Below are 72,089 nucleotides of genomic sequence, written 5' to 3' on the forward strand. Positions count from 1 at the left end.
CAGAATTGTCAGCAGACAGGTATATCCCAAAGAAAACAACTTTGTCAGTATCACTTGGCCATGCATTTTCTTCCCCCAACAATTTCTAATAAACAGGAATACACATGAATTATTTTTCCCAGATATCTATTGAAATTGTGCTTACCAATAGATATTTCTGATAACATACAATTAATAAAATCGGATGCAGTCACTGGTAAACCTAAAAACCCGAAAGTTAGATCTTAGTTTGAATCATGCTCTTTTGCTTTTAACATTATTCATTTAAACACTGAAATAACCAGCATGCCTATTTTTGTTTGTAAACATTGACCTTATAACCCCTTTAGTTTTAAAGTTGGGACTATAAATGGATTTGGCCCTCTACCTCCTAAAATAAAAACGTTTTGTAAGTTCTAGTTTATCATAAACCTCACAACAAAACAAAATGGAAAATGGATAATACTCCATGGGTTTTTTTTCCCAGACAAATTTCAAAGTCTAAATGTTTTTCCCAGATCTGGAATCATAATAAATCCCAGAAGTGAACATTTGTGGATTTATAAATGTGTAACAGTTTCACTAACATGACAACTTGTACTTCAGCATTTTAGGCATGAGCTGTACTCCTTGGAGGTGTGTACCATGATATTTTCTTCATCAGAGGACACTAAGAATTGTGCTGGTATGTCAATTCTTATTCTAGGGAGCCCTCGTTTTTATCTACGCATTCATATATTCTTTTACTCATTAATATATTCACTAGAGAGAACATTCTGCCTGACGTGTTCACCTTTCAAGCCTGTGCCTTTGAATCATCTCTTTATTGGTAAAGTACCAGTAGCTTATAGAAATACCTTATAAATAGGACCATGTTTCCTTCTAAATATCAATGGGCTATGATTAATTATAACGAAAGTTGTAAAAGATTAGTATAAGTCATTTAAAATAGATTAAATAGGAAGTCATTTTGATATTAAAATTTAATCTAATAACTATTTGTTGTTCTATGTGGCAGAGATAAGTTTCAATATTAAATGCATGGTCCTACCTACAAAAGAGGCATATTTACGTAGACATTGAAGAAATCTAATCTTCCCAATTCTAGATCTTTCATTCTTTTAATTCTCTAAAATGAGTTTGTGTGAACCTGATGATGTGTGCTTTGATATCATTTTATTTGCAATGAATTATCCATAGGAAAGTGTTTCTAAAGTATGATTCTCCTTTTGAAATATTCATGTAGATATTAGTAGCAAATGATACTGTAGTATTTTCCCAAGTTTACTTTGTTAATATTATAAAAAGCCAACAGAAGGCTTGAATTAATGTAATTACCAAAAACTAAAATAAAAACAGCTCTCTGACAGCAACTTCAAACATCAACAGGGAATAAATCAATTTATAGCAACTGCTATTTCAAAAGAGATAAAATGAATTATAAGTGTGCATACTGACTCTAAAACCTCAGGACATTATTAACAAATATTGTCTCTATCCTCAGGTTTAGGAAATGATAAAGTTAGCACAAAATAGTATTTATTAAGAATTAATTTAGTTTTCTACCAGGATTCCTACAGGATGAAGACTTACGAAATCACTCCGACTGTGCATTTCCCCTTATGACATTTGATCCCAGAGGCACATTTTAACTACATTTGACAGCAGGAACGAAAGTCCAGAGCTAAAGAGCACCACACAAGTTTTTGAGCAGGTGACAGCTAATGGCCCAAACAGTTCATATTAATAATCAAATGCTAGCTACCTTGTGGATTGCTACAGTTTGGCTAAGGAAGAAAGCCGTGCTTTCTCTCTTGCAAACAGTTCTCCTTGGAACTTCTGATACATTGGGAAAACAAGAATACAATGGTTACTACTTGCTACTAGCAATTGGTGCACGTGTCATTCTTAGGAAGTCTGATTGGTTGGGTTGAGTTGACCTTTGTTTATTTTTACGCCTCTAAGCCACTTTCCCAAGCTTTTAAAAACAAAGTTAATGGTAAAATGCTTCTCCTGTAAGCCACAGTAAATATTACCAGGATCATTGCTTGTTTTTAGTTGTTTCCCTCTTAAACGGAGAGTGGAAAACATTCTCTGTGGATACCAAATCCTTAGTTCTCTTCTTTTGGCCAAATATGACTTTTGGTGAAAACAAACATGACTCTCCTGAAATCTTGAGCAAAGGAGATAGTATCTACTTTCAAGACTTTAGTAACGGCCACTTACCAGACTGGAGAATTCTTATACAAATGCAGTCACTGGTTGAATCAAAGTTTTCATGCCCCATGACTGAACACATATGATGCCCTCATGTTTTGCTCAAAAAAACATTTCTATGTGCAAGTGATGGTAAGTAATTCTTCATGAGCCATGGAGTGATATATTGCTTTTCTTTTCTCTTTGGTTACATTACTTTCTCTCTTAAAATAATTGGTTACAAATACAATACGTACAGAAAAAAATTAGCTATATTTGGAATTTAGCCTTGTATGTCTCTCCTTCGTTTATTATCTTGCTTCTTAACATTTTCTTCTACTTTTACTGCCTTGTTGTTCAAATATAACAAAAATGATACTTTCTCCTTCCCAGTTGTTCTATAATTACTCTAACAATGCACTTACAGACCTATGTTGTTTCATGCAAATTTTTTTCTTACAGAAGAGCTACAATGTTTTAGTTTTCTATTTATTTTTATCAAAATTGGACAGAATAGTTTTTCATATTAAAAATCACTTACTGGATATTAAAAAAAGACTGCTCTAACTGTGCCATTTTTTAGCTATATTGACAAAAACTATTTTTATATAGTTTTATATATAACAAAATATACATACATGTGTTTTATCTATAACACAAGAAAAGTACTATCTTTCCATTTAATATCTGGTTTTTGAAGAGATCAAATAAGAAATATGTGAAATTCCCTTATAAATACTTAATTTCTTTTCAGATGAAAGGTATATTTATACTTATTTTAGTAACTCTGTTCCTTTAATGAATAAATGAAACATATTTTATCTTTTGGTAAACTTTTGTCTTTACTAGTTCTTACTAGTGAAAAACCATGTCTCAAATAGAAAAGTCTAAATGTGAACGCTGAGGTGAAGCCCCTTAGGTTTAGGGAGGGGAAGTGTAAAGACTAATACTTATGGGAGCCAAGCAAAAATAATAATAATAATATAAGTAAGTAGTTTTTGTATTCATTTCTCCAGTTATGATAAAGACAGTGGTATTCCTTTAATACCACTACATTTGTTTCCTAACAAATACCAAAAACTGGGTGGCTTGAAACAACAGAAAATTATCCGCTCATAGTTCTGGAGGCCAGAAGTCTGAAATCAAATTGCAGCAGGACCATGCTACTTCAAAGTGCTTCGAAAGGTGTATCCTTCTTTGACTCTTCCAGCTTCTGGCAACCCCAGTGTTCCTTGGCTTGTAAATGCATTACTCGAATCTTTTCTTCCATATTGCATGGCTGTTTTCTTCTTGTGTACCTGTGTTCACTCAGCATTCTCCTTTTGATAAGGACACCAGTCATAATAGCTTAAGATCTGCCCTGTGCCAGTATGACTTCATCTTAACTACATCTACCATAACTCTATTTACAAGATTGTATTTCAAGGTAGTGGGTGTAAGATGTCAACACATCTTTTTGTGGGACACAACCCATCTCATAACAACCACTGTAAGAAAAATAAATTTGAAAGAGCAAAATACATGATCAAAGCATACAAAAATGAGGAATAGTGGGGATGTAGCAAATTACCGAGGCTGTATGTGCTTGTTTGGAAAGCTGTCAAATTAAATGTTACACAGGTATAAACAATTTTATGGTGGAATAAAGGTCTAATATTAATCCTCTTAATTCTGGAACAAACCCTTTTTTTGAATACCAAGTGAGAAAAAGCTGTGAGTTCTGTGCACACACATATTTATTAACCATGACACAGCATTCAGTTCATCTATTGTATTTCAGATCAGAATTTCTTTCTTGAGGAATGCTACAGTTTAGGAATTTTGATAATATAAACATAAAAATATGTTTCTCTTTAACTTGTGACAAGTAATGCATTACTTAATGAAGAGAATTACATGCATATATATTATTAAGGATACTTCAGGTAGGAAGATATTTAAAAGAAAAATACTCATAGGTTGTCTTCAAACTGTAATCATAAATAAATAACAAGTGGTATTAAAAAGAGTATGCCAACAATAATTCATCTTAGCTTTTAGAAAACCCCAAATTAAAGCAATTAACTTTAGATAATGTATAAAATAATATGGGCCCTATCTATCCTTTTCTATCTCTATTAGTAATTAGTAATCTCTCAGGATAGCACTATCTTCATCTGAAAGTTTCCTTCAAATACTCCATATCTATGCTTGAAAACTGCACAACTAAATTCTCTTTTTACTGGTTTAGGAGTATATACACTATTCAAAAAATATATATATATGTATGTATGTATTTCCTTTGCAGAAAATTTCATTGTAATATGTCATTACTGGAATAGGTATGTTAGTTATTAAATAATGAAGCATAATCACAAGTTTGCTGTAGGTTTTCTAATTCTCTGTTTAGTATGCAGCTGAAATGAAGGATGGGCTGATCACTGTCAGTCCCAAAGATTTCACTGTTTTATTTCCACTGTGGCTTCCTCCAGCTTTAGTAAGCACAATGCAATCTACCTTTTGAATGCTTTTGTGAAACATTTGTTAAATAGGCTTTTCCTTAGTGTTGTCAAATGGATTCACATAATATATTATCAAGATGATATAATGACTCTGGGTGTTTATTATAATAAAGTGTATTTCCTTGTTATATAATTCATTTCATTTTAAGCTTATGTGCCAAAAAATGTTGAGTTTTAGATTTATGTATTTAAATAAAGAAGGAAGGGATACTTTCAGTAGGGTAGTAGACTGAGCTGATACATACTAGCTACCACTCCATTTGTGTAGAAATACTATATAAAATATAGCAACCATAACAAGTAGGCTAACACAGCCAATCACACAAAAAAGTGAAATCCCCAGGTGTCAAAAAAGAGCAAAAACTCAAAGTGTCAAGGGCACAGTCCAATGCCCCAAGACTCTATGGTATATTCCACTAAAATATAGTGGTATGGGTTGGAATTTTGATGCCAGGACAAATGCAGGTTGCAGGGTTTTGAGCAAGTGTGAAACAGCTAGATGAAAAAGACATCTGAGTAAACTTGGGGCCCTATGAAAACCCTCATACCCACAAAGGTATGAGAAGAAAAATACTGTTGTCAGGAAGAAGCTAGTCTACTTTCCTGGATTACCAAGGACTAACAGAAATAATTATCTTTGATAAACAGTAATGAAGACTACAAGCTTGGATGTGGTTTTCTGAACTTTTATGATCTGCTAGGTACAGGAAGCACAAACTAGAAAACCAGCATAACACCTTACCTGGAACTGATGAAATCCCTAGGGACCTGGAAGACATATTTTGTAAAGAAGTTCTATGACCCTGCTTGAATGAAACTCCCGTGTTGGAAAAAAATGCTATACATAGACTAATAATAACAGAATTGTATAAAGTGCTTGGGAAAGTAACCCAACAAAATATACAGGACAGCATAGCATGGACATTTGATAACAGAACAACATGAATAAGAACGTTTAAGATAGAAGAAAGTTTTAAGATAAAATAAGAAATGTTTAAGATTTTTAAAAATTTAAATATTAAAATGAGAAATTTTAAAAAAAGAACCAAATTTGAAATTAAAGTTTTTAGACTTAAAAATGTTGACATCAGTGTTAAATTTTGAACTATGGGTTAAACAGTAGTTTGCAAACAAGGGCAGATTAGTAAACTGGAGGATAGTAGAAATTATTAAGGTAAAGTACTGAAAAGTCAACAGGGGGAATATAACAGGGAAGCAAAGACATGACAGAATGAGGCAGTACAAACAGAAGAAAGAAAATGAGGGAGAGGCAATATTTTAAGATAATGGTGGATACATTTCTAGAATTGAAAAAAAAGAAGAGAGTGAATCCTAAATTTGAAGAGGCACACTTAGTCCTGAACAGGATAAATTAAAAGCAAATCCTAGACCTAGACCCATCATAGCCAAATTGCAGAAAACTTGACAGAAAAAAATTAAGAGCAACCAGAGAAAAAATACTTACAAAGAAGATTTAAACTAAGATATTTCTTATTGGTAAAATTGAAAACTAAAAAAGAGGATAATATCTCCAGAATCTTCAAGGATTCACTTTACATATGAATATTTTTTAAAAGTTAAAATTGAGGTAAAAAGAACACATGTATTTTATTGGAATTTTAGAAATGGGACTTAGAACATTCAGAAAACGCTGTGAATAATGAAATGGTATCAAGACAGACCATTGTAGAATGATTCAGAATGCTGATTTAACAAGAGAGGGTATCATCTGTAAATTTCCATTAAAATAGCCATTATTAGTTTCCTGTTCTAATAATGTGATGTAATTTAATGTTATATTTCATTCAACAAAATGAATAATAGAATTTACTTATTAAACAATAACTTCAGGGCTCTAAACTTTAGATCTTATGGTTAAACTGTGGCTCTTTTCAAATATTATGTCTTTCAAGACAAAATTTAAAGGAGCAACATCATACATTTAATTTTCTTTACCAGTTTTAAAGTCCAATACAAAAATTGCTTGAATAAAAATTAGCTAAGAATATGACATGAGGACTGATTTTATATTAGAAGTTCTGATAATCAAAAATAATAGCTCTCATTTATTTAGTTTATAAAATGTTCCACTCTTTTATTTTATCATTTATACCTCATCAGTCCCTCAAAATAGGTATTATTAAAATCTCCTTCTTAAAGATATGTCTGAGGCAAAACTTAATCAGTGTAAAATTCTTTTATATAACTAAAATACTATAGAAGAGTGGTTCTCAGCAAGGGGCAGTTTTGCCCCGTAGGGTACATTTGGTAACATCTGAGACATTTTTTTGTTTGTCATAACTCAAGAGTGGGCATGCTACTTGACTTCATAGGTAGAGCCAGGGATGCTGCAGACGTCCCACCCTACACACAGGAAGGCTTTCCACAATAAATCATCTGCCCCATAATGTCTAAAGTGCCATGGTTGAGAAACCCTGCTCTGGAATATTTAGATCAAATTGAATAATAAAAAAGCATGCTCTGTTTAATATATAAGCAAAGAGAAAAGATGAACTTGCTTTTTCTACAGTACCCTCTGTGGTTTGAAACTGATTGACAGCTCTTAGATATTTGGTAGTTTTCAGGTAACACAAGCTACAGTAAGAAAGTTTTCTCTCAGCAGGCAGTCTCCATTGCCTGATTTTTGTAGCTGCCAGCAGTTGTCCCTTGACATCAATTTGGTTCAAGGAGAGTCTTGATAGCTTAGCAGACACATGACAGGCCAACAGACTTCCACTTTGCTCACTCCAGTTTCAGAATTCCAAATGCATTTATATTGAGACAAAATAATAAAATATATTGACACACTTCCCTTTAAGTATTAATGCCTTATCTTTTCCAATGTCAGCAATCACTCAGTAATGTAGCTTGTTCTAGTGCTGATAAAGCATTTATAGCATTTATTTTGTCTTCTGTAACTTTTTTGGGGGGTCTAGCTCATTTATTTTTAACTCATAATACTTTCCAGGATTTTATCACATTGATTACTATATTTCAGATTCCAGTTATCATGGTCCATATCTCTAAAGGAAGTACATTGAAAATGAAAATGGAATTTCCTACAGTGGTGATTTATTCCAGTTTGATTACAAAATACTACTAGCATCTGCAATATCATTCTAATCAGGAATTTCTTATATAAGTTTTAAGACACTAAAACTTGCATTTTAAGTGAACTAATCTTTAATTAAATTAAGAAACAAAAAATACATTGTTTAAAATGTATTTATGATTTATCTTTACTATTAGAGAGGAGGTATACACTGGTTAAAAATATTACTTTCTCTTTAAAAGTTATATGAAATACTATGTGGTCCTCAATTTTATTTTTCATATTTTTCTCAAGAAAATATTAAAAACAATATAATTTGACCCTATTAATTTTTCATGAATTGGGCTTATGAATCTCAAGATCTGTTTTTCTAATCTGAACTGTGCTACATATGTCTTTGATCAGCCAGTACATGAATAAGGAATGCTGTTTTTCAGAATTAAGAGGAAATGAAGCCTAATGAAATGCATTACAGAATAATAAGTACTAAATAAAATATACAAGTCTTAAATATTAGATCCCACTGTATAAATACTATATTTTAGATCAAATAATTTGTGTTCTATTTTTCACTTAGAGCATAGAGCAGTAATTTACATAATGCATTTATCCTAAATCATGTGTACTATTTGATAAACTACAATCAGTAAGGTAAGTTTTGCCCATGCATAAAAATGCTATTTATGTATATGTTCAGTGAATAAAAACATCAGGAATTTTATAAAAAATAATCTCCAGGGTACTAAATGTAACTTAAAATAATGTTATATGTATGAGCCTTTATCTAAGAATTAAAGAACATTTCAAAATACCTAATAGTTGCAATATAATATAGATATCTTCCTAATGATACAAGATTATCAATATTACATTAAATAAATAACTCTGAAATATCTAGCTTTGTTCACCTCATGTTTTAGATAGCATGTCCCATTCTTTTTTCCTCAAGATGTTATTTTAGTCCCATTCTTTTTTCCCCAAAATGTCATTTTAGTTTTCATCTTTTAGTCATGTCTTTATCTTTCCCTGTAAAATTTATGGCATGGGTTTCAAGCTCTACTCTTGAATGCAAGTCTCATACAGAGGAATGCTATTTAATTCACAGGCTATAACGCTCCTCACGAGGAGTCTACACCTTCGGTGAAAAGTGTTTCATTTTAACCTGTTGGCAGCCTGATGACACAAAGTATTTGCTCAAATTGCCACACAATCCGCTGCCTGCGAATTGTCACCATGCTTGGGAAATTGCTAGTAGTATTGTCCACACTGAAAGTGCAAATAACTAAGTATGCAAAACTAATGGGGAAAAATAGCATATTGGTTTCTTCCCTGTATATTGACATCTTCAGTTAAAAAAAAGTATTTTCCTTTCCTTATAAAATATCTCTGTCTTTAGACAGAACTCTTAGAAAGGGTCTTCAAGACTAATCACTGCGACTCATTCTGATGATCTGAACATCCAAATGGAGCCCAGAATAGGACAGGGGTAGTGGATCCAAAAATGCAGAGACAAGAAGCTCCTGGCTGGTATGAAAATTTCAGACTTGTTCAGTGGGGATAATTCTGAAAAAACGACATGAAATCACTTCCATATCCAGATACTTTGGGAAGCCAGTAAAAGGTAAAAGTCAGTATTGACTCCAAGGACAGCTATGTCATTTTTCTTTCATTGTAATGTTTTACATCTGCCTGAGCTTCTCCAAGTCCATGGATTGGTCCTGTCCATTTTACTATTTTGGACAATTTATACACAGCAACTTTCCCTTTTTTATTTCTGCTTTCTTAGCCCTCTAATCCTGATTCCCTGTAGCACCCATATTCTTGGAAAGTTGTTTATATCTGTTATCTTAATTTCCTCACTTGTCACTCACTCTGAAATCTGATGTAATCTCTACATGTGATATAATAAGAAACGTATATTGAGTCTTCATTCCCAGTTCTGGCACAGAACTTCTATAACCTTTGGAATTTTCTGAGTGGTAAGGGTGAGAAGAACATATTTTGTTATTCATAATTAGTCCCTTTCAGGCATACCTGATTTATGTTAAGTGACCCTTGGGGAATGGGAGTTTGCTGCCAGAGGAACCAATCATGACCCACCTCTGACCTCCATGGAGAAGAGACGGACTGGGCACTGAGTTAATCATCAGTGGCCAGTGGTTTAATCAATCATGCCTACATAATAGATCCTCCATAGACAAACCTAGAGGAAGAGATCTGGAGAGCTTCCAGGTTACAGAACACATTGAGATGCTGAGAGGGTGATGCCCCCAGAGAGGGCACCAAAAATCCACACTCCTTCCCACAAACCTTGCCATATGTGTGTGTTTTTCCATTTGGATGTTTCTGAGTTGTGCCCTTTATAATATACTGGTACTTGTAAGGAAAGTGCTTTCCTGAGGCTATGTGCCATTCTAGTAAATTATCCAATTATCAAGGAGAGGTGATGGCAAACTCCAGTTCACAGCTGGTCAGTCAGAAGTACAGAAGGCCCAGACCTGTGACTGACATCTGAAATGGGGTCTGGGTCCTCAACCTGTCAGATCTGTGAAAACTCTGCTTAGTTAGTTTCAGAATTGAATTGTAGGACACCTTGTTGGTATCTGGAGAGTTGGAGAGTTGGTTGGTGTGGAGGGAAAACCCTGCACATTTAGTATCAGAACTGTGAGTAAAATAAATAAGTTTCATCTTAGTTGGTATTTCTCTGCCTCCCCCAATCCATTCCTCTGAAAATATTTTACCAAGGTTATCAATAACTTCTTTTGATTAAATTCAAAGGAAATCCCTAAGACCTTACTTAAACTAGACCTATTTGGCAGCATTTAATTTTAATCACATACACATACACACATACATATGTGTGTACATAAATATATTTTTTCTTGAAATACTCTGTCCCTTTGTCCAGATATTTTATTAGTATTTCTCCTACTTGCCTGAGCACTGCTTGTCTCATGTGCAAGTGTCACTTTCTTCTGCTCTGTTATATTGGTGTCCTCTAGACTGTGTCATAGCTGTCATCTCCTATCACTCAACAGTTCAGGCTCACTTATGAACCAGGTAGCACACTGCACACCTGACAATTCAGCTTATGCATACAATAGGGGAACTTAAAGAGATGTCCAAAACTAAGAAAGATGTTTCCATCTTTCCCCACATCTCTTTCGATTCCAGCCTCTCTCTGGATCCCATGTTCAACAGTGGAGTATCCAATTACAAAATCATATCAATTCCACCTCCAATATATTTCTAGAATCATTCTTCCTATATATTTCTAGATAGTATCTTTCTCATAACAATGCTAAATCAAGAGTATCAAAACTTGTTTTCCTTGCTCCAAATCTCCCCTACCATTGTTATAGCTCTGGAAAAGCCACAGTGGTCTTTCTGAAGACATGTTTGCTCAGATCAGACTTCAGTTCTTTCTCTAACAGCTTACGGCAATAAGAGGATAATGGTGGTTTAGAGAATAAGGTTGTAGAGAGCATAATATGAATTAATGTAATTAAAATTCCTAACATAGTACCTTGCAGTATCTTGCAGAAAATACTTGTGCTCCTCCTAATAGACAGTGTATCTGGAGTCCTCTAGCCCCCATTAGCCTTCAGTCCTAGAAAGAGGACTTTTGGCTATTGTATACCTGCTGTGCTGATCACAAGGCTGGGACAGAAATTAGTATTCAGGGAGTATTTTGTGCAAAATAAACAAAGAATAACAAAAGCAAGAGCGACTTGTATAAGGCCTTACTGTTGCCAAGTGCTTTCATGTGCTTTCTTTATTTGTGAGAATGTATCCTGATTACTGTTCCTAGTGGTATGTCAGTTTGAAACTCAAAATGTTTAAATCATTTTTGCAAAATCACAGAGTTCTTACGTAGCAGAACTGAGTGTCAAAATCAAGACTGTTGGATTCTAAGTCCAAAGTTCTTAGCCTGCTTCCACATACCAACCTGACTTTTCCAAATGGTTGTATCACTTAACTACAGTTCTACTGAGTCTTCACCAGGACTCCCTGTACAGTCTGAGGAAAGCACCCAAAATAAATCATAGCCTTCTGATTCATACTTCTCCAGACATGATAGGGAATTTAAAAATCGCAAAAATAATATATTTTAGAAATATTCTATAACTAAAATATGACAAGTTATTGTTTATATAATTTGTCACTAGGTTATTTTACTATAAACCGAACATATATCATCTGGGCATAATATTTTAAATGAGCATGATTCTATATTAAAAGAGGAATAGGAACTTTTTATTCTCTTAACAGATTGTTTTATATTCCTCTTGGCTGTATTCCAGTTTACACTTGAAAAACTTAATAGTTAAAAACATTCTCTGAACATCTCTTCCCTTTTCCACTGTCCCAGCTTCCACAGAAATTGAAGCATCAAGTCTAGCCTTTGAAGTCAGCAACAGTGTCACAGTCTTATTTCCTATTAATTAACTGTGTGCTCAGTTTATCTCAACATGCTCTCTCCTGCCAGCTCTGCAAGACCTTGCCCAGTGCTGTTGGTTCTGCACAGAGCCAGAGACTACACAAAATTAAAAATCAAAGCAAGAAGGTTTTATCATGGTTTGTTTTTTCGTATCTGAAAAAAGAGTCTGGCAACATAGGAAGATGGAATAGTGGCAATAGTGCAAGCTATGAAGCAGAGCGGCGTGGTTTTGAATCATGGTCACCTACTAGCTCTAATGTTGAGGAACTCTTGTAACCTCTCAGATCTTCAAGATCCCCTTCTATAGAAAAATAGAATGTTCCCTCCATGGAATTGTCTTCAGATATCAGAATTAAATGAGTTAATAAGCTTCAGAGTGTTAAATATAGTTCCTAGCATGTGATACGTATTCAATAGTATGTATCACATACTGTAAAAGTCTTCCTTCTTTCCTTTCCCCTCCTCTCTCTCCCTCTCTTTCCTCCCTTTCCACTGTGACCTCTTGAATAAGTTTTTATCTTCTTCCTATCCTCACCTTTGTGGGTTTTGTATATCGGTGAATTACTTTTCTAAATCATGCAGAAATTAATAGAGAATGTTTATCTTGAGTAGCTTATCACTTATTTTCAATCAGGTGTCCTGATTTTTAAAATCAATCCCTGCCATTCCTTTCTGACTTTTCTACTTAGCAGATGTGTATTGAGTGCCCACTGTGTTCTAGGGATTTTGCCACATATTGAGATTCAGGATAAAATACATGGCCTCTCCTCAAGGAACTTACATCTTGTTCTTAGAAGCAAATAAATGAATTAGAATTTGAACGTGATTTAAACATGTGAGAAAGTAATGTATGAAAACTTAGACCTCATGCTTGAGACGTAGTAAATATTTATTAGTGAATTAACAAAAATACAAGTAGGAGTCATACGGTATGTCCTCTCTTAACCTTCTCTGCCTCCTTCCATTCCCTCCTCTTCAAATAACCTGTGTATTAAGCCTAAGAGAATATTACAGATCTTTCTCAGAGTGAGTTGATTTCAGTATCTGAGTAATCAATGTTTATTTCAAGTGTATATTTAAGTGGTGCTAGATCCTCCAGTGATTTTTCTAGTGAAATGTAATCATCTTAAAAATTGAAATATTTAAAGACAAAATACTGGAAATTCTGTTCCTGTTTTTACTGCTTAAAACACAACAGGTATTCAAGAATATGTTGATTGATGGACTTGAGTGGTCTTTCATAGAAAGTGTAACCTTAGTATATTAACCTTTCTTTTAGGAAGTATGACAACAAATAAACTAAGTTTATTTTCATTAAGCCAATGATAAACTGAACCTATTTTGAAAGTCAAATCAATAAATATGAGTATATATCAATATTTACAACTTTATGATACCATTTTGGAATGGTTCTTCACAATGTTTAATTTGGCTTACTTTACAAAGGTTTCAAAGTATTAGACTCTTTCAGTTGTAAGTGCTTAATGAAAAAGTTTAGTGCCCACCCCGACATGCCTAGCGTTTATTTATGCCAACAGGCTTGTGTTTCTAGAAGGTTTAAACATTCAGAGTGTGTTTTTACCATGGTTTAAGTACAGGTATACACTGGGTTGGTGTTAATGGTAATCAAAGCTATTTCATAGCTTTTAGTAGTATAAACACAGAAAGTCAGGAGAAATAAGGAATAATGGGTGATTAGATAGTTCCAGAATAAGACTAGGTTCATTTATGTTTGAAACAAGATATTAGGGTTGACACCTAAATGTATGCAATTTAATTTTGTTTGTAATTTCAGGTCACAGATATTTAATGTTTACTTTTGCTTTTTCACCTGAAATTAAACAAGTTGCGATGGTCACGGCTTAGAATTCTATACTTTTACAATCCCAAAATTCCATGCTTTTAAAAAAGTATGACTTAATAAAGAAGGAATCATCTCTTTTTATCTCTCTATGTGTATGCATATATATATATACATATATGTATGTATAAATATATACACATACACACACACATACATATATATTTAGCCTGTAGGTTGTATATATGCATATGTATTTATGTTTATGTAAAAGCCTACAGGCTAAATTTAAAACCAGTGAAAATAACTAGGTATTTTATCTAATTATAGCAATTCTTTTCTATTAACAATATATTGCAAATTCTAATTTTTTATAGATTTTGTTCAGCTTGTTCTTCTATAATTCATATACCATCTCATTGTAAATTAAAATTCTATTCTGAAGTAGGTGAAAACATTCCAATAGCAATCATTTGAAGGTGACCTCTTGGCTGCTAATTTAGACATTCACACCGGCCCTTCTGCTATCTCATACTCTCAATGTACTTTAACTTCGGACATAATATTAAGTTACATAGAAATGACTTTTAAGTCTGCTAGGTAAATCTCTGTGATTATTGTTTTCAGTCGTAAGACTTCTTTGTACATCCTTGAAGAGAGAAATTTGCCTTCAAGTTGTCATTTTAGCCAATTATTTCAGATTGGGGAATTGACTTAGTGCCGTTCTATGGTTCTCCGGTAACAAGTAATTTGGCTTTTATAACCTGTTATGTCTCTGAAACCCTTAGTGTTTCACATGAACACATATCTAAAAGTCTCTGTAGATGTTACAGGTCAAAACTATGAATAAAATAAAACAAAGCAAAATCAACCAACCCACCAAAAACCCTAAGATCTTTTAAACAGTGAAAAGTTTTGTGACATGTGAGTATATAAGTAACATATATGTATTTATAATATATACACATTATGAATCACACATATGATGATATATATGACTCCAGTATATTTTGTGTTTTAGAGGAACTGGATTAGAAAAATAACATCACTATCACTTTCACTTAAATAAGTACGTCTTTGCTTGTATGAGGTGGAGTTAAAATTAAATTAAATTTTGAACTTGATCTGCCAACCTGCCTCATCTTTGCTTGGATTTTCTGATGCTCATTGGAAAGCTCTAAAATCTATAGGAAAGCCAATGACAACTTTTAGGTTATTTCCACATTTCCAATCTGCACTGGGTATAGCGGGATGACCAAATTATGATAGACTGTTCTGTTCCCAATCAGTCAACTTTTAACACAGAGTTTTCCTCAAGCGTCACAAGTTCTGAAACAGGATTAAATTTTGGATGTTGAAAGCCCAAATCAGCAAATGGAATTTGATCCTTGAACATTTGAATCAATTGATTTAAATGTTTACTAGATAGACTGTACCTTGAAAATATTAAGCTTAAAGAAAGCCTCTTCAGGAGATTTTTAAAGAAAGTTAGATATCAGTTGATTTGAAAGTACTTTCATGGCAGTGCAAAAAAATTATATTACCCTATAATTTTATATAGCCATAACCCAGTATTATGCATTGAATTATGTCCTCCATCCCCCCAAAAAAGATGTGTTGTAGTACTAAACTACCTTGCCTCAAATGTGACCTTATTTGGAACTAAGATCTTTACAGAAGTAATTAAATTAAAATTCTGTCAATAGGGTGGGCTGTAATCCAGTATAACTGGTGACACTTTAGAAAAGGGAAATTTGGACACAGAGATGTATATCCACTATATATATTATTATTTAACTTAATATAAACTATATTTGAATATAAATATCATAAATATTTTGTATATTTATATATATTATAACTATTATTTCTTAAACCATTTAGAATTTCAAATTTTTCTTAAAATTTTATGACAGTGAATGAAAACATTCATTTTCAAATGGATCTTCTTAAAAAATGTTTAAGACATACTTGAGAATTAGCATTTTAGTTTTCCTACTTAGTAATATTTACCAGATCCTCTTAATCTTTAAAAATACAAAAGTCAATTTCTTTGGCTACTGTTTAGGAGATAACCAATTCTCACAGTTCTGATTAAATTCATCTTGATGATACTTATTTTAGTCTATGTTAAAAATAAAGTCATTCCTAGTACAGTTCTATTTCAGGTTCACATTAAGAGAAATCCTACATTTTTGAAAAAAATTCTATAACTGTCTGTGATGCTAGAATCACAATGATCTCCTTATCGCCTAGAAATATCTGAACCATTAACCAGCTGTGTGGCCTTAACTACTCCACCTAATCTCTCAGTCTATTTTTTCTGTTACGCAATAGTAATGTTGCACTGGATAGATTGTTCCTTCTCTTTTGAACTCTTGTAAGTTTTGTCATCTCTATGAATAATATCACACACTTCTTTATTATGTTTTTTAAACCTTGTTTAAACTTTTGTATATTTTTGATTTTAAAATCTTCTGAAAGCATTTGAGAGGACAAAAACATTCAAAATTTGTGTTGCAGTGTGCTTCAGCAACATTGGCATACTGATGTGTACATATTTTATTTTCCCGTGTTCTTTTCTACATTGTCCAATACACTTTTCTAATATGAATACATTGACTTAATTGAAATAGGAAAAATAAAAATATAGCTGGATTTCTCCCAGAGGGGCTATGTCTTTATAAATGTATCCCAATTATCACTTATTCGATTCTACTTCTGAAATTTTACAATAAATTTTAGGTGATGTTTACATGAAATTATAATGCTTTGTGGAAGGGATATTTTGTTTCCTATCACCAATAATATTAAATTAATTTCACATTTTTTTCCCACCAACAAAGGTCAATTTATAAATGTTTTTTAGACCTAGTGTGATTGGATAAAATTATGAGAATGGATATATTGAAATTTATAAAGATGGAAATTGAAATCATAGCAGCTATTTTTTGGATGCTAAAACAGCTTTAATACACTGTAGGAAAAGAGTTCAAAGGCAAGTAAGGATATCTGTTCAGTTTTACCCAAAACATTGGTAAAAGTAAGAAGGATTACAAAATTATTTTTATCTTATACATGTTTTATGTAATATTAGTTGACTCAGGACTCTTTAAAGGAATTAAAAAATATATCTCCCAATATTTTTTTCTTTTAGAAAAGTTGAAAACTTGGAATTGAAAAAATAAAAGCCCTTATGACAAATTTAAGACTTTATAAATATATATTTCTATTCTGGCTTTTGCAATGCAATATTACATTTTATTATTAATCGTCTGTTTTAAAATGAAATAAGAAATTGTTTGGTCACATGTAATGCTTCATCGAATTCCTGATACATTGTCAATAAATATATCATCAGGTGATAAGATATAATTTTAAATTATCTATATATCTGCCAGTTAGCTAGCTATGCAATTATAATCAATTGTTACATTGTTAAGGTGAATAATATTTAAAAACTTTTTTGCCATTAAGTGTTTCAGTAAAGAGTGGAAATGGTTGTTTTAAATGCACTTCAGATAAACAAATAGGTGGAAAGTATTAATATGCAGTTTCACATAAACAATTTACTATAATGGAACAAATCACAAGGAAACTGAAATGGCTCTGTTCATGTCAAACACATAAGAATTCCCAACAAATGACTATACCAGGATTAAAGAATGTCATTTCATATGTTAAAGGAATGAATTCATCACAAAGACTTAGAAGTACAAAACATTTAGGCACTTGTAGCAAAGCTTCAAAATACAAAAAACCAAAATCTGATGTAACTACAAGGAGAGCTACTCAGTCCTACAATTACAGCTGAATTTCGCTATCATATTTCTCCCTGAGGGGCATGTCTTTATAAATGTATCCCAAGTTATCACTTATTCAATTCTCAGGATTGATAGGACAGATAGAAAATCAACAAGAATCTAGAAGACTTGAACAATGCTATATACCACTTGAGCTTGTTGACATTACACCAACAGAATGCTGCACATTCTTTTCAAATACACACAGAATATATACCAATAGAGACCATACCTGTGCCATAAAACAAGTGTCACTAAATAATGATTCAAGTCACACACAGTATGCTTTCTAACTATGTGTCACAAAGAGTATGCTTTCTAACTATGCAAGAATTAAACTAGAAATCAACATAAAAATTATTTGAAAAATCAATAGATAAAAAGGGAAAATATATCATGACCAAGTGGGGCTGCCTCAGGAATGCAATTGATGCAACATTTTAAAAGCAATCAATGTTATGTACAATATTAAAAGGCTAAAAAAAGAAACCAGCATATGGTCATCTCAATAAACACAGAAAAAGCATTTGTAAAATCTGACATCTATTTTTCATTAAAAACTCTTAGCAAAGTAGGAATAGATAAAAACTTCCTCAACCTGATATATTGCAGCTATGAGAAAAATCTATAACATTATACTTAATGGTAAACATTAAATGTTTTTCCTCTAAAATCAGATACTAGACAGATAATACACTTTACCTTTTGTTAACTTTGTACTGATGGTTTTAGACAATGAAATAAAGCACACACTTTGATTTTTTTGTGTTATATAAAGTTGTGGAAATTCAAATTTCAGACAAATAAAAGACTCATTGCTGGTTTGCAAGGATTAAGAATTTGACAAAAAATCGTGAATAAGACATTTTTTATTCCCATTACTTAACACAATGCTTGCTGGCTAATACAGTACATGAGTGATAGTTATTTATGAATCACTGGATAAATCAATGGATTATTCTCACTGTCCCATCAAATATCTTCAATATTTCCAATATTTTCTAAAGTAAACTTCGTTTCAAATGTGAGAACTCACTTACATACTGTATTTTTGCTGTTATTTTTAACACCTTTTATCTTCTCATTAGACACATGTGCATCATATTACCCTATCGATTCTTAACATAATGCTCCTGTGAGACTTGATCTTTGCATTACCTACAGAAAAGAACCTTGAAGAAGACTCAATCAGCATTTAATTTATTGATTATTAAATAATTAATAGATGATTGTATGAATGAATTTGAATAGAATGATTATCATATATGTAATGGTGATATGCATAAAAATAGTAGCCTTAATTTATCAAAATAATCATTCCTCCATTAGTAATATCAGAGAGTCATTTTAATAGTATGAGACAATGTGTCTAGGTAAGCATTTGAAAAAAAGGCAAGTAGAGGTTACATCGTTTGATTTTAGACTAAATTTCATATCTATGTTATACTTATAATGCTTAGGAACAGTTTTTTAATGTTAAAATTCACTTCTGTGCATGCAAATTGGGTAATTGTATATCTAATTGGCCACTTAGTTTGTAGTTGAGTAATTATTGTCGTCAACTGCCTGTTTGCACATTAAATGAAGACCAGGTGAAAATGTTAATTAGGTTAATGATTTCAAATAATTTTTGTTATTGAAGAAACATTTTTTTCCACTTGCTGAAGTTTTGAAATTACTACGGAAAATGTTTTTCAGATAGCCTTCCAACATTGAAGACCCAGATTACAAGCTAAAATTCAAACATTTGATTGGGTCAATACATCTTATTAAGGGAATCACTTCATAAAGGTTTATCATTAGGACATAGAAGGGTATCATGTCTTGAGGTAAGAATAGCCGTAATGTGGGACAAATACTAGTTATCCATTTGGCATATTTAGGGACTTCATGTACTCATGGCCACATTCTATTTACTTTCTCAGCCAGAAAATCTGAACACATATAATTAATTTCCCTGTGTGTACATCAATGAATGGGTATTTTTATTTAATATCTTGATAATAGAATATAAACTTCATGTCCTTTTAATATGAAAAAAATAACTTATAACTGAAATAATATCAAAAACTTGCATATGAAGCAAACAAAAATGATTTAAAGGCCTAGGTTTCTCATCATTTCTGCTAGGATAGCAGAAACCTTTTATATCAGCTTTCTTAGTCAATAACTTGTAATCAGATCTCTCCTGGAGCAAATACTGGATGATTTTCTATCATTTTTTTTTCAAGTTATCAAAACTGCTTCAGGTAGTTGGGTCATTAAATAGCAATAGTTACCAACAAAAAGCAGCCTCACATCATTAGTGCTAATGATGTCTCTGGCTTACATCTAAAAAATGACATACAGGCATAAGAATGATTTAGGTTGATTTCAATGGGAGATATTTACTTCAGGATAGTTTGCAACATGCCAATTGCCAGCTCAGGGGAAAGACACAATAGGAAAGATTTTGACAAAAATGTTTGAATCAAAGTGTAATAATACATTTTTACTGGTCAGCTTAATTTTATGATGGTGGTAAATCAAAGTTCAACTGTAACAGGCAGCATAGACATGTTTTAATACATCATTGACTAAGCCTTAAGCTTTATTTTACTTAAGCCCCTTAGCAAAATGATTCTAAAACTTAGCTAAATTTTGTGATTTTTTTAAAAGAAGGAACAAATGTTTTCTTCTACCTGTTTTCAAATGTTAAAATACAGTAATGTCTCCAAAAGGGCCTTAATATTTTTAGATTATCTATCTAAATATCCAAACTTTTAATATCTTCATTTTCTTCTATTGTGAACACTCACTTAGTTTCCCCTTGAGGTTAAGTTAAAAATAAAGCATGGAGAAGAGCGTGTGGCTCCCCCAATCATTAATGTGGTTTGTACATCGGGAGTGGAAAAAATATTATGAAGAGTAATATGATAAATAGAGTATCCTTTGATATTCAGTGGATTCTATTTTTAAAAATTAAAAATAAAACTATCAAATTAACCAGATTGATTGACAAGAAAGTAACTTAGCTCAAAATGGCAAAAAAGGAAACAGTCACTTATGGGATTATTTCTATGCTGTGAAGTGGTAGAAAAAAAAAAGGTAAAAAGAAAATGCAACAAAGAAATAAAATACTGCCAACAAAAAACATTCAGTTGGTTTTGAGAATAAATCATCCTGTCAAACCACAAATGGTTTAACCATTTCTAACCTATTTTGACACATTCACTTCCAATTGACATTTCAACACACTGCAGCCCTGCTTCCTTTCTCTATTAGCATTAAAAAAAAAAAAAAGCTGGTGGAAGATATCAGCTACCTCCTAATTTCCAAAATCAGTGGCCTACTTCATACCCTTCAGCATTTGTCCCTTCCCTTTTCTAAACACACTCCGGTTTTGACACCACCTCCTCTTTGATGCTCATCTGACTTTTCTACTCTCTTCTTTTTCTCTAAATGATTCTTTAAAGATATATAATCAAGTTTACAGCTTCTGCCTTTCCCTTTTTGTCTTCATGATCTGCATCTGCTTGCTCTGTTGTGAGGAGTTTGTCCATTCGTATCATTTCCATGGAGTATAATTTCTGGCAAAATCTGATGCTTGAGTAGATGACTAATGTTCCTGCCCAGTACCTGTCTGTGGAAGCAGTATGAGCTTCCTAGAGTCTGTTTGTTCAAGAGAATTCTTTATTTTCTGTTTCCCTTGGCAGTGTAAATTAAAACAAGAATTAACAAACAATCAAGCCACATATAGACTAACTGTCCTCTGTGCATCTATTGCTGTTTGGTGCCAATATGCCTTTAACCTCTAACTAAACCTTTTGACTCCTGTCAACTGATCGGATACCTTTGTTCTACCTGGTACCCAACTTAATAGCTACTAACTTCTAAATGTATCTTTATTTTATCCAGTCCTATCTTTCAACATCATTGGTTTCAGTTCAGACCCTTGAAGCTTATTTCTGAACTTACCATCACCAACTTAAAGTTCCTTCCTTGAGTCCCTCCCCATTGCCACGTAAAACACCGTGTCCTTTACAAGTTGGCTTTATCCTACTTTTTGATTCCATCATTTGATTCTAACATTTTCTTGAATTTAGCTAAAATAAATGCACTTTTTCTTGTGGGTATTAAAAGCTTTAATATTAGCTTGTCACATTTTATTGTTTTTAGACAAGTTAAATTCTAATTGGTAATTTTAACATTAAAAATGAAAACTGTGTATTAATTTATACTTTAGGCCGTCAAAATCAAGTTGTTTTCATAAAGTTTAATGACATTACTACTCTTTCTCACTTCATTGTTTTATAAAAGGATATTTTAAAAATTTTATATTAACAGAGCTGAAGAAAATCTTTTACTACAAAAGGTAAGATTTGTGTTGTCAACTACAAACTTGGACTAGTTATTAGAATAGTCAGCTAGAAGTTCTTACGTTTTGCAACTAATATCAGTGATTTTTGTTCAGGAAATAAATATTATGAGGAGGTAGAGTTTTGTTTCTAAGAGATAAATATGAAATATCAAGGTTTACTTAGAGAGTTAAAAATGAAAATTTTCTGTCTGAGAGATCTAAGAGTTTTTAGTAATTTCTTTCCATTTTAAAGATAGAGTTTTTCTTAAGGTTGATAAAAATATGAACATCATAATAAAAGGGATATTTGCTATGAATAAGTTTATATATATATTTCATATGACTAAGTTTTGACTATTAAGGTGAAAACACCATTTTGGCCATCCATCTACCATCTCACACCAACATGCATGGGCCAATAACAATTGATTTAAAGCCAAGAAATTAGAATGTGAAAACTGTCACGTCTTTCACCTCAGACTCAGACAAACATTCATATTTTACTGTGACGATTTATCTGAATTCTGATGTGTGACACAGTGCAAATGATACGGCTTAAATCTAATTTTAATTTTAATTAGTGGCAAAGAGTAAAACAGTTTACAGTTTCCCAGATTCCTTTAAATACATTAACTTTCTCAAGTAACAGCTTTGTAAGCTAAATCACACGTATCACTCTAAAAGAGTGCTGTGGAAGAAACGTGGGAACAAGTATTTCTTTCTATTACTGTATTCAAGGTGCAAATAAAAAGCCGAGAGAATGAAGGGCATAGCCTAATTACCCTCTTTGACTTTCAAATAACTGCTTATATCATAGGATTTCTACCCTCAAGTGAACCTGCTGTATTCTTGAAATGGGTCTTAGCAAGAAAGTTAAATCAAACTCTGTTTCTAAATACTAGTTTCCACTTTGGCAGTGCAGCCTAGAATAAATAAAGTAAATGGGTCAATATCTATGTATTTTTTGCCTTCTAAAATTTTTCTGAGCACCCAAACAGTAAGCCTAGATCTGAGTAATAGAGTGTGCAGATGGGCATGCTAGATGAACATTTGTTTAAAATAGAATTGTCACTTTCTCCATCTTCACTGTTTTCCTTGTTGCAGAGTTTCTTTGTCTTATAAGTCCTATTTATAAATAGTGTTGTGATATTCACATCTCACATATTTTAAATCTCTTGGAACCATTTCCATATTCGTATCTAGACATTATACTGTAGGGAGATATTTAGTATTTGAAACATACTGCATTTTGTTACAGTCATTCAAAATACTGCCTCAAGCATCACTGCCTCCATCCGCGCATCTGCATATGCCAAATATCTGGAAAGATCTATTAACAGATGCCTGTTAATGCTAAAGTGATATTAACAATCCTTATCAGACTGAATTAATTGATTGAGTATCACAGGGGAATGACTTGCATAGGCTGTGTGTGTGCCTGAAGGAACAGCAAGTCTTATCAGCTGGTTACATATAAGCTTTTTCATATTAAAATTGTGTGTCCTATGTCACAGAAAAAGTCTAGTTCACTGTATAAAAATAAGATATTTATTAGATACATGTTGATTTTCATCTGTTTAATGAAAACACTTTAGTAACTGCTAATCCCTTTTACCTTTATATCTAAACTTATTTTTAGCATTTCGTAAAAGTTTTTAAATTTTTTAAAAATATTTTAATTCTTTTAATGTATTTTTATTTTAACAGTATTTTTACTTTGTCACAACAGTATTATTTTGTCACAATTTTTATATTCAGTAAAAGCCTATAAATTCAATAACCTAAGACAAACCAGTATTAGAATAATAGTAATAATTATCATCATTATTGTAACAACAATTTACATTGCATAATGTTGTGATAAGGGTTTTTTTTTGCAAGATTTCATTTAGTTCAGTAAAAAACTTGTGAGATAGGTAATAGGTAATACTTTCTGATGCATAACAGGTTCTCAATAAATGTGAATTTCTTTCTTCTTCAGATAGATTAGACTTAAATAATGTCTTTAAGACTTTAGGACTTCTTTTCACTTAAGAAAGGTAGATGAGGCAGGAATGATTTTACATATCTGAGATAATTTAAAATGCCTTTTCACCATTCTGAAAAGTTTAAGTCTGATAGCTAACATTTATGATATGGTGATAAAGTTGTATAAAATATTCAACTCAATTTCCATGAGCCTTATAGTTCCTTAATTTGTAAAATAGAGATAATAAACCCAATTTAAAATGTGGGTTTATATATGAAGTACTGTATGCTATGTTTGGAACATAGTAAAAATGCACCAAATATCAGATATTACTCTTTGAACAAAGAATACTGCAGATAAACAAATCTAATGTATTTAAATATTAAAAGCATCCTTCAAAACCTAAAGACAAACTACTTGAAGGAAAGATTTAAAATATTGAATGAAGAATATACCTATAAGAGCAAGCATAATTGCACATAGCACATATTCAAAAAATAGGGAATGTGTTTTTCTGTTTAATTTTCTCTAATTTCTAGAGTCATTTCTCATAAACGGTTTCTCCTTATTTCCTCTGGTGTAGAAATTTATGCAAATAGTTTAATCTTATTTCTTTCCCTTTGCTTCTTTCCCTTCCTTTTACTATTCACCTTTCTTTCTGTTTTTTTTTTTTCATCTTTTCTTAAGGTGCCACAGGTATTTAACTTATAGGCATTATCCAAAGTCACTAGGTTAATTTTGTTGGAGTAATTGAGTTTCCAGCATAGCTTTAGTGACTTAATATCATTAGTCTGTACTAATTGCTTCTAGGAATTTGACTGCAAGTCAAGTTTACCCAAAGTTTAGGAAAATCATTTCTATAAAGGAAATTCTGTACCTTATTATTCTGAGATGTAACAGTTAATGAAAGAAATATGGAAAGCTGTACAATGAACACTGCTTTGGTGTTCAATGAATATTTGTTCAACACATAAAGTACCTTTGCCAACACTTCTGTTTCCAAGAACTCTCCTGATATTTTTTATTCATTTTACTTTTAAAATCATGATACACCTGTAATACATAAAATTATTGAATGTCACCATAAAGGAAAAATATGATATTTAGCTCTTGTTAGTAGGGAAATACTGTGTATTTATGATTTGTTTATGTAGAGAATTTGAGGTAATTGAATACAAGAAAAGCATTCAAAGCTACATATATTTTAAAATAGCATTGCATGTAATTCCATGAATATAGCTTAGGAAATATTGAATTTCTAATAGTAGAATCAATTTGGCTGCAACTCTTTGTAAAGAAATTAAACCACTAAAAATTAAAGTCTTGGCTATGTGATGTTCAGCAGGAAATTTTGCAACCACATAATGTTCTCTGCAATTTCTGCAGGAAGAAATTTTAAGGATTTTATAGAACATTATTTATTCCTTGATTTTTTTCTAGATTAAGTGCTAATTCAATAAAACTACAGACATTGTGTGTGTGTATACATACATATACATGTACATGTATGTATATATATATGTATGTGTGTATACATATGTACATATATATGTATGCTCATAAATATTGAAAAAATCTGGTTTACTTAATGCTTATTCCTTGAATGTTTATTCCTCAATGACTTTTCCTCTTTTTTTTTGGATCAATTTATTGGAAACAATAATAGAACTTTTCTGATTACCTTCAGGAGTGATAAAAATGAGTTGCAGAACATTTAGGCTTTCCCTCTTTAAAATGGTCTCCAGCAGCCATGGGGAATGTCAGTTTACATGGTCTTTCATATTTGAAAGCTCATCCACCAAATTTAATAATCTTCTGAGATGATGGATTTATGAAATCCCTAAAGAATAATCATCACCGTCTTTTGAAATTAATTGTTGTGTTATTTGCTGTCATTGATGAAACTTTTTTACTTAACCTGTGTATATTCTGTAAAGTTCCCTCTACCCTCAAATTACCTTTAGTTAAAGGAATAAAGAGTTGGGGAATTTATGAGTAGAAAGCTGAAATTTACATTTTTGTAATGCTAAAGTCTCAGTCATTTATTGCAGGTCTCAGTCCCCAATTCAACTATGATATTATTTATTGTTCAAGCTCTTTTGTTCCTCTTAAATTTATGCCCAGTTATTTTTCCTTTTCCTTCTTTCAAAATTTGCCATGAAAAAAAAAATACAAATAAATCAGTAACATGTAGAGTATAAAAACACTATAAACAAAAATTTTTTAACTGGGAATAAAGCATCTGAAAAATTTTCTAGCTAATTAGAACTTTTAGACAAATGTTTATCAAGACATCAAATTAAAGAGAGGAAAGAGGAGGAAGTGAAATACTAAAATATTAAGGGTTATTGTAAAACCTGATAATAATGTTTTATTATCAAAAGAATTCTTTTTTATGAAGCACTGGACTATGAACTCTTAAAGTGTTAGTGCAATGTGTGTTTGGCTCACCTATGTCCCTCTATACTTAGAAAAAAACTTGGAAAATAGAAGTTAGAATTGCTAAGTGCATCCTATGTAAATCTTATGCAAAATAAGACATGAGAATGAACAATATCTCCTGTATGTATGAATCTTATAAATGAACTATAAAGTAACTACTTCTATAGACAAGAATAAGGGAACTTAGATAAATATTTTTTCTTTATTCAGTAATCATTTACAGAAATTATTTGTCAGTTACTGGCTTGGGTACTGCACATACAAATTAAGAAACAGACTGCCACACATAATTGCTAATGAAGAAATTTGATCACCTGAAAAAAATAATTAATTGCAAGTAGCAAAATCATTTAATTCTCACAGTGTTAAAAAGACAAAAATCTACATTTAATAGAAAATAAGTTTTTTAAAAAATATGGTATTACAGATTATAATTGTATTTGTTCAACACAATATAAATCTATAAATTATTACCTTTATTAATAACCAGTAGCTAATTAATGAGTCATATGTTGGATTAGAGACAGTCAAGACATGACAAAAAAATCTCATTGGGGGAAGAAGTCACAAAAACAAAATGTATGTAAATCATAATCCTAGAGTTCTTCATAAAGCGCTACAATTTCTTCTGCATGTCTTGTGAAACCAAAGTGAGGAGATGGGTATTTGGTATGGTCTTTGACCCTTGATAGTTGTATTTGGTCAGGCTCTGATTTAGAGCTAGTTTTCTCCCCTATTAGGAGGAACTATCTGAATTTAAATCAAATCTTAGAAAATAGAAGGTGAAGTAGAAAAAGCGGGTGTGAGTTTTATCATATGCAACCATATCTGAAAGTGTGGGTGGCACCTTCCACCCCAAACTGTGACACCATAAGAAGGGAGTCATAGGTCTAATGTCATTGGAGGGCATGTCTTTAGCTGTGAGTAGGAATCCTTTCTTATAAAACATTGCTTCTCTCCCTTGTTTTAACCAGGAAGCTGAAACCAGGTCTTAGCTATATTCCTCAACCCCACCATTGGCCATTCTTCCTTCAATGTTACTATTTTATTTAATGTGACAATATCTTATCACAAAAACAGTTCTCAAAATCTGTCAATTACCTCTTGAAAATGCACTATTGATAATCACTGACTTGGGGTAATACTACCTGCATTAACAAATAAAAGCCTAAATTACTATTTATTTGTATCTGTTATCTCCCCATGTCCCTTTTTTTTTTTTTTTGGCCAAGTAAAGCAATTTGTATATTGTTTTATATATAAATGGTCTCTATATAATCAACCTTCACATTTTCTAAAAATCTGGAATCAGGATAAAAGACTTATTAAATTGCATATAATTGTAGCATTCTACAATTGTATCACCACTGCCTCACTAATAAGAAAACTATCCCAATCTTTATTTTGGGGTGGTGGTCTACAAAGTGAACTTCAAGTGTGACTTCAAGTTAGACTCTTCACACTTCAAATCCTAAACTAGTACTTATATATAATAGGTGAACATTGCTTTTTTCATGATGCACTATAAAGTCTAGAAGAGTAGTTCTCCATTGGGGGTGACTTTGACTCCAGGAGACATTATTTTTTCACAGTTGAGGGCATGAGTGCTACAGGCCTCTGGTGAGTAGGGCCCAGAGATGTTGCTGTATATCCTGTGTTACAGGGCGCAGCCTCCCACAGCAAAGAATTACCTTGCCAAGTATGCCAAGGTTGAAAAGCCCTGTTCAGCATGATGGTACATAATTCATCTAATCCTCACAATAACCCTTTGTCGTACCTACTGAGATGTCAAATTTTTATAGCTAAAGGAACTAATCCACAGAGAGGCTGTGCAGATTTTCCAAATTCATAGAGCTAGAATGAGAACCCAGATCATATGGATCCAGAAACCTCTTGCTTAAGTACTATTCTAGAGTCTCTCCATATCTCCTCAAATTCTTCCCTTCAGATTCCTCACTGAGCACCAAACCTTTTATAGTATTTTTTTAAAAATGAGAGTAATGTAAGAATTTCCTTACCCTCTCTCCCCTTCTCCAATTAATTGGTAAACCTTCCTTACAGTGCAGCAAAGTACTAATCCATTCACCCAACCTGCATTCTCTGAGGCCCAACTCTCTTTCAGGATCATAATAGGAATTTGTGGACTAAAAAGAAGAGGAAGAGGATAAATAGTATAGGTAAAACCAACCAGTTGTATTGGCTTGATAGCATCCACTCAACCAGTTCATAGAAGAGGATCACAGAACGCTTGAATCATGGAGGAAAGCTTCAGCAAGGAAGCTGTATTGGAACTGAGCCTTTCATAGTGCTCTTGATTTATTTCTGAATTATCTTGTTTTTGTATCTATTTCACCCTCATAACTTCTTTCCTTTTTCAATTTTTTATTTGATTAAATTCCATACATATTTATTGAGAATGTACTGTGTATTTAGCTTTTGCTGGACACTGCTGGAAGTATTTTACAGAGCCTTTTCCTATAAAAAGGTAAAAATCATTAAAGAGCCAAGCCATGTTTGTAATAAAAGTTTTTTAACAGTAAAAAATAAAAAATGAACAGTCTTAAAGTAGTGTATAATTAAATTTAAAATAAAAGAAAGCAAAACTCTAAGTTCAAAAATGCATAGATTTAAGGATGCAAAGAACAGGGAAGTCTGTGTAGTGTACATGGGGCTTGAATTAGATTCTGATTGGTTACATGTAAGTGAGTGGGGAATGGGAAGTTTCTAGGCTGTAAGACCAATCAGGGTGAAGTCACAAGGTGCGAGAGTGAGCGTGACGGTTTCTCACTTACCTTCTCATTTATTTGTTAAGAGTAGCTTATAAAATATGTATTTCAAAAGATATGTTCATGCCTATATATGAAATGCATAAGTGTATCCAGAGATAATGAGTTTCCTATAACAATGAAAATATTGGGTATTGAATATATGTAGATTCGCTTGTTGAACAATGAATTGTTTTTTTTTTAGATAAACCTTAACTGTATAATTTTGCCATGACTGATAATATAGGACTCAGTGAACCTAAGGATAGATCCAGTTCTTCTCAAATTCACCTCTAGGAACACTCTTCTCCCATTTTAGCATTTTAACAATATCTGGTAAGAATATAGTAATTCATATGTATATCAACCATGCTCAGATATTTTGTCAGTAAGATCTCTAGAGGTAGACCTAAATGAAAGATGATTATTTAAAACTCAGATTTACCTCTATGACCATTTATACTTAAACTTCAATATTTAGTTTACTTAGGCCTTTTCAAATATTTTCAGAGCTTATTCAATAGAGATTTAACATTCTTAGTTTGATTACTTTTTTGGAGATTTATTATAGTCCCACAATTAAGAACAAGAGCTCTGAAGTTAGACAAAAGTGCTTAAGTCCCAATGAGCCTTTCATCTCCACTTATCTTTAAAATTGACAATTATAAAATTAGTATTAACATTAAAATATTAGATAGATGGATAGATTGTAGCACAATGTCTACTGCATGGTAAAAATTCAGTGCATGTTAAAATTAACTTATTTTGTTTTGATGATAGTGTTAAGCCAAACCTATTTTCAAACTTCAAAATGTAAAATAAAATTGTTATATTTTTATTAATTCTTGTTTAACTAATGATGGATGTATATGGAGATTATTTGGCTTAAAAACTTAGAATTTCTTATAATCTGAGATATATTTTGAAGTATTATTTTCATCTCTGAACAAAAGATATGAACAAACCTTACTTTGAGAAATTCTGTATATACACATGAACATGACATTCCTATGAACCTTGGCACAATCCTCATAGGGATATTTAACTTCAGAGGTGAATTTTTTTAAAGAATTTCATTTCACCAAATAATTTATGTCTACTGTGAATATTAAATTTGTAATTATTTTTGAGAATTTCATTTTGAATGTATATAGAAACTTTTCCCAAATAACAGATCAATAAAGATTACCTGAAATGCTTAATTCTCCCCCTACCCTGCCTCCCTCATGCTTGCCTGTCTTATCTTTTCTATCTGTCTGTCTGCCTATCTGGTCTATCTATCTATCTATCTAGATATGCAGTATGGTTTTTCATCAAACAAATTACTTAACACATTTTTTTTAGCCCTAATTCCTGTAAAAAGTGATTGAAAATAATTCAGGCACTTAGGTAATTTTTGTATGGTTTCCAGGAACTATTTCACCTTGTGCTTTTTTTTAATGTGATATTTAATTGTAGATGAAAAAAGAAGACTGCTTCACTTTAAAAAAATAGAGCAAAGCCTGATTCCAAAAGTGATTTTTATTAATTTTCAAATGTTCACCCTCCAAAATTATAATTTTCTGGTGACCAGTTACTCCTACAAATAATTTCAAAGAGTAAACACAGCCTTATACACACTGAAATTTTACCATTTAAAGCTTGTAATAAATGTATAGAGTGTACTGATATTCCAGAAAAAAAAATCTTATTGTTCGAATAGTTTTACAACCTCAGTGAAAGAACAAAATGGACATGACTATCATATGTGTGAAAATGTAGGACCTTTAAGAGATGCCAAGTTGTTCAGGGAATTGAAAAGTGTTCAGGAAGAAGATGAAAGGTAAGGCAGAATGACACATGAACAAGAAAAAATGGTGAAGATGGCTTGGACAAAGGGCGGATGAGAAAGACATGTAGAACACCAGGAGACACAGCAAACAAGTTTAACTTGACATCAGAGGGCAGTAGAAATCTCTACTCTTTGTAATCTTCTGCTAGAATCAGGGATGTTTTAAGGCTCATTGACAAACGTGCTATTTTAAACAAGCAATGGAGACCGAGAAAGTGCAGAAACAAGCAAAGGAGGTGACCAGGCAACATGACTACTCAGTGGAGGTCAGTACCTAGTAGGAAAGATGACTGAGTGAAGTGGAAGCCGGGCATAATTCAAAAGACTGATTACAAACAGGGTAATTAAACAAATAACTGAAAATACTGAGGCTAATGTAAGCCAGAATCCTTACAGTTGGAGAAAGAAATTACAAATATGGGAAGCTTAAATAAGACTTAAAGATTTGGAACTTTTTCCATGTTTATTATGGTTTCCTATATAGATTGAAATGGAAATAACTATAGATAAAAGTATGTATGTGTATGTGAGTGTGTATATATACATACGTATTTCCTCCTGAGAGATATCTTAGTAAAAAAGAACACCACCTAACACCCAGATCTCAGATTTTTTTTTGGAGAAATTACTTATTTTAGAGCTGGAAGAGTACAAGATGAGCCCAGAAAATGTTGTGTCAGAAATTAAGGAAGGGCTTGAAGAATGATAAACCCCTACTGGCCAAAGAAAGGATAATTTGAGAATCAAAATAAGTAATGGATGTGATTAATTAAGATCTCTTGAATAAAATAATCCCTGAATCCAAACTAAATAAAAAACAAACCATTGGGAGAAAACAAAGCTCTTTTTTAGTCAAAGATCATGTAATAAATGCAGATGGAATTAGAAAACCACCAACTGGTAACCACAGTATTAAGAATGATTCAGTCAGAACTGATCAACACATGTAACACTTAGTGGGTGAAGGTTTGATGAAGAACAGGAGAATTATATAATTTCAGTGGATTTTCCTGCCAAGATATTTATTACAAAGAGATAAAGAGTAAATTTACAAGGGGAGTATAATACCTTAAAAAAAATGACCCAAGTTACCATCTCCAGTAGCAGGAAAAATCCAAAGCATGTACCACCCGAAAGAATGTAATGCCAATACAACACAACTCCTGCTGCATTACTGTCCAAATGCATAACATGGATCTAGTCATAAGGGAACATCCAACAAACCCAAATTGAAGGGCTTTCTTCAAAATAGCCTTTATTCATTAGAAGATCACCAAAGTCATAGAAGTCAAGGCAAAATTGAGGAACTGTTTTGGACTGAAAGAAACCTAAGAGGCCTGGTAACTAAATGCCAAGTGTGCCTGGTTTGAATTCTTTTCATGTAAAGGGAATTACTGGGCAGTTAGTAAAATTTAAATTGTTCTGTGAACTGGATCAAGTATAAATGTCAATTTCCTGATTTTGATGGTTGAACTGTGGTTATATACATGACTGGCCTTGTTTGAGGAAAATATACACTGTAATATTTGGGGCTAGTGAGGCATTGCTCCCCCTGTAGTATTCAGGGGTAATTTCAACCTGTTCAGAGAAAACAATATATACATTTATATATGTATAATATATACAACATATACAGAAAAAATTATGAAGCAAATAGTATAAAATGTCCACAATTGGGTCATAGAGACATTCTTCCTGCTGATTTTAGAACTTAAAGTTTGAGGTTGTTTTATAATAAAAATGGTTAGAAAATAAAAGAGAAGATATTTCAGCAAACTATGGAAAAAACAAATCTTGTTTAAAGGAAATGCAGCTTTACTTTAATTCTACACTTAAATTAAGGTGTTGATCTCTTTATTAAAACTTAATTTCCCTGACAAGTTGCCATGAAATTTTCACACCACCATTTGAATGTGTTTTAAATAACTTCCTATAGAGAATAAAGTATACAAATAGATCTACTATTGCGCTACTTTGAAGTTTTCACAGGAAAGACTTCTATACTTAAAAGATGAAACACTTCTTTTTCTTTGTTTATTTCTCCTTCAGGCAATATGCAAACACACATATTTTTCAAAAAATAAAAATAAAACAAAACTTTGGAAGGCCCAGTGGTCAGATGCATAGCAATGATTCTGTCAGATAAAAGTAGTTTGTTCTATTGTCTGTAGTGAAACAGTTGCTATACTGAACGCTGTTTTTGAATAGGGACAACTGTAATGAGGAAGGGTGGAGGGCTCTAATTTCTCTTTGTGCATTTAATTTTGGAAAAAAATTACACATACTCACTAATGATCATGATCTAACTGTGGGAATAAGGGTAGATATTGAGAAATTGGGAAAATGGTACACATAAATTTGTTTAAACATCTTCAAATGCTTTAAAATACATACATAACACCAAAGTGCCCTTTTCTTTAACTCCTCTCAATTCCATATTGTGGGTATTACAGCTCCTGCTCAGATAAACTAAATTTGATTTCAGATAGCATCAAAATTTTACCTTTAGGAGCAGTGAGTTAACCCAGGACTCAGATTACCTGTACTATACATACATTAAAGCATAACAAAGAAACACAGGGGAAAAAGAGTTTAGTCTATAAGCTAGAGGTAAATTTCAGTCCTTTTTGCTTATTAAGGAATAATGAATTAATATACTTAAAAACAATAACCAAAAGGCTGAGGGCATAATCTTCTTAAAAATGCTATCAAGAAATTAAAAGAAGCAAACTATCTTAAAGGAAAAAAATCAAGTAGCTAAATTTTTAGGATGGTACTGCAATTTCTTAATTTTTACTTAGGTTAACTCACTGGTTATGACCATTGTAAGAATGCAACAAATATATCCTAAATTTATTTATTAAGTGTAAAATTACTCCTATTGAGGCTCCCAGAAAATTTAAGTTTTTAAAGTACTTTATTATAAAATCCTTTCCTAAAATAATTTCAGGAAAAAGGGTTGGAGAATTTTGTAAGAATTATTACATTTTTACATTAGAAAAACGAGAAGTGACTGTATATGTCAGGATTTCAAACCTTCAAAAAAGTATATAGTACTATATTTCCTGTAATGTTCAGATACCAAGGAAAATTGCTTTTATGTCATAAGAATATATGCTTCTGATTTGAAAGGATTTGCCACCTTTTAAAGGCTTAACTTTTTACTTTCCAATTTTTATTTGACATTAAAAGTGCCAGAATATTTTACACTAGTCCAAAGCTAAAAAATAGATTCCCAACTGTGCCTTTTGGACCTCCTGTCCTTTGTTCAGTGACCAACTGAGTCAGCATTGAAAACCTGAAAACAGGGGGCTTAATTTCCTCTTCTTATAGCAAGGGCCATTCTTCTTTCTTCCTTATTTCCTTCACAATTTGTCTTTTACTGCAGATACTGTCAAAAACACAGTATTCTTATAACCAATCTTACATAAGCACATTTCAATTGGTAGAAAAGGAAGGGCCTATGGATAAAATTGATGGCCATAAATGGTGTAATTTAAGTACATTCAGACTTTTATTTCCCCTATTTTATTAAGATACCACCTTTGTTGAATTGCTTGTGTCAGATTAGTTTATCTATTTAAATCCTTAAAAAAGAAGCATAATAATTTTATTTAGGAGACATAAATTCCAGACCATTAAGAATCTTACAACTATTTCACAGCTATGAAACCAAACAATGAGCAAGGCTGTCAGCCAACATGACACAGGATGCGAAGGTCTGAGGGAGAGGAGTTGGGAAGCAGAGTTCAGGTGAGACGCTGAGCCAACAGCGAGAGGAAAGCTTTAGGCTGACCTGGATACCACTGATACGCATTGTTTTCATCTACTATCTTTCATGCTTGCAATAAGATTGCAAGTATTATCACCCACATCAAAAATGCAGAGACTGAATAATAAGTTAAAAAAAAATAGTCCAGTTATACAGAGAGAAATGGTCATGCTAGGATTCAAATTCAAAATTGTTTTATTCTGTAGTGCTTGCCATTTGACTAAGTTGTGCTTCAGCAAGCAGACATGGGACCCCATGTGCATATGGAGGAAGCACACTGTCAAAACTGAGAAAAGATGTTGAATAAAGGCTAGTGAAGCATGGACTACAAACTTCAAAATCTTCCTAAGAAATTTCTGGATCCAAACTGTTATTTTCCTAGTGCTTTAAAACTATAGAAAAATCCTAAATACTACATTTTGACAACTGTCCTAAGTGCCTTAGACTGTAATACACTGATAATTGTCTCCATAGACCCATGTCTAGAGAAGTTACTAAGCCTAGAAATAAAAAGTGATCTTCTACTGCAAAAATGCCAAACCATTTATCTAGGAACGCTGATGACAATTCCATCCAGGAGCTTACCGCTAAGTGTGGCTTGTGTCAGACAAGGTTATAAACTAAGGAAAGTAATCAGCAGGTTCCACTGACTCCTACCACCGATGAATCTTTCAGTCTCTCCTGGGATCTCCACTTTCTCTTTCCCACATCCTACTGTCTCCTTCAGATGTCTCATGTCACCAGGTGTGAGCATCCTGTGCTGCAGTGCCCAGGCAGCTGCAAAAGGGCTTCGTTCCTGTTCTCCCCGATAGTATCAGAAATAATCAATTCGCCCCATTCTCTCTGATTTGCTGCTTCTTTTTTTCACTTATACTAGGTCAATAGTTAACAATTAGCCTTTACCTAATAGTGTAAATTAGTTTAAATAGTAAATTCTTTGTTAATTGTCTGTATGAATTAGTCTTGGTTCTTTAAAGAAACAGAACAGAGTGTGTGTATGTATGTGTGTGTGTGTGTGTGTGTGTGTGTATGTGTGTGGAACTGGCTTACCTAATTATGGAGGCAGTAAATCCAAAGATCTATAGGATGAGTGGGTAAGCTGGAGAACTAGGAGAGTTGGTGGTGTTCCAGTCTGAAAGCCAGCCGGCTCAAGACTCAGAAGTGATGATGTTTTATTTCAAGTCACATGACAGGAAAAGCCAATGTTTTATTTGAAAGGTTAGGTAAAAAGAGTTCTGTCTTACTCAATGTTTTGTTCTATTTAGGCTTTCAAGTGATAGGATGAGGCTAACCCACATTAGGGAGGAAAAATTGCCTCGTTCACTCTATCAATTTCAATGTTAATCTCATCCAAAATTACCCTCACGGAAGTACAGAGAATTATATTGGATCAAATATCCAGACATCCCATGGCCTAGTCAAGTGACACATACAGTTAACTGTCACATCTTAGCACAGGAAATTAATGTAAGCTCTTGGGATATCAACTTTTAATAATGCAATTGCTTCCTAACAAGAATCTTTAAAAAAGAAAAAAACAATGAGACAAAATAAACAGACAAATAAAAAATACATTCACAGGTCCATGCTACTTTATGAATTGCTGGTCAAGTGCAATCTGGTTAAAGGTTAAAGGGTGAATGTAGTCTACCTATAAACTAAAAATGATAAGGTTTTGCTAATACAAAAGTTCATGAAAAGCTGTTAACCTTACTTTAGAGAGAATACTTTAAATATTTTAAAATACTACATTTCTTTGTAAATGGTATTTGATACATATAGATAAAACTGTTTCTTAAATTTTTACTGTTTTAAGTATATTTCTTCATTTGATTTGATTCAATACCAAGGATAAAAAAATAAAAGCCTCCCCTATTATACACGTGCTAGTATTTGTTGTGATAAAAAGTCATTCAGTATCATTTCTCATTATCATAATTTTCTGTGTAATCCTGCATTTTTAGAGCAACCTACTATGGTCTCTGCTCTGAAAATCTGTGTCAAGATGTCCTTAATGTAATCATGACCTACACTGTTCTAAATGGCATCTTTTATCTCCTATTCAGAGATTTCAATTGCTCTGTTAAGAGTCCAGAGATACTTTTCTCTTCACACAGCCCCTCAGAATTTATTAAGGTTCAGCATCTAGAGGTTTAACCATAAATGAAACAGTTAAATGAAATGAAGTTGTCTTCTTGCTCTCAGTGGTGTATCTACCTATTCCAATCTCTTATGTTTCTTCTTCTGTTTCTGTGTGAACTCCAGTATAGTTGAAACTAAGACATTAAGTACTGCCCTGTTTTCAGAGCATCATTGGTCACTGATGTTTATCCTATGTGTTTATTTCTAAAGCTAAGGCTTCACACTTCTCATTCCTTCCTGTTCCCTTTTCTGTCTTCCTCAATAATTTATATTCTCATCCAACATTGGAGCAGGAGGAAGAAAATGTTCCTATGAGGTCCTGAGAGTGATTATCTCTATTTTTCTTGGCTTTTTTTTTTTTTTTTTTTTTTAATAATTATTTTTTATTGAAGGGTAGTTGACACACAGTATTACATTACATGAGTTTCAAGTGTACAACACAGTGGTAGAACATTTATATACATAATTCTAGGTTCCAGCTATCACCCTACCAGGCTGTTACAATATCTTGACTATATTCCTTATGCTATACATTACATCCCGGTTACTAATTTATTTTACCATTGGAAGTCTGTCCTTTTTTTTTTTTTTTTTTTTTTTTTTTTTTTTGTGAGGGCATCTCTCATATTTATTGATCAAATGGTTGTTAACGACAATAAAATTCTGTATAGGGGAGTCAATGCTTTTCTTGGCTTTTTATGACTGTGGAAAAGTAAAAGTCTATTTGAATATGCAGTTGAAGTTGAAAACTTACTCCCCAAATACCACTGATACCACTTGTTAAAAAGAGGATAAAACAGGACTGAATTTATTGCTTACGTTGGTAAGGGAGAGCACAAAACCTAACAAAGCTTAGTGTCTTTCAGTGGAGAAGACAAGGTCAGAATGTTTCAAAAACTAGACAGTTGATTTAATGTGGTCTTTCAGAATGGGGGCTAGATTTTAGGATTGGGTTTGGACCAAGCGACGATAGTCCAGCATTGGTAGAAACAACAAGGTGAGAATTTTGAAGCAAGGGAATCAAAAAATCAGAAAAAACTTTCTATTGATGTTTTCCATTGAAGAGTGCATGGGTCTTTCAGAACGTCCCTATGATGAACAATCAAACCCTCTGTCTGGCCAGGAGTCTTCCGGGAGAATAGTCAAGTAATGAAGACAGAAGAGTAGCACAGTGATGTTAATGTAGATAGTAAGATATGGTTTCAGTTCTTGGTGTTTAGGCTGGGTATGGGATTAGGTTTTTGTATCTCAAATAATATCCAATAAGTGCTTTCATACCTCTTGTATGAATTTACTTCATATCCAAAGCAAATACAATTTACTTTAATGTTGAGAGAACTTTCTACTATAACAAAAATTGAGGCTTCGTACTTTTTATATTGAATAATGAGACTAATTTTAAAATTAATATTCATAAAATCAAATATCTATCCTATCATTCATTTTTATAAGATTGCCATTTTTTAGTGTATTTTGATTTATTCCTAGTTTACCTCCCAAACCCTCTGCAGGCAAAACCTTTGCATCTCTCCACCAAATAACCCTTGCCCAGTTATCTTCCCCTAAATACTCTTGGTCCCAATACTACTTTATTATCATTTATCTAAATATTATGTCTTTCATTTATTTAGTTATCTCATTCAGAAGTTCAAAAAACAGTATGTATTTGGTATAAACTGCAGATTGGGCATGGGAGCAAAGTCAGCCGTACCTGTAGCCTCACAGAGTGTGTATTCAGCTCAGTATGGAGACAGGGACTGTCCCTATTCCCTGCGAAAGAAGGTTTGGGTTACTAGCAAGTTAAAATGGGGAAGGAGGAGAAGATCATTCTCCTACTTCACAGAAGTGGTTTCTGAGTAGTGCTGAAAGATGGCTTGATACTCCCTTGTGTAATAAGGGATGATTTTTTTCAAAAGAAGTATTTACTTGAAGTTAGTATGAAAGAATGTTGGCAGTACTTTGTATATAGCTGTGACCAGGCAGAAAATCTCTCAAAAAACAAGAAAAAATATTCTAAAAAAATCAGTTTTAAAGGCAAAATTCAGATATGCTAAACCAAGTATTTGATTTAGTAGTCTGAGACAACCTTTGCATGTTTATCACTTAGTACCTTCTTCAGAAGGGTGTATGAATGTTTGATACACATATGCATTAAATCTATTGATTATTGATGAGCTGTATTCCAGATGCTTAAACAATTAAATATTTCTAAAATCATCATTGAGGTAAAGAGTAATCTTTGCTGAGTTAAAATGTTTTTGATTGACCTTAAAAGGTGGTTCCTACCAGCTTGCATTGCTTGCCACAGTGGAGGAAACATTTCATATTTTAAAATCGACATATATTCTGTCCAGTCAAACAGGGACATCAAAATAATATAACATCAAAGTAGGCATAATTTATAGTTAAAGCAACAGCTGGTGTTTCTTTAGATTGTTGAAGGGGCATAAGTTGTCAAAAGAAATAAAGTATTGCTGAATTTTTCCTCATGTTCACTCTATTGTTCCATGATCTACATTAAACTTTGTCCCTCAAGTGATCTTGAATATTTAACCACCTGCTCAATTTGATCAGGGAACACGCTGGGTCTGAAAAGCTGCCTGGGTAAGACCTGACAAGAGCATGCTTCCCACATATGTAAAGTTTACTGCACAGGCTGAGGGAATGTGGGAATTGCTCAGCTGCTTGCAAATATGTCTAGTCCTGAAAATGTGGGTAAGTGCTTCTAAGTTGGCTAAAGGATTTTAAGGCCTGGGTTTGGCTATATTTGAGTAGTGCCATTTAAAGTGAGAGGTGCAATATTGATCTCTCAGATGCGATTACCCTTTCAAGGGAGACTGTATGATAATTGTGGAGATAATTTTGCCTAAATTGTGGGTCACTAATTTCCTTTTATATTTGATCTCTTGAGTACCTATACAGTGCCCTGTTGGAAAAATGGTGGAAAGATTGTGTGTGTATGTGCATACACAGACACATATCCATATGTAGGCATATCCAAAAATGTATAATAATTAGTAGAAACACTGTGAAAGCTATACTTGAAAGGTGACTATTTCCTTACACATTTTTACATATAAAGCAGATAAAAGATTATGACATTTTATCCCTTCATATAAAAGTGTGTGTACCTCACATATTTATGTAATTCAAATGGTTTGTGAAAGGCTAATAATTAAGGCACTATAGTTTATCTTATAATGATACATTACTCTGATGTATCCGAAACAATTTTTTAGAATCTATGCATATTAAGTGTTGTCATCTTCTGTATTGTGAAAGTAACACTCAGAAGAAAACACATTTAGAAAACAAAAGAAATCTGCTTTTTTTTTAAGTTGTGAGTCTGACTTACTATGAGAGAGTAGGACTGTCTCATCAAATAAAAACACAGGAAAATAACTGCAAGATTACCTAAATTAAAAAGTTTATATTATATGTTATATATAATATTTATAGTATAATGTGTCAATGGTGGAAAACTGCAGACTGCTTGTATGATCATCACATTATAAAGTCAGGGATGAATGTAATTTTGACTGGGAATTCTGACTTGAAAGTTATCCTCAGAGTCTTATTTATTTGGGGAACCAGGACTGAATAGACGTATTTTCTGCTTATCTCAGAGTTCAGTAGTGTTATTGTTTCCTGACTTGGAAGATAATATACAGACTCACAATGGCAGAAGGGTAAAATGCTTTCTTCCATAGCATCCAGATTACTTACATGCCCTTTGATATTCATAATTTTATTATTTAAAAAGAAAATCATCTTCTCTTTCAAATGGCCGCATGACCCTGTAAAAATACAGCTTAGCTTTTCAATTGTTATATTCTCTGGACCTACTGCATCCCTGTGGTTCTGGTAATGAGCATACTTGAATTGTTCTACCTCAAGTAGTTAGACAACATGGTAAGCTGCTACTCAGCATTCTGCTAAGCTTTACAGAAACTTTAATACTAGTGAGTCCTTATGCACAAGTGTACAAGCCTGTCTTCACTGACTTTGTTATTTATTTTTTACATGTATAAGTTCCTGAGAGCTTATTTATCTCTACACTGTAAATATATTCCACTTGATCTTTCAGAGAGAGCTAATATATTCTTGGAGATATTCTAATAGGGTGAGTTGTTGTGTCTATAATTTTTTTCTGGATAACAATATTTGATTTTTTTTTATGTCTTAAAACATTGAGGAGAAAAGGCATATGCCATGAACTAGAAGAATTCCGAGGCTCATGCTACCCTTAGGGAAGTTGAGTCAGTGGCTTTTATGATTACAAAGAAACACACAGAAGGATTCAATTCTATTAGAACACTTCAGAAAAGAATCCCAGGCAATTTCCCCCCTCTGAATCATAATGTAGAAGACTTTATGAAAATAACACTTGGTTCATAATTTTTAGGTCTACCTTTATCTCTGTCTTTACCCTTCCAACTTTATCCGTCACTCAGTTCTTCACGCATAAGCATACATAGCTTTAGAGCTTGGGGGAAATAATGTGCTTTATTTTTCAGTTTAGTGAATTACTTATTTTTTGCACTAAAGGTTTTTTTTTTCAACGAGTTATTTTATCATACTGAGTCATTATGTAGGATTTTTTGGTTGTTTCTTTTTCCTTAGACCTATTTTCAAAAAGTAGCACTCATTTCAAAATCCCCTTGATTATAGTATTGCTATATAATTTGATTTCTATGTCAGTGGTAAAAGCATATTCATTAGATAACTTGCTTGATTATTTTTTTCTTTCCAATAACTATTTTGTTAAAGTCCTGTTTCCAAAAATCAATGAATTTGAAATTAGTGAAGAAGCAAGCAATCACTTATCCTTGTTTTATAATTAAAATTTGACCACTTGGATTAAACAATACAAATAATTAACTTTGTTTCAAAGAAAAGTGAGAATGTTTAACTTTCAATAAATTTTAGATTATTATTATGTTACGAAGGGATGCAATTATACATAACAACATATGTGCTTCTTAATTTAAATATAAATATAAATGTTATACTTTAGTTTTCAATATGAAATATTTTTAGGAAGAGATTTTGAATCAGAAATAAAACAGTTTACAGAGTTCAGCATGTCAACTTTTATTGACATGCTGAACTATAGCTTTATTTATATTCACTCTTATTTGTATTTACTACATATAAAATGTAAACTATACCTTTATTTATATTCAACTATGTACCTTTAAAATATACCTTTATTGCTATTCCTTTATTTAAAATATACATTTATTTATACTCAACTACATTATATGTATCCTACTTTTTTCAAACAAATATTCTATTTTATTTCACATATACTCTTTAACACATGTAGAAAAGCCCTATTAAGTAAGAAGTATCAAGTCATTACTGGCTTAATTTTTAAATACGGTTTGGTAACATTCTCCATCACTCTCAGAAGTGAATTATAGAAATCACAGCCAAACTCAGAAAAAAGAAATTAAGAAGATTTGCTGAAACTTGAAAAACTGTCACAGAAGGAAAAAACAAATTTAATATAGGTGTCTCTGTGACTCATCTTTGAATATATATTCCTTCTACCTGATTTTCACACAATCATTTATATTTCTTCCACCAAACTTTCACCAATTCTTATTTCTAGTATAATTCTTTAGATTCAGACCATTTCTCAAAATTAAGCTAATTAACATGTATTATGTAGTACATATTATAACCTAGTATTTTAAATATGTAGTGTTCTGTTTAATTATTACACTGGCCTTACAGTAAAGGAATTACTTTCCACATTTTACAAATGGAAAACTCAAATTCAAAGACATCACATATTGGACAAATGGCAAAACTAGAACTTTCAACGCTGACTACTTTACTCTGAAATCTGTTCACCTATATCATACTCCCAAGAATCATATTAAACTTCACTCACAATTCACAACCCAGAAGTAGGAGACTGCCATGTCTACTCCCCCAAAGGCTACTGAGTAAATGTATCAGTGGGAAAGATACCAGGACAGACTGCAGCCTGCACCATCCAATGGAAGAAGAAGAGCATGGCAGAGTGTGAACTCGGATTTCTCTGACTTCACAGTAGTTTCTATGGGCAGCGCTAATGTCATTCAAATGTATTCTTACAGGATGCTGCTGTCTAGTGTATCTCAATATTATTGATATTTTAGACTGGATTATCTTTTGCTGTGCAAAACACCTATGTATTTTAGAATGTGTAATAGAATCCCTGGCTTCTCAACCCACTAGATGCCAGTAGCAACTCCTCCCCCAGTTGTGACAATCAAAAACATCTGCAAACATGGCTAACTGTCTCCTCAAATGCAAACTCCCTCCTGGTTGAGAAACTTTGTTAGAGAGCTTTGCCTTCAAGAAGTACTTATCTAAGAACTTCTTGGCTAAACCAAGGCCAGGCTATTAACAGCAGGGTGTCATGTCAATCCTTTCTGAAGAGATAATACAACTCAGATCTAGGGAAAAGATTTTTACAAGTAGTTTGTATAGTCAGAGTTTAGTGAAATAAAGAACAGCAACATAGGCAGATTGTCTAGGAGTGCCATTGGTAGGTGTGAATGGGTCAATTAAAACTGTGAGCTGAATATGCATTTTTATATACCTAATGGTTTCTGAAAATTGTTTGTTGTGATGCATTAAACTAGCCAATTTAAAGAGTGATTGACCAAAGGAATTGCATAGCCGATAAAATTGATTACAAATTTGGGAGAAACTGAACACCAATCTTAGAAAAGCTGCTTAAGTATAATATCCACAAGAAATATTCATTATGAAGACATATTCACTACATGCTGTTAATTGTAAGTTAAGAGTATTATATATGTGTGGTACATAAGTAGATAACTTAAGACAGAGAGGCTATTTTAGTGCCAGGCTAATCGAACGTTGATTTCAATGAAAAATTGAAGCTGCAAATAAGAAATAAGCTTGTAGGTGGTGGGTTACACTTAAAGTAAAATTGTGCAAAATCAACTTCACGTTAGCAGTTGGTCATTCCTAAAACAGTCTATAATGTAACAGTAGTGTTGTGTAAACTCAAAGAAATATAAATCATTGTCTCAAGAGTCCTAAGGGACTTGGTTCAATCTCTCCACCAGGACGTCTTTTTTTACAGCCTCATTACACTCGCCTGTGATTCATGGGTGTTAGGCTTGACTGAGAAGGGTGGAAGGGGCTAAGAAACTCAGTATGCTGTATTTCAATCATGCAAATGAGCATATTTCCCTGGAACTAAAAGGCAGAATTTCTAAAAGAAATGGATTAATCTCTGTCTATTCTTATTACCCCTTTGTTGAGATTTTTCGAAGTAATCCAAGTGAATAAAAGAGCATTCTCAGTATAGCATTGTATTGCATCTTTAAAGCTGTACAGAACAATTTTATCGAGGTGCTGTAATATGGGACAAGCATAGGTATAACATGAGGGTGGGGGGCAATGTGCATGGAATATAAATAAATTAAGAACTAAACTGCTGGAAGTCAGATATGCCAAAATGTGTTCTAGAACATAGTCTTTGGCCAAGTAATGAGTCAATGAGTGAAATTCTTTCTGTTGGTATAGAGCAAGGTCTAGGATACCCCTGACATACTATTGGTAACAAAACTCTTGTTTTCTTAGATCAAAACTACAAATTCTTTCTCTGATTTCTTTATTTCAAGCCAATGTGGACATGGATAAAAGGAGAAAAGATATTAATATTTTATTAGCTCCCCTAATAGACAGTAAGCAAATTAAGAGAACAACATTTTATTGAACATGGAGCTGTAAATCTGTCCACCATGCCTGGTATATTGCAAGTGCTGCAAAAATATGTGACCCAAAATCTGTAAAATAAAAAATTTCCCCTTAAAATTAAACTAACTTGCTATATTTAAGCATAAATAATATGCCATCAAGCAGATTATCAAAGCCTGTTTAGGGAATCATATTGGCAATACTCTAGTATAACATTTAAATTCAGTTTTGCTATAATGCCATTGTATCCAGGGCCCCAATAATATGATAGCTGTGTTATATTGTGTATGGAATTAAGCTGAAAAATATATACACATATGAAATACAAATACAAAACAGTCTTTTCATTTTTTAAGATATCAAATTGAATTTCCATTTCTAGAATTCAAGTGACTTCAATAAATAAAGCAGATTAAGTTTTATAGATTATTACTAAAGATTGCATTGACAACCATTCATACCTGAACATAACTAATGTGTATATTTGACAGAGCTTAGGAATTTTAATATTAATGATTCATCTACTATTGTTAATAAGACAGCAAGTATAAATTTTAAAATATATGATCCTTTCATTAAAAGTTGCCATCTTTAAACAACATCAACATTCAAAACATAGCTGTGAACTTAAAAGTAAGCAAAAACACGAAAGCCAACTTCCATAAATCAAATTCTCTTATCAGGTCAGACTTCTGATTTTTGGATTTATGTATCCAACTGCTGGTTGGTTCTCAACAACTTCTGTAGCATATGGACAGTTGAACAGAAAAAGTGAATTGATAGTACTTCCTTCTAAATTGGCCCCTCCTTGAATTTTTAATTTCTGGTAGTAAACGAAATCTGTTTCATCCTCTTTCCCAATCCAGCTAATTAAATTAATCTCTCCTATCACCAATGCTCTGCAGCAGGCGCTCATTACATTTTATTAAAGTATTACAAGAGTGTTAATTACTAACTGGTCTTCCCATCTCTGGACCTGTCTCTCTTAATACCATCATCCCCTGTTGTAGAGCTCACCAAACCACTCCGTTGCTCTCAGAGTCAACCTGTAGCCACAGAAAACCACCCACAGTGCAATATCCTGAGCACACTATTTCTCATTCACTGCCTTTGCTCATGCTTCCACCTGCAGGTTCACCCCCACTCATTCCAGCACACACTTACATTAGTTATGATTCTGCATACGTCTGTCTTTTTATTTTTTAGTTACAAAAAAATGTGTGCCATAACTATCTTTTATTCCAAAGGACTAGCACAGTTCCTGGCCTATAGCAAGTACTAAATGGTTATTGAATGGATTTTCTGTTCCATATTAGCAAGCATAATGATGGTCCTGACATTCTGAGAATAATACTTGCAAGCAGAGAAAATAACCCCCTTAATTATGGTGATTCAACAGAATAGAAAGGGTTTTTTTGATCACCCAAACAATCCAACATGTCAGAGACAGAGCATGTCAGAGCATGGCTTTCCACCACCCAGGAACTGAGTCCTTTCTGTTGTGCAGCTCTCCCATTGCACTGAGTCTTAGAATCTTCTGGTCAGCAGAATGGATTTGAGAAAATGGAGATCCACCATTTCTTAAAAAAAAAAAAAATCCACATTAAAAGAACTGGTCATAAGGCCATATCTGGATGTAAGTGGGGCAAGGGAATATAGTCATTGCCTAGCTACTTCCACTAAACCAAGACCATTCCTTGAATATTCGAGGGATAGCTAGTCATCTCTACCAGGTGACTTAAGAATGCAAGAACATATGCATTATATTTTGAAGGAACTAATATTTTCTGAAAATGTTGGCAGAAGAGTGAATTTTAGTTATCTGGAAGAGGCCCTTCAGTATAATTCTTCATTACCAACAACTCTAGACAGGATCTGAGGTAGCTATCAGCCTTGGAAATGCTTTTCAAAACCAATTAAGCCCATACAACTTTAGCTCAAACCTCCAGAAAATTACAAGACCTGCTCAACGAGATTAGGCATGTGGAATAGCTCAGATCTCCCTGCAGTACTTACATCGCACCTTTTTAAAGCCAAATGTTCTCCAGAACTGGGATGGCTGAATGTTTGTTGAAGCAGGTGGAGTGTCTTCAAACAGTTCTGTTTCTCAGATACTACAATTTAAAATACAAGAGGAAGTGTCTTTTCTACCTTTCAAGATAGTCCCCAGATTTCACTTACCGAAAACATCCTTTTGGAAGGAATTGCTAGATTTCTGCATATGAATATCAAATAACTGTATCTGCAGTTGCCCACACTCCCCTATTTGATGTAAATGAAATTATATGGAAAATGTGCCCTATAGAGATAGGCAGGTGCTATATAAACACATCTGTGGGTCGTCTAGAAATTACTATCATCACTCTTTTCATTAAAGTGGCATGCATAAATTTAGAAACTACTTTTCAAAAACCTAGTAAAAGACTGTCCTTTGTAACTTCTCTATATGTTCACTAATAAATAAGTATTAAAATCCATTACATCTGAGATGCACTTCTTGGGAAGGAAAAAAGGTAGTTTCAATTTGTTCTTCCATTTAAAAAAATGTAAACTGGAACTTTATCCTGTTTGTTTATAATCATTTATATTTTTGTTGTCATTATATGTGAGTAAATGTGTTTCCCTCACATTTTCAGGGAATTACACATTTATGAACTTTTTAGTAGCATGTTGCCACTAACAGAAATGATTTTATTACAAAATAGAAAGAAATACATAGTTGAGGGCATATTGAAATTCATGGATTCATGTATCAATAAGGAGTGTAAATTTTTCATGTAAAGATTCTGGGTATCTCTATTGAGTTCACTGCCTACTTCCAGTAAATCATTTATGCTGACACGGTATCATGGATAAAGTCTAAATTTGTATATGTGAGTTACAATGGCTGTTCTCTGCCTGAGTATTCAAAGTCTCACCAGGGCCTACATTTGTACTGTGTAGATGTACTACCTAGGCTGTAGGATACTGCACAGGAGGTGGAGATGTAAACTTACTAAACAAGCAATGGATGTATGTGATCATCTCATACACACATTTCCAAATCTAATCCTCCTTATAAATAATTCTATGTAAGGTCATTTCATATTGTGTATATATTGAGAAAGATAACTAACAAGTATAATTTGCTGAAATAGACATGTTAGAGGTAAATCAGTGAGGTCATTTTTATGTTGAAATCTGTGAGAAAGTCCATGGAAACAAAATATAATGCAAACAGAAAGCTAACTTCTGATCAAAACACCTGTGAATTCAATTGATCACATTTCATGATGAACTGCACAAGAACTGAAATCCCCCAGCGCCGAGATCTCTTGTTTAGCCAATGCTAGCCACTCAAGTCTCCTTTGAAAACCCAATTTAGCCTTTACAGAAAGCATGCAAACTTAACATATGTAGTTTTCTACTATTTATTATGTAAAAGGCTGTGATACTTTGATTTTCTATTTTTATATGGACAGTAGAAACAATTTGAGAGAGATTTTTTGTTGCTTTCATTCTACATTATGTTATGGTTATAATATGAGCTGACAGGTAATGCTAGAAAATATGAAAGGGCTTCTTGAAATTAACTATAAACCCTCTACCAAAAATGAACATTAAAACATGGAGGCTTGGTTATGTTAAGGCTTTTTTAAACGTACTAATTTCTTCAGAGGAAGCATGTGCTGTATTTGTCTTATTAGAGTAGTATTACTGTTTGGTTACTAAAAGGATGGATTTTTAAATTATACAATCCATAGAAAGCACTCTACTATATCAACTATTCTTTCTATAGCATGTTTGTTTTTGCCAATTAAATCTGGCAACAGCTGTAAGAAAAATGATTACAAGACTATGGTAAAAATGTGTGCTTATTTCTCATTTTTAGTTCATCTTTATTTTAAAAATTACACTAGTTATATTTGAAGGTGAAAGCACAAGCTGTATTTTCAAGACATGTTTTTCCTCAGTAGAATTATGTCACGGGGAAACACTATGGATATCCATCAAAGTGAAACCTACAAGGACATAAGAGCTCGTTATTAGTGAACATTGATTGTAACCTTCAGATGGCTTCAGCATTTCTGTCACAAAAAGGCAAGCAGAAGGAGAGATTAAAGCACATCACACCCCCAAAATTAACATCACTACATAAGTTATGGCATTTATATAAATCAGAAAGGATCTTTTTTTTACTTTAAAACAATGAATGATTACCACCTCCAATCTTTGTAATAAAATGTTACAGTGAGTTCAGGTTCAAATGGGTCAGTGCTGGCTTCAGGTTAGCATTATTGATTGAAACTTGCTAAAACATCCTGGCAGATACAACACAATAACTTCAGTCAGGAAACTAAGCTGAAGAACATACCCTTGTGGTTCTGATGCTTGTTCTGGATTGTATGCTTGTTCCTACTGCAAGAACCTAGACGGATTGAAAGAGAATTCAGTGTACAATTCTAAAACATCTGTAAGTGGCAGAATGTTGTTCACATACTATTGGAAACTGATAGCATTTGCAATTAGATCTTTTGTCTGTTTTTAAGAAATAATTTTGATAAATATTTTATTCTTATACATATCCTAAACAATCCAAAGCTTAAAAATGTGTAGTATTGTGATGGTTCTCAGAATATAGATAGATAGATAACTCCATCCTAGGCATTTTACGTGGGTCAAGAATTTGGAGGGCTTTTTCCTTCTTTTTTCTTTTTTTCAGATTACCCCCTCTTTTAAACAAGGTTGATGAGATGATGGTAAGTGGTGGAATGAAGGCTGCAATCTGCTGTAATGGAAGAAGGTTTTTCTCTTTGCAACCCTGACTGATATAGTTAATGTGTGCATCTGTGACCTTGACAATTTTCAACAAATGTATTTGACATAAGAGAACTATACTTCAGGCAAAATATCTAAGCAATCAAAACCTTTGGTGGTTAAATTGACTAAAAATATTGGCCCATTATTCAATTTATTTCATCTCTGTTAGTAATAGCCTTGGTTGACAGAGAGATTACTGGGCACTTTCATTGAAATTTATGAACAGAATTCAAGTTTAAAGAAAGTAGTCCACAACTGATTTTTTTTTAGGAACATAATCATTAAAATAATATCCCTTTGTGTTGTTTATTCATTGTTTGTTTACTCATTCAATGGTAAGCTACAGAGATGACATTTGAAAATATAAGTGGAAAATTCTAACAAATGGAACAATCTGTACTCAGGTCAAGCACACATGTAGACCTGGTTATCCACTAAAATGGGTAAATCTCTCACATTTAAAAATTTAACTAGCACTATTTGAACTTTTTCCTCTGCAAGCAGCTCTTAGGAAGATGAACATTCCTGTAATTGAAATCATCATGTGCATTTTGACCCTAATTGGGTGAGTTTTATATTAGGTTCACACCAAGCAATCATGGAAGCAATTATGAGCACTTGTCCTGGGGCTGCTGTAGCCCAGGTGCTGCTGCCTGATTGTCATTTGGTAATTACCTCCGTACTTCCCAACTACTTGCTAGCATCAGTTAAACGATGCAACATACTTCAAGTAAGTGAAGTCTCCTTGGAAGTACAAGTAAATACTTAATTATTTAGTTTGCTGCTTCATATAGGTGCTGTCTGTTCACCTGCAATGTGGAGATGCACAATGAAAACTGTTTTCTGAAGAGACCTGTACGAAGGTCAAATTGGATATGAAATCTTTGCAATTAGTCACACAGTTCCTTTTGAAATATGGAAAATACCTTAAATAATAGTGATGATAGAGGCATTGCCAACTTTAGGATTTTTTTCAAGTCTTTGAAGTCTGACTTTGCAGAACAGATTGTAAATCTCTGGCCCATTACACACCTGCAGAGATTTTGGTGTTTTATTTCTCTTGGGTGAAACGGCAGAAGCCCAAACCATGTTAATCACTGTCAGAACCAGTTGTATAAAATGCCAGAATGCAATGAACCAAGTGTTTTATAATAAATATGACAATGCAGTCAGAATGTTGTTTTGTTAGGCTTGTTATTTGTGGTAATTTTTCATTTATAATCTTTGAAAGGAGAAATTTATAAGACTTTTGTCAGAAAAATTTTAACAACAGGGGAGATGTCACCATATTGTATGAATAACGCTCTAAGTAATTGTATAATAACCAATTCAGACAAACACAAATAAATTAATTTACAGTAGCATTTGCTTTAAATGCCTTAATAATGCCTGTTTTTAAAAGATTTAATATCAAATATCACCACTTAAATTTGTACCTGTCTTTCTATGGATGGCATACAATTCTTAGAAGAATTAATATTCTCACTATCTTATTTCACATCAATCTTTTATTTTATTGTCATTTATTTATTTATAGCCGAGTCTTAGATTTTAACCAAATAGCAGATATAATGATTGGGATGAGGAAAAGAAGAATTTTAATTTTCTATAAGAACTCTTACTTGAAATAGATGTTGAATTTACTAGATTTAACTTTACATACAGCTTAGCTATATCACCATTTTTTTTCTAACCTAGGATTCTGACATGCATTTTTAACTTATTTTTCATAGGAAATATATTTTGTAGCAAGAGAATAAATATGTAATATGTCATAAGTTGATATGCCCAATTAATGATGGATGACTTTGATATGTAATAGCAAAACTATATCCATATATTTTAACATGCATGCACCCTCTGATGAATTTTAGTAACATGTTAATTTTGATGGAGATTTTTCCACCTATTGAATAACCACTTATATAAATGTAAAATACTTTAAATTTACTTGTGGTCAACATTTGTTTCTTACTAACCAACAATAAGCTTAATGTCTTATTATTTCAGTTCTACAAACATTTATTTTGCACCTATTTGACACTAACGTAATATACAGAAGGGATGCAAACGAAATAGAATACATTCTCCAGGCTGCAGAATTTCAAATAGAAATATAGTAATACCAAGGCCAGATAAATCACCCTTTCTACCTTTCTAGGTACTTACACAATGTTAAGACACTGTTTTTCAATTGTCTGTTCACTGCTTGGATTCTTAAATCAAGATCACAAGGTCCTTGACCAGTGACCATATTTATTCACAATTATATCATTAGCTCCTAGGACAGTGCCTTGCACACAATAGCAAATCAATAAATACTTATTTACTGAGTGGGTTAATTAAATGCTTGATGCTATAGGAAATAGAGGAAAGCTGATATAGTATGGGGTGCTTCCATACTAAATATATTTCTAAGGTAAACCTTATATAGACATGTTATGTTGCTCTCCCTATTTTCAGCCTTGTGACTTGCATTGGAATGGAGTGAGACTAAGATAAATGTATGCCAATCTTTCTTCACTATCATCCTGTCTATCAGATTCTTACTACATGCATAACTATACTACATAATTATATATCGGTATATTTGAGAATCAGGAATCTGATTCTGCAGTTAGAAAGTACCTGAATGTGATAATATGACCTTCTGAAAAGTGTGATGAGTGTTGGAATAACATGATAACATGTTCTCCTTATTTGGATCTTGGGGTTGTTTAGGTTACAACATTGAAGAAATAAGTGAACTAAAAAAGCACTAATAAATTAGCTACAAATATTAATCTGGGTACATTTATATGGCCCCTTTGCAGAGATGTTTTTTTCAGTAACTTTAGCAATTACTAAAGGTTTTATCAACTGAATTTTGTGTATTACTAACACTCTTGAATACTTATAACTTTTCAGTTTCAAGGTTCTGGATTTTACATCACCAACTATTGTTCAGTGATGATAGAGAGGCATTGTGTCCTTCACAGACCACTAGCTTCTGATGATCTAATTTCATCTTCAAGAATAATTACAGGAAGAGCAAAAATTACAGTGTAGAAATTGGTGTTTTAGCTATTGTACAAGTAAATGATTAGAAGGGAGTGGGCTAAGCACTGTGTGGACCAATATTTCTTCCAGACATTTACTTGCAGTCAATTCTTGATTTACCATGGTAGTAGAATAAGTGGTTAGCCTAAGACAGAGGAGATCTACAAATGAGATTCATATACATACACTAAAGAAACACTGTAGGCTATTGATATCAAATCTACATTTATTTTGCTTTACCCACATATTTTACATACATACACACATCTATTCTACAGATATAAATTAAAGTACATAATGTGTGGCTCTTTTTTCAAGGAGTACATACTTTATCCTAGCAGGAAATGTAATACCTTTTTAATTATTTTTATAGAGTTTTTAGATATGTGGAGATGAATAGGGAATGGAATGTTATTAGTCCCTGCATTGGACCCCATCCACGTCTCAGTCACCCACCTCAACCATTGGTTGAGGTTGTAATTCAGTCTATCCATGGTGAATCTCCAGCCCCATCAGGAAAAAAGTACTAGGTCAAAGTCAGTAGATTGCCTCTCTTTATCTTGGAGAAAAAAAAATCTAATATAAAGAAAAAACATTTCAAACAGATGTTATTTATTTCTCTCTGTAAATTCCCTTCTTCCTTTTAAATAATTCGTTGATCATGAATGTTTTAGGGCTGGCGATATTACCGAAGGAAGACAGAATTTTTAAAAGATGTTGATTCTAACAAAAATATCAATTATTGTACTGAAATCCTGAATTTAAATATGTAAATAAGAGTAAGATTCTTAAAGATTAATGATGGAAATTTGGACCAAGGATTAATACTGGAGAATATATATATATATATATATATACATATATATATATATATATATGTATATATATATATATAATATAAAACAGACAGTAGAAATTTTTGACACAGTAACTACATTGACTTAAATTTTTGTTCTTTCCATCCTAATCCACGAAGGCGGGAAATGGCATTATTTGAAGGAGACAGAAAAAGTCACTGAGTAATTCATTGACTGTATCTCATCAGTCAGACAAATCCCTCACGGATTTCTCTGTTAAAGAAAAATTAATTCCATATAGTATTCCTGTAGGAAACCATTACTGGAACTCTCTAAAATGTGTAAGGAAAAAATTGATTTTAAATGATACAAAATATATTTTGACATTATATACTTCGTGCATTGAAAGAAACACTGTATTTAAAGAAACAACAAATCTAAAGAAGTATTGTAAGAGAAGTTGCATTTTTGCTTAGAAAGCATTTCAAAAACTAAATATTCACAGGAGAAAACTATATATAAAGTCCATGTTGGTTATAAATGCTAAGGTATATCTGCATTGATCAAAATTTATGGATTTTGTTTTTATAGTATAGTTACCCACACTAATTTTTAAAGACCATCTAGGGAGAATTTTAACTGGATAGAGGGCAAATAAATTGAGCAGGCTTTTACTATACAGGAATCTTGAACTTCATTTAGGATGTTCAGATATTTTTGAGTTTAATACTAGAAATTCTCTTGTAATGCTAAATACCCATTTCAAACTCACTAGTTCCACATTGCTCCTTTCCAGATTTTTGATGTTTCCTCTGTTTAAAAACACCATTTAGTCATTCATTTCAACAAACATTATCTTAAGACATTACTATCTGCCCAGTAAATATTGCTAATTAGGTGCATTAACACATATTTTCTAATCCCTGGAACAACACTATGATTTAGATATATTATGCACAATTTCAAGGTGAAGAAATTCTAGTTCAGAGAAGCTAAGTGCTGTGCCAAATTGATACCACTATTTAGTCATAGATTTGAGAATTTAAGCCAAATCTATCTGATTCCAATTAAAATTCTTTCCACTATACAACTTCAGTTTTTCATCCAATCTCTGTTCACTTCTTTCGAAGTAAAGCTAAATTCATTGTCTTCTCAGCTCCTTTAGGAAGGAAATAAAAGAAGTTTTTTTTATTATGTAAACTAAATAAGAATGTAAAGAAAAATGTAAAAGAAAAAGTAGGAAACAAAAAACCAGTTTGAATAACAGATAGAGATTGGCCCAACTGATTTCATGTTTGATAAAAATAAACATACAACATGCTCTCTCTTTTCTCAATTTATATAAGTAATCTTATTATTTATATAAAATTATAATATTGTAAAATATTAGATTCCATATACTTTTCTCTAGATGATTCAGCTTTATTAACTCCTACTGAACATGGTTCAATACCATATTCTATTGGTAATTGTATAATACTTCTAGAACATATTATATTTGTATGACATTATATTTGCAGTGAATAAATGTATTTGTGATTATCCCCTTGTTATTTTATATATTTCAATAACTGTAGTTAGTCATCTAGGTAAATCATAATAGTCACTTGATACATATTATGATTAGTTTTCATGCTCAGCATATCTTACGGATAAGCAGCAATTTTCACAGCAAATACATGAAGTGGGTACTATTATTATATTAACCTATTTTACACATAATAAAACTAATGATTACCAAAAAATGCCCAAGTCCTTGGCTCCAGATCACTGACACAGTAGATTATTTTGTGTTTTAGGTGTACTCTAAAAAGTGCTGTAGTTCATCATGCATGTCTCTTAAATTACATACACGTTATTTATTGCACTTGAGTTCTAACATAACATTACTAATTATATTCCAATGGGATTTAGTAACTGAAGTAATAGTGTGATATTTTTAGTACATACTCACAGCAGGGTCTATAAGGCAAGGTTTTTGTATAATTATCACAGTTAACTAATTGGTTTATTAATTTAAACTACTCGAAACTTCATTTTATTAACATCATTGGAACATGCTAGGAATATTATAAAAAGGAAAAATGTAAAAAGAAAATGAAGCCATTGAACATAAGAGATCATTCAAAGAACTAGGAATTTGACATTTTGGCTTAAAAACATGAAACAGTTAATTAAGTACCACACATAAGTATATGTATTTTGAAAAACAGTATACCCATGGTGGTTTGCAATTTATTTTGAACTTGTATTTTCTTCATTCAATAACGATGTGCCATCCTGATGTGTTTTTAAGGGAAAACATTGGCTATCTCTATATTAAATATCAAAATCATTACACGTTTGAACTTTATAAGCCACATGATTAAATTTATTCAGTATGAATATTTTGCTTTTAAAATGAAAAACTTACAATTTAAGAGTACACTTAAATTTAAAATATAAAGCCACAAAGACAAGATTTTCAATGAGCTAGAAGACAAGATTTTCAATGAGCTAGAAGAAAAGTTTGGTTTTTTGATGTTAGAGAATTTGAAATACTAATTTCTACTGAAAATGCCTTTATGCAAATAAATATTTCACAGCATTAAAATGTTTGCTGTTATTGTAGTCACCAGATCTTTAAATGGAAAATGCTTCCGACATAGCAGTTTGCCCCAGCTTTCATTTAATTTGCTCTTATTTTGTGTTGTATCCTTCTCCTGTAATAAGAAATTATAACAATGAACATAATATTTGTTAATGAAGAATGTAGTGCATATTCAGAGATCTACATATTTATGTGACCTTCTTTTGTTCATAAATGCTAATATTTGTTGCTTCTTTGTTGAGATTTTATTTTGTGTTTTGTGCCAAACAAAAGTATGATTAGTGAAGCTGTAAAGTTCTCATGGTAGCTGCCTGTGTTCCCAAGATAGCAGCATTAGTGTCTACAGAAGCAGTTAATGCTGTTTATCATTAGTGACAGAGGCTGGGAAGGACCTTCTGTGGCTTTTATCTTTCACCTTGCCAACAGAAGTTGATGAGCTTTCTGATTTAAATTCATAGGTGATGCTCCAGGATTTATATGCACTTCACATGGACAAGCACACAGGTAAACCTATTCTGCTGATGGAGACTAATTAAAATCATCCTAACATTTTAATACTGAACATCCTTATAAATACTATGACTTTATACATATTTAATGCCAAAGTTGCCCAATGGGAACATGAAATATAATAGTTTATGGAGGAATTTTCCCATTCATGCCTTAAAAAGAGTTTACTGCATTATAAGTGTCATTTTTAGGCATATGTAAGCTGCTGAATGTGAAGCACATTCTTGTAATGAACCTAAGTTTTTACAAATTATTCATTTTAGTAGTTACAGGACTTTTGAAACAAAGCAAGATAATTTCATTGATGTAGCACACTTGAATAATACTAACCACTTTTTTCTATATAAGTTTTCAAAGTGTGGGCCCGAGGAGAGATGACAGGTATTATCAGAAAATCAGATTATGAGGTCAGATTGAGGTATTTGAAGATATGAGTGAAAATTTAAGCAACTTTTGGCATTATAGTAATGTTCTGTACTTAAGACAGTAATGAATTTTGTGATTGTCCAATAAGATAAGATGGTATCTATATTTCCTAAATATTTCAGGAATCATTTTGAGTGGCTAGTTTTGCGGAATGGTATTAGAAATGTTTTTCTATCACCACTGATCACATAATAGAGCGTTTTGAAAATTTAGATTGGATGAATCTCCTTTCCACTACCCTTTCTTTTTTGAATGGTTTTCTCTTACCTTCAGAACAAAATCTAAACCTTTTACTATGAAACATAAAATCTTATGTGTCCCAATTCTGCCTTTGTCTTTAACCTTATTGGCACATCAGCCTGTCTTTTGCTTCTGCCATTCTGGTGTTTTCTTCCTCAAATAAGCCCAGCTGTTTTGTACCTTCACAAACTTTCTAATTTCTTTCCCTCTAGCTGCAGGCTCTCTCCCCACCTCAGTGTCAGTTTTCTCTCTTCTTCAGAGGCATCTTCTTCCCATGTCTTTTCTAAAGTCTACTGTGTAGTATTTTGCACTTTCTAAAATTGGTTTATTTTGCATGTGTAACAGTAAGCTGCCTGAAGACAAGTTATACCTAACTTGTTCACCACCAAATCCCCATCACCTAAGACAACATCTGCCACAGAGTAGGTACTCTGTACTTACTCTTGAATAAATACTCATAATTGTCTCATTAAAACTGAGGGAAAATGGGTAAAAGGGGAGACTTCTCTGTTTTCTTTCATTCTGTCCTAAAGGGTAAATACTCAAAAATGAAGCAAACTGAATAAGTGATTTTCAGCAAATATGGAATTGATAATATTTAGTAGAAGCAACCATCGATGTAATATACTATTTACTGTAGGATGAAGTGATATTTTAAAGTTGTTACTAATAAAAAGTAAGATGCAGTAAAGAGGAAAGATTACAACTACAGACTCTGAGAATCAAGCAGCATGGATTGGTTACATTTATAATAATAATGGTAATAATATAAGTAAGTGGTTTCTATATCTGAAACCAGCAACATGTTTACATTGTAAATTGATTTATTTTACCACAGTTTCATGAAGATTGTTTGCATATTCCTGACTTAAAACAACTGTAAGCTTAATATATAATACGGTAAAACTTCTTATACCAGATAGCTTTGGATGGATATAAAACTTATTTTTAAAGTAATTTAATATAATGCTATTTATTTTAAACTGTATATTTTAGATTAGGTTAAAAATAAATGTTTTACTGAAAGTTTCTGTGCTTTGACTGCCCTTGCACTGTTCACCATGAAAGAACGTGTTCACTATGAAAGAACTTGTTCACCATGTAAGAACTTGTTCATTATTCTTCAGAAGATTGGAGACTGTTGAGAATTAGGCTTGGGGTTGATTAATGATTGTGCATTGAGTCCCCTATACAGAATTTTATTGTTGTTAACAATCATTTGATCAATAAATATGAGAGATGCCCTCTCAAAAAAAAAAAATTTAAAATAAAAAATAAAAAATAAAAATAAAAATAAATGTTTTATATTTCCCTAAGTAATTGAAAAAAGGAACTTTGAAAGTAAAAGTCAGGTGCTTGGGTTCCCCTTGGGAACTGACTGATTTTATTCTGAGACGTATTCCTAGGCTTGAGAAATTTAGATGGAGAGGAGGCAAACTCTTTGACTTTCATGTTCAATTCTCAAACATTGCATTTTAATGCAATTTTGCTCTTGCTTTAATGACATCAGGTGTATAATCTCATTTCTATTTTGCAAGGGAAAAGCATTAGGGTAAAGGGAATAGCTTTTGGTAATAACAAGACACTCCACAAATCAATATTCTGCCCTTCAAAGGAATCTGAATTCACAGGATCAAGAAATTGTGACCCACAAGGTTGTTTTCTTTTTTTGTCAACCAAAATACATTTTACTCAACTTGTTATATTTTTGGTGCTCCATCAAATTCATTTTGTACTGCTGACAACTGTTATACTATAAAGACTAAAACAGTGGCTTTTATTCTGTAACTGGAGTTGATGCTACATTCAGTTTTCATTCTTTCCTGTGACCCATCTTATTCTATGACATCTTTTGAAAAATGCACATTCTATGCAAGAAATCTTGGGCAAACATTCCTGTTTTTCAATCTATTTGCAGAAGTCAGAAACAGCTGAATGAGTATTACTGAAAAATATGATATTTAATGATAAGTAGGGTGTTGAGTTGCCTTTCAAAGAGTAGAGTTGAAACATCTTTCCCATATTAAATAAATCATCTTGACTTTTATATGCACATTAATACAGAGTATGTTACATCTATAACATAGATAAATGTACAGTAATTAGAGTAAATTGTTTTATGTACATTAATATAGTATGCAGTTAGTATAAATATTTGCTGCAACTATAAGTGATTTTCAAGTTTTTAAGAACAAAGTTTTTCCTGACAACCATGAACAGTAGGAGTAGGAGAAATGTGTCACATAAACTCATTTCAATGATTTAGAATCATGACATCTTTTAAAGACAATGTTAAAATGTCATATCAAGGTAATCATAAGATTTTTTAAATATATGTATGATTATTGATATTTTTGCTTTATAATCAGTAGAAAATTCAAGCTAAAGTACCTATTACATGAATCAGAATAATATCTAACATTTTAACACAGTTTTAAAGTATAAGTTAATTTGCATATGTATTATATAAAATATATTAACGTGCATATTTAATGTGGGATCTAATTTTAAATTATTAAGAATGTTAATTTCAATTAAGTCTGACTGCTTTTGTTAAATTCAAGGATATGCTTGGGAAAGTACTAATGTATACATTATTTTTCCAAGTTTATTATTCCCTTTTCTGTTTTTGAGCTGGAGCACAAACACACTTATCCACATAATTAAATGACAAAAATCCAGTTAAGGCTTACTATATTGATATTTTAGTATCAAATTAAGTATAGATATTTGTAAGTTATTGTTTTCTTAATCCTAGATATCCTACAGTTCACATTTCTTCTGATTCATATAATCAATTACTTTTTTTTGAAGATAGATGCTAAGATCAAGGAAAAACATCAATACATACAAAATATGTATGCTATAGGCTTCATCCTAATTAATTAAAAGAAGTTAAAGTAACACAGATGAATTTCACACAATAGCTACCCAATTAATACTTGTTTAATGAAATAATGTAAACTTAAAAGTAAAAGGCAAAGAGCTTCCAACTTCAAACATTTTAGAAAATAAAGACAAATTAAGGAAATATAGTTATGAAATCATTAAATATATGAACATAACTAGTATTTACTAGTAAAAATTTGTATTTCCCAAATACCCATACCCATATGTTTTATTCTGTATGTGAACATAGAACTTGTGTGTGTGTACAGGTATCAAATATATAAAGAAGTAGCATAAAACTTGCAAAGACAAAAATGGTGGAGTTGAGCTGATTTCTATAACTTCTGTAATTACACATTTTGCAGATTTGGGAATATAGGTAACAGCAACTATCAACTTTGTTGTTATGTTTTCTGCTGATTAAGCATCGCATATAATTACTGCAAACCTTACTTCATTTTGTACTGGATGTATGAGATTTTGACTTCTTATGCCTTGGGGGTGGATACTGGTTCTGGAAGGCTTAAACCAGTAATTATAATTTATTTATGTATATTGTTAAGTACAAAGTGTTTGTTGGCAAATTATTTTAGATACTATGGTAATATATTTTAGAAAAGACACTTACATGTATTCATTTATTTTCATTAAAAACCACATTGTGTTGTCCCAAAAGTCTGCTTGCAAAAATATATAGTTTTAATAATGAAGTATTTTTTGAGAGTTTTTATTGTATCCAGCCAGGTAATATTATGATTTTGTTGGGTTCTGGTAACCAAAGGATCTTTCACTGGTAGGAGCTGACCTACAGGGCGCAGGATGGTCCTCAGCATCCCAGGGTTGATGCTGCAGGGATTTCCATACCGTTGGCTTTCTGATCTTCATTGCTCTTCTAAAATGCTGGCATCTTGGAAAGACTCAGAAAACGATTGTGCCTGGTTTGCAGAAAGCCAGGCCAAGGAAAGAGTGCTGGAGGGATGGAGAAGATGAGGTGCTCTTTACTTGGCCTTTGCTCAGCTCTGAAAATGACAGTTTGGGTCCCTGTAATGTGGTTAAGTCAAGAAAGACTTTCATAGATGTTGGTTTTGTTGCAAAGACTTCACAAATATTCTGTTCAGGAGGACAGAGATTTGCACAAGGAAGGCATAGAGCAATATTAGTGCTCTACTCTGAGCCAGGCAGTGCCATTCTTCCTGGATTCTGCACTTAGAGTGGTTAGGAACTCTGCTGGGTTCAAATCCTGACCTTGCTACTTAATATCTTTTTACCTTCAGGTAGTTATTTAAATGTTCTTGACTTCAGTGTCCTCATATGTAAAATGGGGATGATAACAATGCTTACTTCCGGGGTTGTTTGTCAGGATTAAAGGAATCCATTCATTCAAAATCCTTAAAACAAGTTTAACAAGCTTCAGAAAACAGTCAATAAATGGAAATCATCATCATCATCATCATAGTAAATGCTGGTGAAAAAAAATCAACAAAAATGAAACAGCAAAACAAAAAACCCCACTTAAAATGGGGAGTCTCCAAAACAGACACATATTTTCTATAAAGAACAATGTGTAAGAGGCATAAGTAATTACCAAAAGGATCAGGACCACTGAGGCATCAGGCCTCACTTTGTGGAATCACCAGGACACCCCTGTTGAGCTCCTATTTAATTTTACAAGCCCACCGTTTTTTTCCTTGCAATCAGTACTAAAAATTTAAGTGTGATCAATTATGAATAAAGATTCAATTCTGAAACATTGTAGTGTGACTATCAGAGCATATTGTTAAGAGTAACATTAGCAGAGAGGTGCTTTCATGGATTCTAGGGTGGTCTGTGCTTATCTCTATCAGGTGTAAACAACAAGGAAAACAATAAGCAGTGTCTGTTTAGACAAAGACAGGAGGAAATAACATTAAGAGAGGACCAGGTGCAGTTTTGAGCTTGTAGAGGAGGAAAATTTTTCCTTTCTTCTCTTCTAGGTTCTTTGGTGGCCTAATAATTAAGTTGACATAAGACAGACCAACAGAAGAAAAACAAATTTAATTTTGTTCATACAGGAGCTCTTAAAAATATGGGACTTTCCAGAAAGACCAAAGCAGGCAGCTTTTATACCTTTTAAACAAAGGAACAATTAAGTTGTGAGGATTGACAAAAGGGCTTAAACTTGGGGTAGAAATTAATGAAGAAATCGCAAAGTTTTTAAATACAGCATCTTGGCCCTGAATTCTCGATCTCTAGTAACAAAGATGCCTTTTACCCACCAGGTGTAGGGAAGGTAGCCTTCACAAGGGAAATATATTTCCCCCTTTCAAGGGACAAAAGAGGGTCACATTGTCCTTTTGCGCCTGTTGTTAACTAACTTTAATTCAAAATAATCAATATGCCACATTGACATATTTTGGGGCACCCCATCCTGAGCCTCACCAAGCTCTATTGATAGTCTAAAAGTATTTAGACTAAAGGCAAAATAGGTGAAGGGAATTAAGAGGTACAAACTTCCAGTTATAAAATTAATAGTCACAGGATGTAAATACAGCATGAGGAATAGTCAATAATAGTGTGTGTAATAACTTTGGATAGTGACAGAGGGTAACTAGACCTATCTAAGTGATCATTTCATAATGTATAAAAATGTTGAATCGCTATGTTGCATATCTGAAACATAATATTCTATATCAATTATAATTCAATATTTTTTAGTTAAATCTTAAAAACTATAAAATAGTCCCTAGAACCATAATTGACTTTGTGGACCTCTAAGTTCCCTGAAAGGCACAGATTGTAAACTACACACTGGATCTGCAGAATCTCAATTCCCTTTCGGGTTTAAAAATTTTGTGATGTTGTCTTTCCATAAAAAGATATTGCTAGATTAAAAAATATGCAAATATTCTTGAAAAAAAAATTGTTTTTCAAGGAAATAATACTCATTATTTTAGTAGTTTATACATAGCAGTTATTTTCCATGGAATGTGGCTTTTCTTCTTATAACCTTACTAAATAAAAGTTTTAAATTTCAATGTAGTAGAATTTATCAATATTTTCCTTCAGGAACAGGAAAAGATTATATACACTGAGGTACATACAAATATTTTTCCATGTTGCATAAAGTATTTTCCTATATTCCATGATAAAAGCTTTATTTCATTGCAACCATGTTGGCCAGTGCAGAAAAAAAAACATTATGTCGAATTTTCTAAAACAAAAGCAGTATCTGTTAAGTTTGTGAGTAGATGGAGCAGGGAGAGAGAATATATAGATTAACTGACAACATGAGAGAGAATCACAGACACAACCCATTTGTTGGTGTTTAGAAGTGCATGTCCTATGGTTTTACACAAATAAATAAAACTTAATCATGGATATGTTTTGGTAAATAACTTGTTCATACTTGTTTTATGAGGTTGGGCTATGGTGTAGTAAAATCTATCAAATGAATAATAGCACAGGAAAGAATTGATTTTTTGGCAGGCTCACATTGTTAAGAGCCATTTATCTGAGAGATCCCCACTTTTTTCCCACTAGAGAGAGAATGTATTTTTTTTAATTATGTGGAGCATTGACTTTTTTGGTAACTGAGACTTACTCTTTAAGAAATATTACTATTTTACAGGTGTTTTCATATTTTGGGCAGAGAACATTTTTGATAAATTGAATTTCTTAAGATTGTATAAATTAACATTTTCCCTTTGACTTAAAATTGAGTATATTATTCTGAAAAGGTTTCTACTTGATGTAATATGCACATTGACTTCTTATGTCACATTTGTAATCACATTTTAAGGACAAATAATGACTTTCTAACTTGCATTAGTGATTAAGTTTAAAGCAAGTAATATAAATATAAGATGAAGGTCCATATGTTACAGGTTGAGTTTGTTCTCTTCAGTTCTTGTACCACCGCAACAAAGAATTGAAAGGCAGAGATGCACTAGCAAAGCAGAAAGAAAGTTCTATTTGAATACACTCCTAAGGAGGAATAGGCCAGAATTAAGGTAGACAAAGGCTCCAAACTTTTAGGAGAGGGTATATATCTCACTACCTAGCTGGGAGACACTTATTTTGATTGGCATGGTGAGGTCATTTAATTGACAGCTCTAGTTATATATCCATGTATTGCTCCAGGAGAAGGGGATTCCTCACCAGGAGCAAGTTCATCATGAATTCATGGATAATGAATAAAGGCAAAGGAAGGGAGTTGAGGTCTTAAAATGGGTTTTATTCTCACAGGAGTATATGTCAGTCTTTCCTCTGCTCTAGCTTCCTCTGTATCATCCGTTCTTTCCTAGTTCTCTCCCACGAGGCTTCCTTCCTCCACTCTCCAAGTTCCCTGCCCCATGCTTGGGCTTCATTCTCCAGAAACAGTGGGGCTCCATGGTTCTCTGCGCACTCTTCCGGTAGCCCTCTACCTCCCTGTCCTGGCGGAATTCTGTGTGAGGGGTCTCTGGTGACTGGCAGATACCTGAGCGACTGCATACCAGGACCAGAGGGGAGAAGAGAATCGGTGTTTCCTCTCCGCCCCTACCCTGGGCTGGTACTCCCATGACTGACCAGCTGCTCTGTTCCCAGTTAAAATTCCATAGATGTGCCAACAAGCTCTTATGTATAATGGACACCTTAAGGCCAGGTGGGAATCCTGGTCAGAAATTCCCATTTGCTTCACACCATTCCTCTAGGGGTGCATGTCTTTTCCCAAGAGGCACACAGAAAAGCCCATGAAGGAGGGAAGCAAAACCACAATTTTATTTTAATGAGATTAGGAGGAGGTGTGGTTCAGGTGATTCTTAGTTTTGTCCAATTGCACCTGTGTTGGGACCTGGCTGGGACTGGTTTGGCCTGCCTGATAGGCAAGAAGTTATCTCCATGCAAAACCTTCGTTGTCTTTACATGTACCCCCAACCTAGTAGAGTTTGTTCAGTTTTTTTTTTCCTTGAACATTATTTTCCCCTTCCCCAGATGCTCATGTCTATCTACCTAATACATATGAAAAATTGTGTTGCATGGTTAGATTATCTTAATGATGAGATATTCTCTGAAGTAATTTCTTTTTTCTTTTAATTACTTAGTACTCAATTTGCATCATTGTCATGGTGTCACTAGGCTGCAAGGAGCAGAGTCCATAGGTATTTCAGGAGTGATTCCATACTCAGAGATGCAGCATAGATAAATTCAAGGGAGCTAATTAATATGGAATTAAGTTTTGGGGGTGGTTACGTTGGAGAGGAAGAAATTTCCTCTGTCAGTTGAAGATCCTCTAGGTGGGATCAAATTGATATGAGAAAGATTAACAGGAGACAAAAAAACAAAGCAAAGTTTAATCATAACCTTTCAAGAAAGCCATAGACATGGGTTCCAGAGACAGTCAGGGAAAATGAGGCATATATGTCATCCTGAACCAAGGAGAAGCAGGTAGGGATATGAGACTTTAAAGGAAAAGGGAAGTAATTCACAGGAATATGAAAGAGTAGATATTTGGGAAACAAATAGTTGATGGGTCACAGAGAAACAATGGGGTACAGAGAGAAATTTTAACAGACTTGTCTCCTCCTTTCCTGTCTGTCACCCCTAGTTTACATTATAATATAGCTATCCACGGTGATAGCTGTCCTTATGGAGTAGTTCCTCCCATCTAAATTATTTTTGTGTAGTTACAGGGAGGGGGTCAATGTATTTTTCTGAGTCCTTTGAGCCTTGATGCTTTTCAGCTAGAAATGATCTGTATGTCACAACAGCACATCTTGGGACAGTTTGCCCTTGTTTCCTACAGTTACTTTGAGGCATATGCTCTTAATAAGTAAACTTTATTTATTAAGATCAATAAATGCTCCATAAGCTAGCAGAGATTGTGCTGTGTGTGATCCTCTTGAAAAGAGTATGAAAGAAAGCCTAAGGCACTAAGAGAAGTACCTTCTAGAACCTGGGAAGTAGGGATGGGGTAGGGGATCAACTAGAGAAGACACCTAAACAAAATATGAAATAGGAGATCAAGACAGTTGAGTAGGGGCTCTGAGTGCCTATTCCTTAATTTATGAAGCATCTGAGAACCCACATTCTCAGTTCATCCTTATCCATGTGGAATGCTTATTTCAGCCAGAATAACAAAGCATACTTTCAAACCCTGGCTGTACTCATCAGCGTACTTAAAAGTTTTAGTGCTTTATTTATTATTATTATTATTATTATTATTATTATTTAATTTGGCAACTAGAGATTACAGTGCACAAGGGTTGAAAAAATAAAGGAGATAATGAAGTCAAAGCATCTTGAATACTCTTTTGCATATTAAAGATCATGGTTAAAAATTAGGAGTCTTGGTGTTGGAGAGAGGAGGGATTGACAAATTTATTGAATACAAACTTTGACTCAGAAAATTCTCGTTTCCTAGAAAACACAGCAAACAAAGTCCAAGACAACATGTTCCTTTATTCGTATCTAGTATATACCAGAGGAGGCTTCTTTTTCAGTGTGAAATAATCATTCTCTTCAGTATGCTTATGTCTTCCTCATCCCCATGCCTCTAACTCAACACTCACCCTGCAAACAGTAACAGTTCCAACAGACAGGCCAGACCTAAAGCAGTCTACTTGAATGAAGATTATTATGATAGTTTTAATCAGAGCAAGCTCTGGGAGCTAGAATGGAATGAGTCTCATGGTATACCTGCAGCAAGAGTACACAAATGAAGGTTGTGTAGAAAGTAGCAAAGGGGAGTGAAATCAGCACAGGTAACAAACCCTATCTACTATGCTATATCTAGTGTAGTTGTCCAGAAAAGTGATTTTTCCTTTAAATCATTCATGTAGTTCTATATCATATTATATATAACTACTATATTTTACATGCATGCTTACTGCAAATATTTTTTAGGAAGGAAATAATGTAGAAAAATTAATACAGACTATTCAGTAAAAACAAAATAAAAATGTATTAAATGTTTTTAATTCAATTTAAATTGTCTGCTTCTCCTATCATTTTGCTAACTAGAAATATAATCCTATTATTCTTGAATAGAGTTAGATGCTTCTATTTAGCTGAAGTTGAGGTTCATTTTATTTTCAAGTAGTAATTATGTGTTGTCACAGATTTTTTTTCCTGATACTGGCAAATAAACAACTGAGTGGTTAAAGCACTAAAATCGTTTATAAACTTTGGAGTCAGGACCCTCAAAAGGAGAATTAATATTAATTGGTTCTGTATTTTTCATGAATTTTTTATATAAAACACAGAAAAATTAAACTTTGTATTTCAGTAATATTTAGTTTACTGTTATTTTGAAACATATATAAAACAATAGGTATTTTCACAAATGTAATTCTAGGGGGAAAATATGTTCCCAGCCCAGGGCAAATAAACCCTTGAATCCAAATCAGTCAAAGGGAGATATAAGTTGGAGAAACTCATTTATTGCTTATAAGCAGTCATCTACTCCTCCTTTCCCATGTCTCCCACAACTCGGATGCCCAGGCCCCACCAAACATTTCAGGTCCAGGTGTGCCCTCACTCCAACCCTCCTTATAATCACCTGTTGATATGGAGATGCACTAAGGACAGGAGAGAGAGGCTGGAAATAGTGCAGTTTTACCCACAGCAAATAAATAAAAGTTTTGTCATCATGTTGGTCAAAATTATTCACTTAGTGCATGGGATTTTGGGACACAGAAATGTAAAGATGGAAGCTTAGATCTAGCACCCAAACTGCTGGAGTCTATACATAGGCAGCTTGCTTTTGTTTTATAGGATCCTTTGATTCTCACTTTAGGTTGCTTAAAGAAACTCTTAATGGCTTTGAACAGAACTCTACACATAAGACAAATCAGAAGAGAATTCGTTTTCCAAGAGAGGAGCTTCTCTGAGAACAGATTATTTCCTTATATACTCAAAGAAAGTTATTGGCTTCTTTGTCCTACTTTTGTAGCTTTCAAAAATTTTTTTAAAGTTTGAAAATAATTATGATTTAGGAAAAGACTACATATGTGTATCATGTGTATATATGTATATGTTATGCATATATTTATGACATCCTTTTGAGATAACAATACTCCTCACTTTAATATCTTTTTTATAGAAAACCAAGGAAAGTTATGCAATGTATTGGATATACAAGTTCTATATATATATACATATATGCTATTTCTGATTATGTGGAACAACATTTGCTGAGTGATTAATATTTTAGCTAGTCTAACCTTACCACAGTCAGGAAATTCTGGCCAATTAAGGAGGAAAGGGGAGAACCATCAGTCAAATCAAAATTGACAAACATTCCACCTCCACCATTAAAAAACAGAAAAAGGATATTTGGCCACCTGGTCCCTTTTTGAAAGGCATCAAGTTCTTTTGTTTTTTTTACCCTATGTGCACCATGATAAATAACAAGTATTAGAAAAGATATTATGGTAAGTCACCAAAAGGCAAGATATACTTTAATGAGAGCACTTGACCTAGGCACACTAGGGAAACTGGACAAATGAAAGTTCTGATATCCTTTCTCCTGTGACCTGAGAGAGTTCACATATTTCCCATGACATTGCCGTATTTCCTCAGGGGTTATTTAAAATGAAGTCTGCATGTTGATTTTCTAATATAAAGCTAAACTTTGGAATGTCTTCTTCTAGGCATAATACGTCACTTAGGTATATTTCTAGGATACCATACTGGATTGATTAGCCATCCAAAATTATTCTAGAAAGGTCAATTTGTGTCCATAACTTTCCTAAGTGAAATAATCAGAAAAGAGTGGTAGGGCATATTGGTAAGTATAATTGTTCCAAGAAGAAAATGCCATAAATAGTATAACAGATAGTGTATAAAATGTCAGGGCAGCTTTGAATGATTCAATAATGGTCTACATTTAAAAGAGGTTAGTGTTTGAAGAAAATATGAGGAAATCGTAGGACCGTGGAGTTGTGGGAGATATCAGAGAACATTCAGGGGTAAAATAAAAGCTGCACAGACAGTCCAACAGAGTTACCAATTATAAACAGTTAGGCAGAAGAGTGACACATATTTGTGAGACTGTGAGATGAAAGCTGAAAACAGCCGGCAAGAACAATGAAGTTTAAACAGACAGTAATACAAGTTGTAATTATCTCCTGAGTATCAGAATATATATGTAAGTGCTTTATAATGCAATTGCTGTCAAGCACAGCTATCTAAGATAGAGGTAAGTAGGGTGTAAGGAATAAGGAAATTAATTTAATGTGAAATGACAAGAGTTGTTTTCATTCAAAGTTTTTTTTTATACTTTTACCGAAATCTTACTTTTTGTTTGGTTGAAAGGAAACTATGGATGCTTTTGAGTTCACCTGAAAACAGGAGAATATTTTATCTTTGAAAAAGTTAATGGCCACTTTGGGATGTCTTGAATTTGTGGTGACAAGACATCCAGGGGATGATATAAATAAAGTTCCTGAAAATAACAAAATTTCTTAAAGAAGTTGGAAATTAATTTATAGATTTAGGAAGTATTTAGTAATCGTCATGAAAGTGGGTTGGCAAATGGTCAATTACAGAGCAAGAAACAAAGAAAATACTTTGAGAATACTTGTATATAGAGAATGGGAAATGAAAAGAAAATCATCTTAATGGTCAACAAAGATGTAATTAAGAAAACTATGTGTTGAGCAGCAGCATGGAAGCCAAGAGAAGCATTACAAAAACAAAGTTGTGGTCAACACAGTGCAATGATGCAGGTAGGAAGCACCTCAATACTGAAAAAAGCTTAATCTAACCTAGTTAATCTAATCTAATCTAATCCAAGAATAGCAACATTTATAAAAAGTAAATATAGAAATTAAATAAATGCTGGTTTACCAAGAATAAACCTGAGCAAATCTGACTTTCATTTATTTTCTTATATTTTTAATGAAAACTCAAAGGAATAGACATGTTTAGGTCACAGATTAGGGTTAGGCAAATTGACTAGAAGGCACAGGGAAAGGCAGCCATTTAGGAGGAGATATTGAGCAAAGCATACAGGAGGGAGAAGATATAACTCCTTGAACAAGGTTCTGGATGAAGGAGGAAGAGATGATACTGTTCTAGGCACCTAGACAATAAATGATTAAATGAAATAAAATGTATAAGTGAAAAAAAGGATTAACCATAGGAAAGAGAAAGGACATTAACTCCTATTTCTATTCTCAGATTTATTCTTAAAATAAAATATACCTTTCAATGGGTTATTAACTCTATATTTTATCATATTTTTTGTGTTCACCATTGGTATATATTCATCACATATAAATACACATGAATGCTGTTTATATAAATAGAATACCCTTTCTTCATATGAAAATTTGAAGTTCTTGAAGTAAAGAATGCTTTTCTCCCAATATTCTTATTGTCCAAAGTATTGCTTCAAAGTAGGTGTTCTATAATAGTATATCTCATCTTAAAATTCAGGACTGTTGAACTTTCCTATTATTTAGAGTTAGCCAGGCTGAGGTTAAGAGCACAGTTCTTCAGACTGCCAAGACTGACTTGTGACTACTCAAGACTTGGGACTCCAATTGCAAGGAATTAGGGTTCCACTACAAAGTCAGAAAGAAGAGTCCATACATGACCACCCTCACTTCTGGCATCAACTACTGGTTCAGGGGTTTCCCAAGACCACCCTCAGGAACAAGAATTCACTAAATTCGCAGAACTTGCTGAACCTTTTATATCCCAGTTACATTAATTACAGGGAAGGGATACAAATTAGATTATTATACAGCCAAAGGAAGAATGCTATAAGAGAGAGTCTCGTAGGGTTCCAAATGAAAATCTCCAGTCTGTAAGATGCATTATTTTGCTGGCATCAATGTGTGGCAAATAGAATGTTGCCAACCCAGGAAGCTCACTAAAACTTTGGTGTCAAGGGTTTTATTAGTCCATTACATAGGCATGATTGATTGATTAATAGCCCAAGTGGTTGAGTTCAAACTCCAGTACTCTCTACACCCTCCATGGAGAATGAGCTGATATCACATATTGTGAAGTCCCCCTTCCTAACCCCACCTAAATCACATTGTTGGTCTTTCTGGTGTGGCAAACCCCCTAGCCTAAGAATTTAGGTGAGGCCAGCCTCAGCCTGAAGCATCTTTTTAGCATGAACTATCAGGTATGGTCAGAGGGGCTCACCTTGAAAACAAAGACACTTTTATCACCTTGGGAATTTCAGGGGTTTAGAGGGGTATTTATCAAGAGCAAAGGATAAAGGCAGATCTGTCTGGGTGAGGCCAAACTACTTAATATAAATTTTTCTAACATGTTTTTGAGACATTCCCCCTCAAAAGTTTCCCAGCCTTTGTGTCTAATGCAATTGGATCCCTGTAGGATATATATGTATTAATATTTATTTGGAAAACAACAACATATGTCTCTTACTCATAATAATGTCAAGAATAGATTGGTATATCTGTAGCCAAGTTTATTTTTATTGCCTTGCCAATTGTTTTTTCCCATCAAATTGCAGCAATTTCCTAAAGTCCTTAGTCCTAACCATTTCTAGTGTAATCTTAGTATGTTACTACTTCCTTTCCATATTCCTTTTACAGTTCTTATTAAGCCTCTAGTCATACATATTCATCACCACACTTGAGAGATATTCTTGGTAATGACCTAGATAGTTCATTTTATTCTTTTTTTCTATATTTACTTTATAGGTTATATCTCTATTTGTATTGCATGTTCAATATTCTATATGTGCTCTATATTTTTGATTCCAACCCAAGTCCAAATCTTCTAGATTCAGAATATAACATCTGTGCCCCTCAAATCCTTCCTTTGGCAAGGAATTTACAGTCAGAATTGTCTATGTTTTTACTAAAAGTTAGTCAAAGTTGTCTATTTCTTCTGATTCTCCTTAACAACATTCTTCCAGGAAAATATCTTTCCTCTTGATGCTTTAAGATTTTAAAAACACCAGAACCAATATAATGTGTGTGCAATCAAATGGATAAACAAAGGGTTGCCTTCAAAATTTCAAGGCCAAGTCTGTAGCACTGCCTATTCATTTGATATTTGCAAAGTACTTTGACAATAAACTCATCTCATG

Source organism: Manis pentadactyla, chromosome 1 (assembly GCF_030020395.1).
Source record: "Manis pentadactyla isolate mManPen7 chromosome 1, mManPen7.hap1, whole genome shotgun sequence".
NCBI lineage: Eukaryota > Metazoa > Chordata > Mammalia > Pholidota > Manidae > Manis > Manis pentadactyla.